At 37.5% G+C, this 72,089-nt stretch overlaps 2 protein-coding genes, 1 long non-coding RNA gene and 3 pseudogenes across 5 annotated transcripts; 4 read left to right on the top strand and 2 right to left on the bottom strand.

Moving 5' to 3' along the window:
• The first annotated feature begins 3,051 nt into the window (after nucleotides 1-3,051).
• LOC148843238 (uncharacterized) lies at nucleotides 3,052-7,696 on the top strand (annotated as a pseudogene).
• Nucleotides 7,697-7,857: 161 nt separating this feature from the next.
• LOC148843237 (class V chitinase pseudogene) lies at nucleotides 7,858-10,247 on the top strand (annotated as a pseudogene). Its single transcript, XR_016103833.1, has one exon. The product of XR_016103833.1 is annotated as a class V chitinase pseudogene (transcript).
• Nucleotides 10,248-16,585: 6,338 nt separating this feature from the next.
• LOC148843236 (nuclear pore complex Nup85-like protein) lies at nucleotides 16,586-33,717 on the top strand. 2 transcript variants are annotated; one of them, XM_088958359.1, is made up of 19 exons: nucleotides 16,586-17,158; nucleotides 20,696-20,798; nucleotides 20,928-21,038; nucleotides 21,183-21,266; nucleotides 21,764-21,835; nucleotides 22,034-22,090; nucleotides 25,237-25,356; nucleotides 25,449-25,649; nucleotides 25,812-25,922; nucleotides 26,034-26,071; nucleotides 26,245-26,401; nucleotides 28,178-28,279; nucleotides 28,410-28,466; nucleotides 28,940-29,086; nucleotides 29,247-29,317; nucleotides 29,446-29,533; nucleotides 32,021-32,077; nucleotides 32,900-33,130; nucleotides 33,279-33,717. In XM_088958359.1, the coding sequence occupies exons 1-18, from the start codon at nucleotides 16,767-16,769 to the stop codon at nucleotides 33,092-33,094; spliced, it is 2,163 nt and encodes a 720-aa protein (XP_088814485.1). In that variant the 5' UTR covers nucleotides 16,586-16,766; the 3' UTR covers nucleotides 33,095-33,130; nucleotides 33,279-33,717. The 2 variants fall into 2 exon arrangements, with proteins under 2 accessions (XP_088814485.1, XP_088814484.1); XM_088958358.1 differs by having other exon boundaries at nucleotides 32,900-33,135.
• A 440-nt stretch (nucleotides 33,718-34,157) lies between these two features.
• On the top strand, nucleotides 34,158-38,085 carry LOC148843235 (uncharacterized). The gene is made up of 2 exons (XR_016102815.1): nucleotides 34,158-34,672; nucleotides 37,824-38,085. It is a non-coding gene; the product is annotated as an uncharacterized LOC148843235 (long non-coding RNA).
• An 8,459-nt stretch (nucleotides 38,086-46,544) lies between these two features.
• Nucleotides 46,545-47,325, bottom strand: LOC148843234 (proteasome subunit beta type-5-B pseudogene; annotated as a pseudogene).
• A 3,280-nt stretch (nucleotides 47,326-50,605) lies between these two features.
• LOC148843233 (uncharacterized) lies at nucleotides 50,606-59,144 on the bottom strand. The gene is made up of 3 exons (XM_088959385.1): nucleotides 58,661-59,144; nucleotides 53,131-55,647; nucleotides 50,606-50,973 (listed from the first exon to the last, which is right to left on the bottom strand). The coding sequence occupies exons 1-3, from the start codon at nucleotides 59,142-59,144 to the stop codon at nucleotides 50,606-50,608; spliced, it is 3,369 nt and encodes a 1,122-aa protein (XP_088815511.1).
• Nucleotides 59,145-72,089: the final 12,945 nt, after the last annotated feature.

The following is a 72,089-nucleotide window of genomic DNA, read 5'->3' as shown; positions in this document are numbered from 1 at the left end:
TCTGTCTAGTTGGGCGAGTTTCAGTGTCTATAGAGCTGTTGTAATCTATTCTTTTTGCTCTGTCTAGTTGGGCGAGTTTCAGTGTCTATAGAGCTGTTGTAATCTATTCTTTTTGCTCTGTTTAGTTGGGCGAGTTTCCGTACTAGCTGATTGGCCCTAAGCTATTATGATATCATTCGAGCAGTATCATAGTTGAATCCTTTAGATTAAAATAAAATAGATTCCATTGGTGGGGAGATTTCAATTAATTTTGGGGAATTTGCACCTTATCCCAGCAATTATTTATGATAAACACAACCACACCACGGTACCGTCAAATGAAATGTCTGCTCTACTCCCAAGTACGGGTGGATTTTAGTTGATCCGGGTCTACTACCTAGTTATTTGAGCTCGGCTCGTTAAAAAAGTTTGATATATATATATATATATATATATATATATATATATATATATGAATGTATTAGGCTCGCAAGCCTCACATGCCAAGTGTCATTGGGCTCAAGCTCAGCTCAATGATAAGCTTAAATAGAGACGAATCAAGCTTTTCATGAGTTATTCAACCCCTATTAATTATTTTAGGTAATTAATAAATATCTAAAATAAATATTTTATTTATATAAAGTATATAAAGATATAACTTATTTATATAATTTAATTATTATACATATAAATTATATAAAAATATTTAAACATTTCATATATTATATATAAGAATTAAATAATTGGTCAAGTTCAGACATTTATTGAATTGAATCAGGTCATATTCGAATTCGAATCCAATTGGTTATGTAGTATGAATAAAAAATCCGAATTCGACCGGTTAGATATTTGAATTATTTGAATTTGATTCGATTATGTAAAATCTCAAATACAAAATCAGATTTTCAAATACCATTGACACCCCTACTCCTCACCCTTTTCCTCCTCTTTTCCATTTCTCTATCTAACCGACTAAAATGATTTTATAGATTCTGATTTTGTAATTATGATCCAAATAATAATTGGGTCAGTTTTGGTAGGTCCTTTTAACCTATTATTTAGTTGGTAATATATAAAGGTTCCCTAATTAATTTTGGTAGTTTTTATGATATTGTATGTATAAAAGGATAAATTTGATAGGTAATAAATAAGATAAATTTAATTAAAAACATTTAATTTATTAACATATAAATAATTTATTAATTTATTGCCATTTTCATTAAAATTATATTATCGAAAAATGAATTATTAAGTAGCTATTTATATAAATAATTATATAAGTATAATATGGTTAGAAAATTTGTTTCTAAGGCTCAGTTTGGAAACAATACAAATGCAAATATGTACATCATAAATACATACAAAATATAAGGTTTTGCCCTCTACATATTTGCATTTGTACTCCTTCCAATTAAGAATTCATATGGAGATATAAGTGAGAAGAGAGTAACAGATTTTGCCGAATCGATTAGGGTGGCCGAGTTGGCACCAAATTTCACTTGAAAGTGTGTGGAATCATGTTTAATACAATGGATGATGAATAGCCACACGACTTGGTCCCGATTGGCCTGAGCCTACAAAATAATTGATTATGTAGGATTAATGTTAATGGTTATTATAGGGTTGGGCCAGCTGGACTGACACCTAATTTCACCTGAAATTATTCTTTAAATTGGTGTGTTTCTATGAATTATTCTTTAAATTGGACACTTATGAGATTTATGTTAATTTAGAATGTTCTCAACCATTTGATAAACTTGGGGAATTTATCTTGATAAGGCTAATACTAATATACTGCCGAATTGGTAGATCAACTTGTTTCAGCTACTAAGGTTAGACCCCTAGCATAGTCAATGATTATTTAGAAGAAATATTAAACCTGGACCAATTTTCAATTATGCCCTGAACCTTGGGGACAAATAGGCAAAACCGAAAAGTTGCACTTAACCCTAGACTTAATTATGATATTACACTAGGTATTGGATTGAACTACTTTTGATATGCCAACCAGTAAGATCTATTAAGGGTCAAATAATAATTGGGCATGTTGGAACAATTTGGAAAATTACCTAAGCGAGTGATCATAATGGTAAGGTTAGCCCATTTGTCAAACAAAGTGAATATTAGGGTTTACACTCTTTAATGAAAACTTAAACTATTAGTAATGGATTTCAACTGTATTTGAAATCTAGTTTGCACAATGCATTTATATATTATATTATAATTTTATTAAAAATATTTATAAAAGGTTTTAATCCTAAGATCTATATGAGAAAAGAGTGTGACAATGTATTTTGTAGTTAGGAGAGAGGTCCTCCCTTATGAATAGTATTTTCATGGGTATGAAACACCCATTCACTTAAGAAGATAATACACATCTAATTAAAGATATATAAGTCTTGATCGAAATCTGATTTCGATCAACTCCAAATAAGATTAGGAGAATGCTATATATAACTGACGAGAGGGAGAATGCAAACCATCCAATTCTCCCCACACCATTACACTCTTTCCTTCTTCCCTTTGCACCCTAATTTGTACTAACCACTGTAGAGATTGATTCTCTTCAGTCCTTAGTTGTGTTTTTGGGGAAAAACATCAACCATATCAAGGTTTAAACACAATTGCATCGATCCAAGGCGGTTGGAGTTCGATTTGTTGAATTGGCTTCAAACACATTATTGTGCCATCTTCATCAGGAGGTCGATCTATGTCTGGTATTGGGTGTAAACTATTACTCTATGAATTACTTTTTGGGCTCCATATCTGGTACGATCAACATTTAATTTGGGTTTCAAATCTAATCCGATTTAACGTAAAATCGATCTATATATTTAAATTTCAAATTATCAGAAAAGTGATTCCTAGGTTGGATTAGAATTTTTTTTTTTAATTCCTCTAGCCACGAGCTCTAGCACAACCATGTTAAATTTGATTCCTAACTTAACCAACATTCATGAAGTTGTTTCTCCATAAGGTCTTGATTTTCTTATGATGGTGACTGCTTGCATAGGTTCAAATGGCAATCATAAATAGAAAAAATAAGTCACTTATTCCCATCAATCAACAACAATGCAACAACTAGGGAGATTTACTCTCCTAGTTAACAAGAATGCCGGCAAAGTTGTGGAACAAGTTAGGCACAGGGGTTTTGAACACATCAGAGAGCCACATCTCTATGCGGGATTTGTAATGTTTGATAGCAATACGAGAATTAATGCATATTGTTGTATGGACATGGGTAAGGTCAGTCGTGACAATTAAGGGTAAATTAGAAGTGTTATGTGATGTCACATGTAAGTAGAATGTGTTAGTCAACTAACAGAAGGTTAGTGTGTGTAATATTACATCATACTTTAAGGGTCTTTAAGTTGGGTTACTTCAAACCTCAAGTAATTGTCAAATAGTTTAGGGTAGCAATTATTCCTATTTAAAATTATGTTTACTTTTATAATTTCTTTCTTAATGGTGTTTTTTCTTAGAAAAATGGTGTTGTTAAGGGGTTTGTTAATTTTGTGGTAATTTTTTTTTTAAAGAAGTAAACAAGAGCCCTTATATTTCATTTTTTTGTGGTATCAATTTTAGTTTATTTGGATACATATTGCAATTAATTACTTATTATCTACCTAGAATTAAATTTTAGATTACTTTTACTTTCATCATGTACTTTTTATAAATTATAAATAGATATTGCTTCAACCTAGCTATATTGTATACTCAATCGAAATAGCAGTTTAATATATGTCATTTAATTTGATTATTTTGATAGGTTATGGATAAGTTTTGAGAAGGAAATCAGTATTAGAGCAACATTTATCTCCTTAAGAAGCTAAGCATATAGATTATATGCAAAATTGTTCAAAGCAGCATTGAGTTAAGATCGATCAACATAGAACATTTTCAGCAGATCTTGGGTTATGAACTAAATATTCAGATTATCATCCAAATGATCATAACAAGATATAGAGAGCATACTCACAAAAGGAACCTTGTCATTATATTTTTCCCTAGAGAAAAATTAGATAAATGTCAAGAAGATTTTGTTCTTCTTGGTTTGATAAGTTTAGTAATTGGTTGGAGTAGCAAAGAACACTGCATTTTTCTTGTGTTGCTATCTTTATAGGCTATACCTTGGAAAGAAAGGGGGTAGGGATTCATTTATTATAGAGGGATTTATAAATTAAAAAAAGAAAGAAAAGTTTTATATTCATGTTAGAGGTCCAAATAATGTTTACAACCATGCTTAGAAGAAGTGACAAGATTTGATGAACCAAAGCCAATACATTGAAGTTTGTCTATTTAAGCAATCAAATCATGCTTGAAGGGTTGGATTTTTTTTTTTTTTTTTTTTGCACAAAGGGTTGGATTTTTGTGGTCATGATGAATATAAGATTTTCACTAATCAAGATAATTTCATTAAACTTCTCAAGTTTCTTGCATATCAAAATGAAACAATCAATATGTGGTATTAGAAAATGCTCCTAAGAATCATCATTTAATTGTTCATATTATTCAATTCAAAATGATATTTTAATTGTTGCTACAATTGAGACCACAAGTGCAATAATTGAGGATCTTGGAGATGAATTATTTTTCATTATAGTTAATGAGTCATATGATATATCAAATAAAGGATAAATGGTTGTTACTTTGTGTTATATAGATAAAAAGGGAAGTGTTTTTAAACATTTTCTTGGTATTGTATATTGTTAGCACCCGATTTTTGCTTAGTCAGCCGCTTGAACCTCCAATTCACCACAAACTCTCAATTATACCCTTCCAACATTTCTGGAACACCCCAAAACCCAAAACCCCAACTTTCACCATCGAGATCCCTCAGATCCACCGTTAAATCTACCTGATACCGATTTGATGGCCCTGATCACCCCTCATCTACACCTCAACCACTAGACCCAATGCCACCATCAGACTCAAGTCTTCTCAAAACACCTACTCATGAAATATCAGCTCAAGATTCCTCCATTTACTCCCTCATCAAACCAAGATTTCGTTCCAATGCCTCTCATTTGCCTAAACACTCGAAACCCAGATTCATTTGATCCGAACACATATAAACAAATCAAAACCCACCAATCAACCCAGAGTGTTTGAAAACCCCATCCTATCAAATTTCAGCCAAAAATACCTTCATTTACCCTTCCATCTATGGATATTCTATTTTAGCCGATCTCATTGGCCTGCACATGCACGACCCCACTCCATAGTCAAACCCATCTCAACCTTCCATTTGGTGGCCCAAAATCATCGCCATTGAACCAAAAGACCCAATTTGACCCTCCTAGACCTGGTTTGATACATTTCCTCAAAATTACCAAATTACCCCTAGCTAAATTCCCAAATTACCCTTGCACCAAATACCAGAATTACCCTTATCCAAATTCCCAAAATACCCCCATTGACCAAAATTACCAAAATACCCTTCATTTCAAATAGCCTAAATTCCCAATTCCCAAAATGTCATGGGCTAAATTACCAAAATAACCTTTAAAGCCAAATTACCATAATACCCTTCCCTCATTGTCGAGTTACCAAAATATCCCTTTAACAAAATTACTAAAATACTCCTCAAGCCTAACTCATAAAATATCCATTCCAAATTACTAGAATACCCTTCAAACAATATTACGAAAATTACCCTCCTTCCAAATTACCAAAATACCCCCTAACCAAATGTCCTTCATACCCTAAAATTCCAAAATTTTCCCTTCATTTCAAATTCCCAAAATACCTTCATTGTATCCAAACTCCCAAGATACCCCTCATTCCTTCAATCCCCAAAATATCCTTTTTAACCTAAAATTACCAAAATGCCCTTCACCCCAAATTACCATAAATTTCTAAATTACCCTTTGGACCCCAAGAATTGAGCCCTCCTATCCCTTTAAACCCTAACTTACCTAAAACCCCCTTTTGTTTTTGAGAATTGATAGAACCTTCCACTACCCTCCATTATAAATAAAGGCACCATCTGCATAAGAAAAAGGAGTTTTTGAAGAGAATAGGGGTCGGAAGTAGAGGAATTTGGAAGGGAGAGGCTCTCGGTGCTTTCCTCTTTGAGGAGATGCCGAGCTAAGAACAGAGAGTTTCAGGAGTGAGGGAGACTGAAGGAGAAAGAAAGGAGAAAGGGAGAAGCTCTTCCGAGAGCTGAGAGCGCTAAAGAGAAAAAAAACGATAGAGAGAGAGCTGAGAGAAATAGAGAAATGAACGAGAGAGATTAGAGAGATAAAGGGAGGAGACACAAACGAATACATCAGCCATTCCTACCATTGTTGTCGGATTTTAGTGTCACCGCAAGTGCCCACGATCTGCTTCCTTTGTCACCTTGTTTCCCCAACTTCATCAAGTTATTCTAAACCTGTGCATTCAAATTTAGTAGCATCGATTTCTTTCTTGGAAGGTTACAAGAGGTGAGATTTGTACCTCATCTCCCTTGTAGTTTTATTCTTTTTTTACTTCTTTATTTTGGGTTTTCTTAAAAGCTAGAGGTTGTTTGCATCTTCTTGTAATCAAAGGAAGAAATTCAAGGGCTCTCTCCTTCTTCCAGCTAATCGACTAAGTAAGATTGTGGGGGTCCTGATAGAAAAGGGGTGGGAATGTATTCTCACCCCTTTGCTCAGGCCCTTATACCTAAAATGAGATTAAATGGGGAGGAAGAGATGCCCAGTTATAGGAGCTCCCTTCCATTGTAGGTGGACGACAAATTCTTCTTCTATTGCCTTCTTCTAATGTGATTTCAAGGAATGGAATTAATGTTTGCACTGATCAGAGAGACGGGTGCCTAACCCCTTCCCTCTCTCTCTCTTAGCTTACCTACATCTTCGGTGACAAGGCCTGGAGCCCTTTTTTTTGTTTAATTGCAATTGTTCGGGAGACTCATCACTCCCTACTTTGTGATTTTGGTGGGTGGCAACTCTAAACAATCAGCTAGGAAGTGAATTGCTGGTTTTTTCTGACATTCACATATATGTTAGTAATACTATTGATTCATCCCTTAGCATAGAGCAATTGAATCATTAATTTACAAATATGAATTGAGTATGTCAAGAATTTATGAAGAAGACTAATGGTGCTAGTAATATGCAAGGTGAGATTAATGGTCTTAAAAGTTTTATTTTGAAAGAAAACCATATGCTTTCTATGTTCATTGCTTTGTTCATCAACTACAGCTTGATATTGGATGGGGTTCAGTCATAGTACATTAATGAATTTAATTCTCATGTTTTCTTTAGTGATTGATATATTAGATATTATTATAGAAGATGGTTTGGATTCAAAGCAAAGAGTTAAAGCTAGGGGCCTTTTAGATTTAGAGTAGTCACTTGATTTTGCATTTACTTTACATTTAATGAAAAATGTTTTGTGAATCACAAATGAATTATCATAAGTATGCAAAGGAAAGACCAAGATATCATTAATACTATAAAATTAGTTAAGATAGATCTAAAGAACAATTGCAAATGATGCAAGATAACCGGTGGGAACTTTTGTTGAATGAAGTTTCCTTACTTTGTAGCAATTATGATATTGGCATCCTCAATATAGATGAAGTATTTGTAATTAAAGGGCGATCATGATGCAAATCTCAACGTATTACAAATACCACTATCATGTTGAGTTATTCTACACTGCTATAAATATACAACTTCAAGAGTTCAACGATTGGTTCACATAGCTAAATGTCAAGTTGTTTCTTTGAGTAACATGCTTAAATCTACATAAAGCTTTCTATGCTTTTTGCAAGTAAAAGTTGATTCTTTTTACTCAGTTTTACCTATTTGAATTTTCACTAATAGATCTTATGGCACTTGATAATAAACTAGAGACTTACATCAGTGATATGCACATTTGTGCTGAATTTTTAAACTTAAGGGGGATTAGTAGCCTAACAAAAAAGAAGGTATCTTGTTTATCCATTGGTTTTTTTGTTGATGAAATTAGCATTGATTTTAGTTGTTGTCATAACTATAATAAAAGGGTATTTTCTATAATAAAGATAGTAAAAAACCAACTACATAATCATCAAATGAAGAATTGCTTGATCATGTATATTGAAAGAGATGTATTTAATAAAATTCATAAAGAGTTGATTATGCAACGTTTGTCAAGGACAATTGTGAGATGTATCTATTTGTCTTAAAATGTTTAGAATGAAAATATGTAATCTCAATTTTTGTTTTAATTACTCGAAGGTTTTTGATGTTATGATAACCTAATTATTTATGTTAATAATTATAACTATCTAAAGATTGATCTTTGATTATATAACCTTAATAAAAATGATAATACAATAGTAAAATTTTGTGTTCATAAATCAAGTGTTCTTAACTGAACTTATATATTATCTATCAAATTTATTCATTCATTCTTAACATACAATAAAAATTACAAGAAAAATAGGAAATCTTTTAAATAACGGATTCAGAACAAGCAAGATCTAAAATTGACCCAATTATTATTGGGGACAAAATTACAGAAATAGAACGAATATAATTGGTTTAGTTTGCGCAGTTAGAACCAACCCATTGACAGCCCTAATTTTAGGGGAATAAAGAAAAGGAAAAGAGGATGAAGGGGAGGGGGAGGGAATTTGGAGAGAGAGAGAGAGAGAGAAGGGTGAACATAGAGAATTGGTGTGTGTGTGTGATGTGGCAGAGAAGATTAGAAGAGAGAAGAAAGTTTTTTCATTAAGTCTATGTTTTGTTCGATAAAAAATAATAAAGAAATAAAAAGTTGAGGGAAAGCACTTAGTAAATTTTGTGAAATTCTTCAATTTTCCTTATCAATGAAGCTGACATTTATGTCCAATTTCTTGACCAACTTACCAATATGGAGAGACAAATTACCCGGTGAAGAGTTTATCATCCTGAAGTCAGGAGGTTTTGACAGTTCAAAATAATGCATGCTAGCTAGAAGGGGTTTTACCCCGTCAATGGGGATGTAACAATAACCTTAATTTAATATATCTATATATTTCTAATATTCTTGAAGTTGAAACTATCATCAATATTGGTCGTTGCACCACCGAAGCGATTTGAAGCTCAATCTGGGCAGTAAACGGTTATAGTGATTAAGGGGTGTTCGACAATTTTGTTTTCAAAAGTACAAATTAATATATATGTACAGTGCAATCCCACACTGAGCCTTTATGTTTGTCTGAATGGAGTGAATAGCTAAGGAAAAGAAAACAATCAAATTCATCATCATCTCAATACTCAAAGGATATGCATCGATCATAGCCACCAGCTATTTAGCAGCAACAAACGGAGCCTAATATACTTAATTAGATAATTTAATTTTGAGGAAGAGGGTTTCTTGTTAACTTAATTCGTCAACGCGATCAAGACGTGCTGTACTCTTTTATTAGTTTGGAGACTGTTCCATCCATGTCCTATATATTTCTGTAACCATCCACGGCCTAGCTATAGCAACCCTTTTCTTCAATAATGGCGCCAAAAGTTGTTTTTCTTCTCTTCTCTCTCCTTCTGCAACCACATTTTTCAGATGCGCAAACTTGGGTTAAGGCTGCATACTGGCTTCCCCATCTCTGACATAAATTCTTCTCTCTTCTCTCACCTCCTTTGTGCACTTACAGATGTCAGCCCTTACACCTACCAGCTGAATATCTCCTCATCTGATGAACCCTACTTCTCCACCTTCAGCAAGACCGTCCAACAGAAGTACCCATCCATCAAAACCCTTCTATCCATTGGTGGCAGCGACGCGGATTCGTTAACCTTCTCTGCCATGGTTAACCAATCCTCTTCTCGAAAGGCCTTCATCGATTCCTCAATGAAAATTGCCAGGTTATACGGCTTCCATAGTATAGACCTCTGTTGGGTGTCTCCGGGCACAGACTCCGACATGATTAACATGGGCAAACTCTTTGATGAGTGGAGAACCGCGGTGAACTCCAGTGAGCCAAAGCTGATCTTGACTGCAACAGTTCATTACTCACCCAGACTTGGCTGATCTTGACTGCAATAGGGAGGAATTTGGATTGGGTACATGTGTTGGCATATGACTATTATATGCCGTCTCGAGTGAATTTTACAGGTGCACATGCTGCTTTATATGATCCATCAAGCAAGGTGAGTACTGATTTCGGAATTGGGTCATGGTCCGGATGATTCCCTAAATCTTCTAGGCTATGTGAGTGACTTAAGAAAACTTGGTTGGCTTTTGTTCATATTTTATCTTTATGATCATGCAATTCGCTCTTAAAAGAGTACGTACTGCTTAGAGCGAGATTAATAGCAATACAAATTATCTATACATTTCAGGCATGGGAGTTGTGGAATGAAGGAAGAAGCCTGAAGTTCGTGGATCCAGTATTAGATGATGCATATTCCTTTGGCAAACTAATGAGATGCTTTCTAGTGGGGCTACTGTGCGTTCAAGAAGGAACATTGGACAGACCCACCATGTCTGATGTTGTTTCCATGTTTAACAATGAAGCTATAGCTTTATCAGCTCCCAGAAAGCCTTCTTTTTCAACCACAGGAACTGGTACTGGGGATGATACGTCTGTAGATCAATTAAGAGTTTGCTTTGCTCAGTAAATAATGTAACAGTTTCTCTAGTAGCACGATAAGGCCATGCACAGTTCTTTCACCTATCGCGCATTTGTTCCATATTCACCATTAGAACACTTTTCTTAGAATATATATTGTAGAAAGAGAGACTGTTGTGACTGGTTTTCTTTATCAATCGTCCTATATATCCTATGGTGTACATTGAGAGCTTGAGCAGCCCTATTTGTGGATTCCCCTGTAAACAACACACACGATGCTCTTCTTGATGAACGATTTCTCCCAATATCATACTTGCAGGAGAAGAAAAGCTACAAATTTTCTGTAAGACATGAGATACTTCGACCTGGTAACAAACTAAAAGAAAATTAATAAAACTTATACATTTATATTTTGCAAACGATGACTCCTTGAAAGCCCTTTAAGTATTACAGCTGGGAAATTTCAAAATCAAACCCATCTTCAAAATGAATTATTGAAAAGTTTTTAGTTCTATACTTCGGCTGATATTCGGGTCTCATATTGTTATCGGATTGGATTCGGATGGCCATATGAATTCGATTCTCTATCTGTTTGCAGCCCTATTCATGAGGTTTTATTTCTAAAAAGTATATGTTCGAATGAACAATTAGATTATTAGAGTTGTTAATGGGTAGGAGTGCAACTTGGGCGGTCATAACCCCAGCCTAATCCGACCCAACATGCACCTGAGTTTTAACACAGGTTGGGTTTGGGTTTTCGGGCTACGGGTTGGGCCTGGGTCAGAAAACTTGGCCTCACCTAAACTTGGATTGAGGTCTTAGGCAGTCCAAGACTGGTCCATACATTTCGAGTCCATGTATTTATATAAAAACATAATTTTTAATTATATATACATGTGTACATATTCATTTATAAGTGAAATTTATACCTGTTTTCAATCAATTTTACTTTTAAATTGGGCCGATCCGGTCAACTCACTCAAACCCCACTAACCTGGCCTGACCCACCCCAAAGTGTGTTGGATTAAGCTTGGGTTGGACCTAAATCGATAAACTTGGGCTTAACCTCAGGTTGGATCAGGCCGAACCCAAGGGTTGCACCTTTAGGATTGGGCTTGGATTGACCTTCTCCCCTACCCAATCCACCCCTAGATATTAAGGATGATATTTGGTAGTGCAAGATGATCAGTTGCTACTTGCTAGTTGCTAATGTGACTATTTGTTATTTATATTTATTTTTGTTAAAATAAATTTTTATTGGTTAAAACAAATTTATCAATGCTATATCTAAATTAATTTGGGCATAATTACTAATTTATAATCGATTGCATAGCCATTTTCACAAATTATATGTAAGATGCATGGAATCAAAATGTGTAGTGTGGATTGGTACCTACCACACAATGGTGTGGATAAGTCCACACCCACCAATTTCCCATCCGCATTACAAACTACACCCTTAGTCTGCTAGCACAAACCAACCAAGAACTTGTACCTACCAAGATTGGCCAGGTTGAGGTCAGCCTTCATTAGGGCTTCCTTTTTCAGGAAAGCATCAACCAGGACAGGCCCACTACGCCTAATGCGAATTTGTAACCTCTTCTATTCTTTAGTGTTGTGTGGATTGGCCTTCTTGAATGTGAGGTTAAGCTTCCTCCACTTTGTCCTAAAAGACCATCCATTGGCACAAGACATGTAGAAGTACTCGTCCTTTCCACTTGTGCACTAACGTTGAAGACCCCTATAGTATTTTTCCACTCCGGGCCATGAAGTACTACCATTCTTCACCTAAGGGGTGGCACATCAGAACATATAAGCTCCAATACAAATTTAAGGTAAGTGGGATGCCTCGGAGGTGGCCTATGGAAAGAACATTGATAATGGTCATGATAATGGCATTGAGAATTAGTTGTCTAATGGTGATGTTGTAATAGTTCAATATCTTGAAGACTAAATGACACAAGGAGAAGTGGAGACTGGCCTGCAACTAGCATTCATGGATGTAGATTTCAACTTCACTAGTAGTCCATGGCCTATCATCAACCTTGGGACCCTTAGCCCTGAACCCACTAAAGATGTACTATTGCTAACAAAGTTTCTCTACATTGGCAAGTCTAAGGACACACTCTAACTCAAACCTCTTTCCCTTAGTAGTAGTAGCTGTCACTGTAGACATGACTTTGGGGATCCTAGTTTCTTCTATTTCATCCTTAGAAACCTCCTCAAAAGTGTGAGCTTTGGCTTTGCTTTGCTCAGTCCTTAGTCGACTACTCACCTCACCCTCATCTGTAGCCGAAATGAAAGCCTTGTCTCACTTTACCTATGCTACCCTAACCCTTCTTTGTAAGACCTCCACTTCTGGAGATTGAACAGAGCTCTCAGAGTTCGAATCAAACCCATGGGAGGAGGAGGAAAAAGCCTTACTATGGGTAGACCATGGTGGGAGCTCATACCCTTCCCAACTTGAATCAGAAGACATGATGGGAAGGACGAGGACTTATTGAAGAGTTTGAAGAAAAACGGAAGCTTTAGAAAAAAATGCTAAGGGTATGTTTGGTTTGAAGGAAAAGGTAGAGAAAAGAAGGGAAGGGAAATGAAGTATAACCTATGCAAAGTTTGTAAAGGTTTCCTTACCTTTCCCTTCCTTTCCCTATTTTTTCCTTCAAACCAAACACAACCTAAAGGAAAGGCCAAGGGAATTTAAAAGCTCTTGAGTGGCACATAACCTCTCTTTTTATAGGAAATTCAATGACTAGGATCAATCTCATTTAGTGACCATGATTGTGCCTTATCAACCTCCCACACACATGAATGTGATGTAACAAATGCCTTGGCCTTCTTGGATATGTGCATATTTCAAATTTGTAAGCATATCTGAATGCTTGAGTTTCCAACATTTGAATAGTTGCACATATAATATTTGAATACTTTTATTTCTATTTAGAAGTATTTACAAATTTTGATATTCATGGTATAACATTTAAGGCAAGACTTTACTTCAATAGATTGCCTATAACCTAGATGCATGATAGCATATAAGGGCAACTTTTGGGATTTAATATCAATAAAAGTAATATATTTAAAAATAGGTTAACTTTTTAAAAATAATATCAATAAAGGCCTAAAACACTGTTCATTTTCTTCTTCTTGCCATTTGTTCATTAGAGCCACTGTCCGCCACCTCCGCCCACCTCTACCTCTGCCTCCGGTAATCGGAGATGGGTGGAGACAGGTGGTGGCGGCGGCGGGCAGAGGATTGATCACCAGCGCTGCCGCCGCAACCTCTGGCAACGTTGCCGAAGGCGGAGGCGGAGGTGGGCAGAGGCGGCGGCGGGCAGAGGTAGCGGATGACGGCTCTAATGAATAAATGGCAAGAAGAAAATGAACAGTGTTTTTGCCCTTTATTGATATTATTTTTAAAAAGTTAGCCTATTTTTAAAATTTTTTTAAATATATTACTTTTATTGATATTAACCCCAAAAAGTTGCCCTTATATTCTAAAAACCCAAAAAAACTAAAACTCCCTCTTTTCGTGGAGGAGGAGGAAAGTTGCCATAGATATCAACCAACTTCTTAAATGTTTTTGATTCCTTAGTCTCTTCATGATGACTACAATGTTTTGCTAGCCATAAATATTGGTATATGGAAGAAACATAACCGATAGTCTAAAACCCAACCTTGAAGGAAAACATAATTTCATTGGAAAGTATGAAAAACTAGTGCAATTTTGAGTTAGTATCTTACCAAGGCAAGCTTGAGCTTCTCCCTCTAAAGGCCTACTTTTTTTTTTTCTTTTTTTGATAAACCAAGAGGGTGTATAAGGGCCTATTCATTTGCATCAAAGTGTGATATATCTAAATGCTTTGAAAATTGTAATAATTACTTTTAAAGGTGTATTGGAGTCTGTAAACTTTTCTCGGTTTTGAAGTTTGAATGTAGGGAATGTTGTTCTGAAAATTTGAATGCTGACTTTTAAAAGTGGCAATTGACTACTTTAACCTTAAATATGAGAAAGCTTGTTTGACTTTTAACAAACTAATTACCAATTAATTAAATGAATATAAAATAACCATATTATTATTAACTATTAATAAAATTAAGAACTAATATTATGAATTAAAATATTTATTAATGATTAATTATCTTTAGAATTAATCAAAGTTAGAGGTGTAAATGGATTGGATTCAGCTTCGATCCGATCCTATTTTGTTGGATTCGAATCTCCCCTATTTGAATCTTCGGATCAAATCATATCAGAAAATAGGATCTGATCTGAATTCGGATCGGGTTCAAATCGCCCATATTCGATCCATATATATATATATATATTTGTAACACATATATGTTATTTATTTATTTATATATATTATTTATATTGTATCTTTGTAAATTTGTTATATTAATTACTTTTTTATAAAAAATATGTATATATGATGAAAATAGTTGAAAAGATACTTGCATTTTTTGTTTTTCTTTTTTTAAAGTATTATATTTTACTTTCCTTTTAATAATTTATTAATTTGTTAAGAAATTTAAATCGGGTCGGATCAAATATGAAAATCCGACTTCTTCATTGGATTCAAATTCGAATCTGTACTTATGATATTCAATCAGATATTCGAATTAAATCGGGTTGACTCATAACAGTGTGAGATCGGATTTGGATATACCCTAATTTGAATCCAATATGATTTGTTTGCATCCCAACCAAGGTAACTAATTATTAGTTAATTACATAATTATTTTTAATGAATTAAGCATTTAATAATTAATTAAATATATTAAAAATACATAAATTACATGTTTTTTAATTAATGAGTTAAATAAGAATTAATAGTTATGTATTTAATATTTAATTAATTAAGAATATGAATTAATAAATAATAAAACAAACAATAAAATAATTAAATAATGCATAAATAATAAAATATAGTAATAATAATAATAATAATAATAATTTTAAATATTACCTCATTGTTACTATTATTATTAGGGAAATTTCCTGATTAGTACCCTGTACTTTGGGCCTAATGCCACTTTGGTCCCTGAACTTTAAAATGCGACAATTCAATACCTGAACTTTCAAAATGTGACAATTTAGTACCTACTGTTAACTAGTTGTTAACCAGCCGTTAAGTGACATTTGAAAAAGATAGAAATGCCCATCGAGTGTCATCTAATTTTCTTTATCAACCATCTAAACGTTGACAAAAAATAACAATCCCAAATCCTTGCTTGCTTCTCTCATGGTACAATTCGCTTCTCGATGAGCCCCCCTTAAGTGTGGAATGGAAATCGGGAATTGAATTCATTATAGGATTTATTGTATATCTTTTAGAAGATGCCGCCACTTGGACTCGAACTGAGATGCTCTTAACACTGCATCCTAAGAGCAGCGTGTCTACCAATTTTACCATTGCGGCTTGCTAGAAATCATAATAGCCCATTCATATTCAATTGTCGAGATTGAAGGAGTCAATTCAATGCGAATGACCCCAACTTTCTTGAATGGAACAAGCAAGGTTTTGGGACTGCTAAATTTTTGTCAATATTTGGATGGTTGATAAAGAAAATTAGATGACACTCGAAGGGCATTTGTGTCTTTTTAAATACCACTTAACGGCTAGTTAATAGCTAGTTAACGGTAGGTACTAAATTGTCACGTTTTGAAAGTTCAGGTACTAAATTGTTGCATTTTAAAGTTAGGGACCAAAGTGGCACTAAGCCCAAAGTGTAGGGTACTAATCTGGAATTTTCCTTTACTATTATTCTTAAAATTGTTAGTATTATTAATTATTATTGTTAATTAAAATAATAATTAATTTTAGAATTAATTAATTATGCAATTATTTTTTATCAAATTAACTAATAATTAATTAATAATTATATAATTGAAATAATGAATTATTTGATAATTTAGCCTATAATAAAATAATTAATTATTTAATTAAATAATACATAAATAGGGTCATATTACGGTCTTAGCGTAAAGGGAAGAAGAAACAAGTTAAGGGTGTTTCTAAAAAACAAATTATGTAATCATTGCTACAGTAAAAAGTAAAGGCTGACCAAAAATGGTAACGAACGCCCTTAATACCTGTGGCTCTGATGAAATGTTTAGCTCTTCAGCGTTAAGCATTAAGAGCTATCGAACAGCTTAGTATTAAGTGTTTTTCTCCCTCTCCTGCGGTTCAAAAACCCTTCCAAAGCCCTAAACGAGGGACGTCAGTGGTGATTCCCGCGACTCCGGACCAACATGCCCGGACGTATGTCAGATCCCAGTGATTCTCTTGTTCCTTTTTCGCCGGACGTGAGAGACCCAGTTGTTTATTCACTCCACCACGACCTTAAAGCCCCAATCTCTCGCCTCTCCATCTCCTGGTCCAAAGGAAATTGCCTTCGTGTGTCTTTTTTCGGAAAAAAATCGTCGAATTCCAGCGCCGAGGGTTCTGGAAACTCCAATGACCAAATTGGCGGGAAAGTTGTGGAGGTTAAGTTAAGCTCTGAAGATGGAGAGATCGATGAGGCGCAGAAGCGAAGGATCGCTTATGGTTCAGTTTCTCCATTTGCACTTCTTCAGAGTCGGAAGAATTCTATGTCATTATTGTCAAAAATGTCGATGGGTTCGTCTACTTATCACGTTGAGTGGTAATCTATTGCAACTCGTATCTCTAAGTTTGATGGTTTTTTGGTAAACTATCTTTAATTTCGAATTAGTTGAGCATTCTTAGAGTCGTTTTCTTTCGGTTTCTAGAATTCAAGAGTTGAAATTTTGGTTCTTTACTTTAATTGTGATCTCCGGTTGGTTAATCACAAATGTTTAGAAGGCATTGCCCCATGAGAGTCTCGGCTATCTGGGTTCTTGGTAGGAATGCACTTGTGGCGGACCTAATCTACGGCATTATTCTGTATGGATGCGTATATATCTTGATCTATATCCTGGAGATGTGCATGTTACAAGTTTTTAAGCATATCTGAATGCTTGAGTTTCCAACATTTGAACAGTTGCGCATCTAATATTTCAATACTTTTATTTCTATTTGGAATTATCTGCAAATTTTGATATTCGTGGTATTGCATTTAAGGAAGGAACTTGCTTTACTTAAGTAGATTGCCTATAACGTATTGCATTTAATACTCTCCCTCTGTATGGGGAGCGGGAGGAAAGTTACCATAGATATCAATCAACTTCTTATCTGTTTTTGATACCTTAGTCTCTTCATGATCACTACAATGCTTTGCTGGCTATAAATATTGGTATATGCAAGAAACATAACTTATTGTCCAAATTCCAACCCTGAAGGAAAATATAATTTCATTGGAAAATATGAAAAACATGTACAATTTTGAGTTGTCTGGAGAATTTTTTACTTATTCTTTGACAATCTATGCCTTCTCAGAGCGCTTTCCTTTTATGGGGGTTAACAATGTAGTGCTCCTAAGACAGCATGTGCTAATAGTAGGACAACTTTTTGTTTTGGTTGTTAGTAGTAAGACAACTTTGACTAAGAATATCCCTGTTACCAAGGTGGAAATTTATTCTTTAGAATAAGAGGTCTCCATATAAGCCTATATAACTTATTTTAACAATGTCCCAATAATTCAAACACCTTTTTTTGGTTGACCCTAGATCAATGTTTTAAAAGGTGTGCTTAGGCTCACAGGTATGCAAAAATTCTAGGGAGCTATATTTTACCTTGACCTCTAAAGTCGGAACTACTTTTGTCTCCCACTTGGTGGAAATCCAAGATCATTATCCTTTTTAGGTCTTGTCATTGAAAGATTCACCAAAATGTTAGCATCTTGGAAGAAACGTTATATCTCTTTAGAACTTGAGAGGAAAAATAACTTCAATGAAAATCCACTTTCTCTAGTCTTCCAATCTACATTTATTCAGTTTTTAAAGCACCCATGAAAATTAACAAGGAGAGAATCATGAGGTGGATTGGGGCTAGGTAGATTGGATCTGAAGAGTAAGGCTCTTTAGTAAATGGTTATTAGAGATTCTCTGCTGAAACTCCTAAACTTTGACACTTGGTTATTAGAATCATCCATGGTGTTCACCCTAATGATCTTTTCGTCTTCCATATTAGATATGATGTTGGAAAGGTGGACCAAATAAAATTCTGGAAAAATTTGTAGTTGAGAGGCTCATTGTTGATATATAGATTTCTAATAATGTACTCCTTATCAAATGCTAAGAACCCCAATCCATAGCCTCTATAGTAAACTTTAATGCCACACCTCCATCATGGGTCCTTTGTCCTCTGTAGGGGTCTTAGGGATTTTGAGATTCAAGAATTCTTACTACTCACCCACTTGCTAGAAGAAGCATATATGGACCTTAATCTAAATGATTGCAGAGTGTGGGCAGTTGATGGCATGGGCAAATTCTCTTGTCCTTCATTCTTTAATGTCATCTTACTTGTGAATCAATTCTTTCAAACCTTTCCAACCAAGGAAATATGGTTTGGACCCAAAAAACAGAAAATTAGTATTTACACCTTTAAAGATAAGGGCTTATTGCTGGAAAGTGTATCACTAAAAAACCATTACTTGAGAAGTCTTGCAGAAAAGAAGGTGAAATTGGATTTTGACACCTAAAATGTTATCCTCCATAAGGCAAGCAATGAAATCACATTCTACTTGATAATCTCCTGTCAATTGTCTCAAAGTATTTTGGAGTGTTTTCTTGCTTTATTTGATGCTAGATGGACACCCCAAAGATGTATCCATGTTTTACCAAAGAAGAGCGATGAGATTCTTTGGAACTTGGAAGTGCACAAAAGCTGCTATTGTCTGGTCCATTTGGGAAGAGTGTACTGCAAGGACATTCCAACTTTCAAGATAAATTTCAGGCTACAAAAGATTTAATAAATTTAATTCAGATTGGAATTATTCATTGAGAAAAACTTGAGGAATTCTCACATTTCACAATGGAGGACATTATGAGAAGGTGTTTGACGGTGGCAGGCTGGCAGCATCAGCTAGGACAAGAAACCGTCCTTCTTTGCCTTGGTGCCCCCTCCTACAAGGAAAAATTAAGATGAACTTTGATGGGTGCAGTATTGGGAACCCAAGATCTTCAAGGTTTGGTGATGTGTTTCAAAACCACTCATAAGATTTTTATTACATTTTCAGGACTTGTAGGAATTGCTAATTTCATAACAGCATAATCATGAGCAGTTCTACAAAGACTGAAGTTACCTAAAGCACAATTCCAGGGATTGATAGTTTCGAAACCACTCAGAAAATTGTTGAAAAAATACACTCATACTTATCCATGCATAAATATTACAAAAGAAGCAGTTTCAGTTCATTGTTTTTAATTATGATTCTCTTTTTGTAAACGGACAGGGGTATGTATTTGCTGTTATAGAAATTGGGGGGAGATGTTTTTTTGTAACTTCCCTTTGCACAACCACTTGCTGTACAAGGGTTTTCCTTTTTGAACGAAATTCTATACTTTGCCTTCCCTCTCTTTCTCAAAAAAAAAAAAAAAAAAGATGGGGACTCTAAAACTATTGTAAGCTAGCTGAAGGGGGAGATATGGTTGGTCCTTGGAGCCTTAGGCAGAAAATAAGGGGGACAAGATGCTTGTGTGTAAATTACAAGCATAAATCTGTTGGATTTCCATATCAACCAACTCATTGGCTGATTTACTTGCCTAAGAAGGGAAATAAACAGGAATTATGGTATGTGGACTGGGGAGGGGTTCTTGATGGAGCAGGTCCTGCATGTAATATTTGTGGCTGTCTTATTAGAATTTTAACAGCTTAACCTATGTATACCTATAAAGCTACAACCTCTATGTCAATAATATAGCACTCTAACTTGTTGAGCTTATAGAGTAATGCCCTTTAGATTTGATTATTACAGGTTGAACCAATTGCATGATTGATCCTTACCCTAATTCACTCACTTTGTTTGCCAAAAATAAAAATAGTATGTTCAACCTTTCTTTTAGATACTTGAAAGGATGATGGGTTTCCTCTTTGATGGTGCACATTCTGTTATTAAAAACATGAAATTGGTTTCTACACATTCTTTGACAATGTGCATATATCTGTGCTAATGAGCAAGTTGAAGCTATTTGAATTCTTCTACAATTAGTTATGTTTAGCTTTACTGTTTTAGAATTCTACTACATTTTATGCATATGGTCACATTTGTCATGGCTATCAGGTGGGAACATGTTATGGAGTACAGTAAAGATATAAATCTTCTTCTTGGGAGTCCAAAACCACTTCCTAGTCCAGTCATTGAAGACCCAAAGACAGTTTTGAAGGTGATTCACCACCTTTTAAAGGATGAAAGTCTTGAAGTTTAGTTAGTAGATACTTGCATGTACTTGGATCTTTTTCCCTCAAGTTTAATATAAATATCATGCTAAACCTAGTGATTTTTAAAAGTGCAGGCAATGGAGAAGCCCACCTGTTTGAAGGCTGCCTGGGAACTGATGGAAATATTTTATGCGGACAAGCAGTCACAGGCTTGGCTCCCAGAGAGCCTTGTTGATTGGTTAGCAGTAATGCTCTTTCTTCTGATTCCTTTTCCTTTCCTCTACATACTCGAAAATAATATTAGTCACATGTATTTGTATTGCTCTGAACAAATCCTCCAGGAGTGGTGGGGTGGGATCTGCTAAGCTGCTGATTATTTCTTTCTGCAGGATTATGATAACCTTCTATCAGAAACAGGGACAACTGTCTATTCAAGACTTGTTGATCTGCAAAAAGAACTTGTGACCTTACAGGTTTCACCACTTTCTGATGTTCCTAGTAATTTTGCTTGTTTTGTTTGTCACATTTGGTTGTGAAATACAACAATTGATTTGGGTGCATTGACCATTATGCTTTATCTGGATATAGTGCAGGTTTTGCACCAAGATTTATAGCTGACAATAGTTATATAAGGTGCATCTAGAGCTAATAATTTATCAGGGGCCATTGTCAACTTTGTGGTTTTATATTCTTCTTCTTTAATTGCTGTTCTTTAATATGTGATGTATGTTCTATATTAAAAACTCAGCGATGCTTTTATGTTGATTGTTGGCCATTTTATGCAAATGCTTTTGTAAATCTCTGGTGCTCATCTTGTTTTATGATCAAAGTTCACCACTTCACCCTAGGTTAACTAAATTCTGTTGCCCTCTTCTATTATCTTTGTTTGTTACATCCCTATTACTTCGCATTTAACAAAAAGAAACGGAAAGGGAAAGGAAAGTGATTTTGCCAAGATTTTACCATGCAGGCTGTTGAAGATAATCCAAAATATTGGGAAGGGATATCATCAGCACTTGCAGTTGGCTGGCTTGAGATTGTGGTAAGAATTATCTTTTTAATCTTTTGCACTCTCAGGGCGGTGATTCTCTTTCTCTCAAATAGTTATTTGTAATTTTTATGGTTGAAAATTAAAACGAAAAAGATGTTTGTGGAACATGCAATTTCTTCTATTTTTATGTTGGACAGGCATGGCAAGAAAGAAAGATAATTTAGTTATTTCTCTATCCCTCTCCCGCAGGTCAAATTGTTGAGATTGCATGGATCTTATCAGCTTGATCAGCTAGGAAATCGTGAGGTTTGTATTATATCTATAGAGACTTGCACTTTTTTCCTTCAATTCTCTTTAATTATATTTTATTTTACCCAAAAAAGGTTTTTGTCTGAGGAATATTGCATGATATAAAGGAGATTGTATTTGGTGTACACACATCATGAAACGTACAGTTGAGTATTAGTAGTAGTTTGCTAATCAGGTCCAGTGTGGAGCTTCCCTACATGGTCCCACCTATTTCTGCCACATGGAAAGATCCTGAGGTCAATCCAGACTGTCCATGAGATGGAGGGTCCAGTGGATTGACCATGTGTTCAGTCTCACAGCTCATATCAACCACATGCCCAATCTTGTACTGGAGTTTTGCCCAATCAAATAGGTCATTCATGATTATGAATCTATATCAAAGTTATCCATAAAGATGGTCTATTTTGAACACATAGGAAGGTCTAATAAAGTAAAAGTCTACTCAAACAATACAAAAGTTACAAGCATTGGTGAAGAGGTTTTTTCCACGAGTGTATCGTGGAGCAAGGAATGGAGACTCCATTTGAGCTCCAAGCTAAGTTGCCATGGGGAAGATTCCTAGGCTGTTTAAGTAAGTTCGTGAGACGAACCAACTAGTAAACCCATCCCAAGCTATTCAGGGCTGGTTGGTAATGAAAAATTCCTGAGGGCAGAACTGTTAGCCTTGATTCAAGGCCTAAAGTTGTTGATGAGCAGGATCTGAGGAATGTGCAAGGAAGGTGATCTCACTTGATCATTTTAACTTTCATGCCCCTCCGGACCACCTTTTTGATCTAAGTCTCTCCTTGGAATTTCTGAATCTGATTCCTCTAACTGCACATCAAACCGAGTAGTGTCCCCCATCTACAAAAGTTCTTGACCTTTCTTTGGTAATGGATCTTCCAACATTCCTTTGGCATGTCTAGCTTTAACTTTCATCCTCTTTCTATTGTAGATTTTCTTTAATTTATTACAAGGCCCTGCCCCAACAAGCCCTTCTTTCAAATGAGAAAAAACTTTATTTACATGAACTGACTGTCCTTTTGATCTTTTTGGGTTCAGCAAAATTCTGCTTTTGATTCTATCGTCATTAATCATTCCTTCCTTATTTGCTTCAAATCTCTTCCTTCCCAAATCTCTACCCAATTTTCTACTACAACTTCAGCATAATTTCCCAAATCAAAGCTTTCCTCCCTCTCCACCTAATTCTTATCTTTTCCAAAATCCTTTTCATCACACGTTGCTTTCTTCTCTAATTGAACACATCCACTTTCTAATGAGGCTACTTCATATTTTTTTTCAGTCATCATAAAAGCCTACACAAATTTTGAGCTGTACAGATTACTCTTTTCTCTCTGGTTATTACAATTCGTGTTTTATGCAAATAATGTAACTGTGTATAAATCCAAATGTGCATCGTTCAAATTAAGTAATGGTGAGGTAATTTGAAACCCTGTTTTCAGAAGAAATTTGAATGACTGGGAAATCAAGGCCATGTTTGGTTCACTGCTCTGGGCCTCATTCTTTTAATTCTTGCTTATTTTGGGAAAGAATGGGCAAGAATGAATAACATTAAGAGTGTTTGGTTACAAAATTCTTGCGGGCCACATTCTTTTTAGAATGAAAAACCAGCCCCATAGCACAAATATTGGGTAGCCTGCAGCATGAAAAATAATCATGCTCCATCTTGCTGATTTCATTCTTTGAGGAAACTCTGCCTACAAAATTGTTGCCATAGATGTTTACTTTTACGAAAGCACTTTTACAAAAATACTTTTACGAAAGAACTTTTATAAAAGTACTTTTACATGAACATGAAAGCACTTTTACGAAAGCACTTCTATAAAAGTACTTTTAACGAAAGCACTTTTATAAAAGTACTTTTACATTAAAGCACTTTTATTGAAGTACTTTTATAAAAGCACTTTTTACGAAAGCACTTTTATGAAAGTACTTTTATAAAAACACTTTTTACAAAAATACTTTTAAGAAAGTACTTTTACAATACATCTATGCCAACTGGCAAACATTGACTGTTGGAGACCTAGGTTGGCGGTTTATGAATACTGACACAATTTTTTTTAAGAATGAAAATAAACATAGGACACTTATCAGTCTGAAAAGAATTCATTCTTAGGAAAAAAGTGTTTGGTTCATAGCAATATTTTCTCATTCTGCCTATTTTTAACCATTCTTGCCCATTTTAGAATTTCATCTTGGGTAAGAATGAAAAAGAATGAGAATTGAACCAAACATGGCCCATTAAAGGACTAAACTGTTAAGGTTAATCCAAGACACAAAAGTTGACATCTTGGAGGTTGATTATAGAGGTGGTCATGGGACAAATCAGGCAACCTTTCAGTTCAGGCCTTCTATAAAGGCTGATCCATTAGCAGGAAAACTCCTTACTTTGGTCTAGAATCTGGGACTCCTTTCCATCAAAAGTAGCTTTCATACTCTGAACTGATACTCTTGAAAGATGCCTAACTGCTGATCGCTTGATCAGAAGAGGAATGGCTTTGAACAGCGATACCTGCTATTTATGGAATGAAGTACCAGAATCCTTGAACCGTCTTTTCATATACTGCAAATTCCCCCATCAATTGTGGTATATGGTCCTAGCATGCTTTGGATCTCAGATGTTTCTCTGTAAAACTCTATTGCAAGCTTCTCCAAGGTTGGATGTTCCAGGGATTAAACATCAGAGGGAAACCTTTTTGGAATATTTAACCAGCTGCTTGCTGATAAAAAAAAAATTTAACCAGCTGCTATCATATGGTTTGTTTGGATGGAAAGAGATCAGTGCATTTTTGAGAGCAAGTATTCTGATATGGTGGTGGTAAAAAGGAATTTTATGTTCTTGGCTAAGTGTACAGAAGCCTTTCCAGGGTGTCCAGATAAGTTATTTTTTTGGATGATAGACCTTTGTTTGTCTAAAGTACACATTTTTCTCTTTTGGTATATATTTCCAATGTACAGTCCCTCAATGCACATGGGCTGGTGTAATATTTTGGTGGATAATTAAATGAAATACAACACTTTACCTTTCAATGAAAAACAAAGAAAAGAAAAATTCAACAAAAAGACCATTACATCACCTATTAAGAAAAGGAGAAAAAATAAATAGGTTTGTGTGCCATGTTAATGCACTTTTACTATTACAGACAGAGAATGGTCTGGTGGAGGCAGTTGCTGTTCTAATCTCCAAAATGCCACGTATTCGTACTGAACTAGCAGATGGAAGGTTAGGTGAATGCTATAAAACAAAGCCTGATTTTGTCAAGGTATTTTTGGATTCTCTCTCTCTCTCTCTATAGACACGTATAGTATGCATCTCTGAGCTGGTTCACTATATTTGCATCTATCTGTTTCTTAGGCATGGGAAAAATGGCGAGGGCAAATTACAAAGCTGGAATGCAGTGCATTCTGGGTTCAGTGTGATCACCGCCAGACAAGAGAAGGATTAAAGAATGTTCTACAAATTATGTTGGGAAACACCAACTCTCTCAATACTGTGACAAGCCATTGGATAGAGTTGTATATATCTCACTTCCTTTATGTCAGGCCATTCACAATGGTCAGTGTCTGTTGAGAATTTCGTCTATTCCTTGAAGTCTTTCGTACTCAAATTCAGCATGCATATTGTTTCTCTTGTTGAAAATTATATGTAAATCCTTTATCTTGGTTTCATTGCAATCAAGGTGGGTATTTGACTTCTTGTTCCATTTTTCTGTATCAGGGTCTAGAAAGCATGTACAGTTTAGCTCAGAAATGCATGCAATTAAAACCAACATCCAGCACCCATAGGTTGATGGGGCTTCTCCTTGGAATTCTAGGAGAAAATACTGAGGTGAGAATGGATTTTCTTCTCCTTAATTAGATATTTATCTTCTTATCCAAAAAAAAGTATCTTCATTTGCCTTTCATCTAACTATCTCTCCATTTTATCTGTATGGTTCAGGTTGTTTTGGCTGAATGTTCAAGGTCATTTGGTCCTTGGTGAGCTTTTGATTTCTTTTGCACTTCTTTATTATTAAGTTTCAACTGATGACAGCATGGATGTTATAGACCATAAGCATAAATTCATTAGTGCTTGTATTAAATTATGAAAATTTGTTTTTCATGTATGGTCTATTTAGTTTATATATCAGATGGAAATTTTGTTTTGACAGGATGGTTGCACATGCTGTAGAACTATTGACAGCAGGGAGCAAGCAAGCAGAAATTCTGTTACATGAAGGGCGTTATAATCTGGGAGGTATCAGCATAGAGGAGCTTCATCGGCTTGTATATGCTCAAATTCTATCTTCTCATGCTCTAACCTGGCAAGTGAGTTGTAAAAATGTGAATGAGGACTTCTGGATCATTCCATTTCTTTAATGGTGGATTGTGAATGGTGATCTCATCTGGTGTGGTAGCCCCTTCAATGCATATGACTTGGGAGGCTTATATTGTGAGAACCTATGAGCCATAGAATTGCTGTTCTGGGAACTTCCTAGGCATATAGTTTAGTGAAGTATGTATTAAGAAGTTTTACAATCAAGTACCAAGCAGTAGGGGTGATCATTTCAGCCCGGAAATTCCGGGCTTGGGCCTGGGTTTTGTGTTCAGGCCTGGCCCGGGCCCACATCAGGCACACAAATTTTTGGGCCAGGCTTGGGCTTAATACTTCAAGCCTGGCCACCCCCACATATATTTAAACTTACACATTTTGTGTATAATGTGTACATATGTATACATGTTATTTTACATTAGATTATATATTTTATATATAAATATCATAGTTTTCAAGGCGCCAAGGCGAGGCTAGGCGACAGGGGGGTGCCTTGTTGCCTAGTCGCCTAGGCGATGGATTTTTTTAAAGTAAAACCATATATCCTAGGGTAGTTCCCTAGGTTCCATAACCATCTTTCCTTAATAATTATTCATAATTTTCATAAGAAAAGTATAAACTTCATGTTTAAGTCTAGAAAATCAACATTTTATGAGAAGAAAAAGAACAAAGTAAATAAAATTCAAAAAGTATAGGGGCTGAACCCCTACTTTTGTTATAGGAAAGAAGAAAAGAAAAACTGGAGGAAGAAGAAGAAAATGTGTTGATTAGACCTGGGCTAGGGCTTATGTTTCAGGCCTGGAACCAGTCCGGGCCAGGCCCGGGCCTAAGCTATAGCCCTTATCATAAGTGCAAAGCCCGGCCCGGCATGGGAATCACACTCACCATAGCTAGCATAAGAAGAAAGCTCAATATATTTCATTGCTCTGTGTGTAAAACGTCCATACATATTTATAGTCTCTAAACTCATAATGGTCGTAGGAGTCAAACTGTTAAGCTCATAATGGTCCTAGGAGTCAAAACTGTTAAACAATTCAAAGAAGACTCAATAATTCTAATCCTACTTATGCAATGACCGAAATTTTAAACATAAACAAACTATAACTAGACAAATTATACCCTATCAATGGACCCCACGGAAAATTGCAAAATGACAAAAATACCCCTACTGTCAAAAAATACAAAAATACATAAAATTTCATAAAGTTCGAATTTTGATTCTTCATCTCCTGCATCATTCCTTATGTAACCCACCTACTGCCACATGGAGGAAAATTGTGGCCAATCCAGATCATCCATTCCATCGGGTGGAGGACCCATTGGATTGGCCACTTGTTGAATCCTATAATCCATATAAATCCTATACTCAACCTTGCATTGGATTTTTCCCCAACCAATACTAGCCTTCAATACCTCTAAATTTTTTATAGGAAAGTTGTCCATAAAAAGGGAGTTTCTTTTGTTCACATGTCAAGGTCTTTTGAGGCTTGCTCACGAGTGGGTTATGTGGTAGGTGCTAACCCATTAGAAGGGTTGCTTGGCAAAACTTTAGTTTTTTTCTATCTAATTCTTTTATCACAAATTAATATAATTCCTGATTGTTACCAATTCAAGAAATTGCAGTCAGTGTCTCCTTTACTTTCAATCAAAATGTTGCTCAATAAGTCGTATCAAAGTTTAGCACCAAAATGGTCTTATTGTTTTATCATTCTTATAGGTGGTGCTTTTGTTGTTTGATTTTATTAACTCATTAAATGCTCTCATATGTTCAGATTGCTCCAATTTATTTGACATCATGCACAAAGCAGGGAATGGGTTTGTTGGAAATTTTATTGTACAAGCAACCTATACAACATAATCATCTGTTACTTAAGGTGATTAGGTGAATTTCATGTTTTGTTTTTATTTATTTATGCACAGTATCCTTCAATAGTTTTCTGAGTTTGGTAGCATCTTAAGCTGCTCTTAACATTACTTTCTGAGCGAAAGTATTTTGTATTCCAGAGTTTGGAGATTTGCCGTCTATATGAACTTGACAGTATCAGTTCAAATATTATGAAGGTATTTTGAGCCTTGGCCTACTATTTCTTGTTATTTGGATGTTGGAAAGGGGACATGGAAAACATGCTTCACATGCCACTTTTGTAGTATATATTAGGTTGCACAGCTTTTGATCTTTGCTTTGATAAAGCAGACTGGATCTGGGTGATTATAGAAATGCCTTTTGAAAGTTAAGAGTGAGGCTTGGAAGAACTTTTGTTCATCATCATCATCTTGTAAGCCTTCTCCTAACTATATAGGGCTGGCTACATGTATCCTGTTTCTCCACTCTGTCTGTTCAGTGCCATATCCATTGTTAAATTATGAGCACCTAAATCATTCCTTACTACTTCCACCCAAGTTCTTTTTGGTCTGTCGCTCTTCTATCCCCTTCAACTTCTAACAGATGACTTCTAATGGGTACTGTAGATGATCTTCTGTGCATTATAATTTAGCCTTGCTTTTCTTACTTTAGTATATGTTTCACTAATCAGATTGCTGGAATACACCACTGGAAGCATGGTAAGAAAGGGTCTGGAATTTTCTGGCTACAGCAAGCTCAGGATGAAGTCCGGCTTAATAGAATTGCTCAACAGTTGTTTGATTTTGTTGGGAAGTCGATATCTGATGAAAGTTTCAAGGTATTAAATCAATTTATTATAATATCTCATCTTTTTACAAGTTTATGATAAACCAGGTGCACTAATCTTTAAGCAAAAAAAGATCATATGGCCTTCAGTTGGCCTGGGGATTTAATCTATGAAAACTCATTCTGTTTTATTGCTTCGTTGCTATAAGCAGCAATGGGAAGGATTAATTGAACTGTTGGGTTCTGAAGCCAGGACTGTAGGTGGTCTTGAGTTTCTTCACAAGTAACTATCCTATCATCTTCCTCCATCTGCTTTAGTTCTATCTATAGGAACTCAAAGAAATGATTAATAATATTTCTTTTTGTTGGCCTTCAACTTCTTTGGTCAATTTTTATTTGAATGTGACACAGGTATAGGGACTTCAAAAAATCCCTTCAACAGGTTCAGGATGGACACATTACTGATGCTGCTCGACAGGCTGTGGAATCTCTTATACTGGTATATGCAGAAAAATCCTTTATTTACCTTCTCTACTGTCTGCATAGTAAATAAAATGGTGCCTATGTGAACCTTTTCTTTTTAATTTTTTTTCCTGAAAAGTAATGACCTTGTTGTGTCTAAAAGTTTGTGGTTGTCTTTGAGACAAATGAAAGAAAGAAAAGATGTCTGAAAAAAAGGGAAAAAAATTATGATTGTGTGCATTGTCTAGCTACAGTATAGCTATTTGTCAAATACATATTGGTAATCACCTACTAATCCTTTGGCCATTGTAATGGCATCATGGCATTGCTCACTTCTGCATGAAGGAAAACAAAGACTATGCAAAAAATGAGAAAGAACTGGCCAAGTTGATTGCAAATGAAATGTCATAGGGGTAGAGAGAAGGGAAGAAAGGGCATAATGTGCAAATTGGACCTCAAGAAACTAATGAAAATATGGAACAATGGTTTTTGCATTGCACTTTTGGAAACCCAGGCAACTCCAAGGTAAGAGGTGTTTTCAGAAACAGTGATGGATGTTATTGCACTTTTTTCTGGTCCTATTGGCTATAAGGACTTCTTAAGGGCAGAGCTGTTGGCAGTCTAGCAAGGGATGAAGCTTGCTAAAATTCTAAACATGGAGGAATGGGCAGATGATTGGGGATGTAAAGTCAGCAAGCTTTCATTTAGATACTTGGGCATGTCTTTGGGAGAAAGTTGTAAATTCAAAACTGTATGGGAACCTATCTTGGAGAAGGTAGACAGAAAATTAGCCTATTGGAAGACAAAATATTTATCCAAGGGTGGCAAAGTAACCTTAATTAAAAGTGTGCTGGCCTCCCTCCCTGTTTTCTACTTATCCTTTTTCCCTATTCCGGCTAAATGGCCTCCCTCCCTGTAAACATGTTTTTTAAAGTTGTTTCAAAGGAGGAAGACATCTCTTTCCCATGTCAAAGAATATGGATTAGAGCTGTGCCTTCAAATATATCCTTTTTTGTCTGGTCAGCAGTGCTGGATAAGTTCCTAACCAAAGAGAATTTAATCAAAAGAAGTTTAGAAGTGGTAGATATGGCATGTCCCTATGTATTGGGAATGTGGAATCCTCTAGTCATCTAGTGTTACACTGATTTTACTCACTGGGTGGGGTTAAGAGTGGTGGAATTATTTGGTGCTAAGCTATGTTTCCCAGCTGATGTTAGGGGATTCATAGAGGCTTGGTGGCTGGGTGGTTTGAGTAAAGCTGGAAAGGTGGCATTGGAGCATTATTCCGGCAGCTGTTCTGTTGGTTGTGTTGAGTGAAAGAAATAACATATTATTTGAAGGAATTCAAAACTCAAAAGATGTTCCGAGGAAATTTCTGTGGATGATCCACTCGTGGCTAACTGTGCACCAGTTCTTTAAAGGCAGACATCCAAGTGTCTGTTTTGAGTGAAATTTTTTGTTTGCAAGGAGTGGATAGTTTTTGTTTTTTTGTTTGGGGGATTGAGGCTATAATGGGCTATGTTAGGTTTTTGTATATCCTTTGTCCATTTTTCTTTGTACAGGGGTTTCTATAGTTGATTTTTTAATGAAATCACTTTACTTACAGTTTTCAAAAAAAAAAAAAAATTCTAAACATCAGGAATCTGATGGGGGAGGGGGAATTCCAGGTGGTAGTAAGACGTCTGCTAGCCTGCCGCATAACTACTTGACACCCTGGTGCATAGACATACAGTTATGGAAATAAAACAGTAGGCAAGGCAAGGGAGTTGGGTGTAAACATTAACTGGATTCCTAAAGTGATGTCTTATACCTCCTTATATTCTCCTTTCTTCATAAATTTTATTTTTTTATTTATTACCAAAATAAGGCAAGGAACAGGGAGAAGTCAGTTGTACTGGGGCTTGATTCCTCAAGAGAACTTGTAATAGCAAGAACAAGAATGTTGAAAAGAGTGGGTAGGAATAGCTGACCTAAATTTTGGTGTACAAATGTGCATCAGCTCATGTATACCTGTAGAGAATTTCTTCCTCTAATCAATAAAATGTTAAATCCCTAATGCAAGAGTTGGGTGCCAAGGCATTTCGGGTGTACAGGTCTGCTAACTGACTAGCAGAATGATATAGCAAAAACAAGGAGCAACAAGAGAACAAATTTTTTGGGGTTGTCTGAGGGGAATTTGTAAATTGAAGGGTTTCAAAGAAAAGTTCTGGTTGCCTTCATCTCCTGTGTTATATAATGCACATTATCCCTGCCTCAGAATTATAAATGCACCTTAAAGTACTTTGGCTCTCTTTATTAGGATACATTTTCTGTTCCTTACTCGACCTTTCTCTGAGCATGATGTTGCTGATGGGAGCTTGCTAAGCATCCCATATTGCAAATGTATTATTAGGATAGTACAAACTTACCATGCTGCAAAGAGGATATCTATTGTGTTATGTTCTCCACGTTTTTGTCTTGGTGTGCATTTGCAATTCATCAGCAGATATGTGATTGACAATGAAATTCTTGTTATTGCATGCAGCTTATGAAAAACCCATCCACACCACAACGTTTCTGGTTGCCTCTTCTGCATGATTCGGTGAGTGCTGAGTTAATAAAGTGGTTTTCCTTATTCACTTTTCATTTATACTTTTTTTGTGGTTTTCTTACAACGCTCAGAGAACTGGACCAGGCATAGAAGCAGAAAAGAGAAGTTCATTGGTCAGAGGTTCAACCAGGATCAAACTGTGATGATGTGGCATATATGCATATATACTATGAGTAATATAAATACTATATAATTTATTTTACAAATTATATCATACTTGAATGCGGTGGATGGATTGCCAGCTTTTTAAGTTTAAAAGCAAATGACCAGTTTCACACCTCTTAACTTGTGTTTTTTTAAAATACATGTGTAATGAAGTAATATATACAATAAAGTCATAAATTAACACAAATAAAGAAAAGGATTAATTGTAATTGAGTAAAACGCAAAAAAGAGGTCATGAGTTCAAGTCTTGCCAAACATTTTGGAATTCCGATTGTTTAGTGACCCGGGTGGTTAAATGAAACCAGGACCAGTTCACCGATTCTCTTGTTAAACAGGCTTGTAAGCTGGTTTTTTAGGAATCATGGGCCAGTTTTTTAGGAATTCCGGTTCCTAAGGTATGACCAAACCAGCTGGGCCCGGTCATGGTTCAACCAGTCTGACTGGCTGGTCCTGTGCGGTTTCCTAATCACTCGGTTTTTATTCCAACTTTCAAATTAATTTTATCATTGATATCATTTGACATCAATGAACGACCCATCTTTTCACTTGGCTAATCTTGCTGATGTAGTTGAGCTGGTTTTCTCTACTTCTGAACCTAGGGATTGGTTATTCATACATATTTTCTTAATCATTCATGTCCCTTTGCAGGTGAAGTTGCTTAATTGGCCAGAACATCCTCTTTTGAACATCTCACAGACAAACCTTTTATTGAACAAACTACAAGAGTTGTCCATGGCAAAGTTACACCCAGACTTTATTGAAGCTGACTTGCCACCTCATGCCCTTAACTCTGTGAGACTAGCCCTGGCTACAAATCTTGGGCGTGCTTTTCTGGAGGAGTGATTTTTTTGAAGCTTTGTAACATAAAGCTGCAAACAGGTCTGGTATGTAATGCAGATGTTTCTCTTTTTTTCCCCAATTTCTTTACCTATTACATTTAGAACCTCACAAGTAGCCAACCATGGTTATTAGTCATGAAATCACATCAGTGTTCTAACGTGCAAATATCTCTTCTTAATGGGTGCAGGGTCACTGTACTGTTAACAAAGACAATGGTCTCCAAATCCAATTCTCCATAAGAGGGGGCTCACTTGACTAGGCGGTGCATGAAAGCGTGTTTTTTGGCCGAGGTATCTTCCACATGAAGTTTCATGCCGGTACTACTTTCAACTGACCAGATGACAAATGGTTTTGCTGGTGGTGGTTCACATATCTTTTCTAAATTTAGAGCTTGCTTCGGCAAGTTATTTCTGGAGTTAGATGACAGGCATGTAACTAATTAATATGATCTTAGACTAATTATTTAGGCGAGGTGGGGAGTATCTTGTTTAGTTTGTCAATTATCATGTATAATTGTGATTTTAAGTACTGTATACCGTGGTGTTTAACTGTTCATCTGATACCATTTTATTCAAAGGCGTGGCCAATTTCAAGGATATAAAGGAAACATAGATGCTTTCTTGTTAGTAACTTGTTACTTGTGGCCTTGTGGACATCTGGATTGGGCTGGGTTTATGGCCAACCCAGGCCCGACCCCAGACCAAGCCCGAGGTCAAGCCTGATCTTTCCAACTCGACTTCAGCTCACACTTTAATTTGATGCAGTCAGGTTGGTTTCAAGCTTGGACTCGGGCCAGGCTTGGGTTGGTTAATGAACCCACTCTAAAATTATATGCATTTATGTAAATATGTATGCAAGGTTACACACACATATGCGTGTATATAATTGGGCTAGGCTCGAGTCAGGCTTAGGCAGGGTTTGAGCTACCTAAGGCTCCGTTTGGTTTGTTGGGATGGGGATGAGAAAAAAGGAATATTCTAAGAATATTTTTTTTTCCTTTATTTGTTTTGGGGGAAATAGGGTGATGGGATAAGAAAAGGGAAGGATGCGGGATCCCAAAAGTAAGAACTCGGGGTCACACCAAGTCCATGCGATCCCACTAAGAAAGGGAAAATCGAAAACACATTTGGGAAAAAATATCGGGCCTTGTCAGAGAGGAAGTTCCTTTGTCTTCTCCCATCTACCTCTAGGCATTCCAACGGTCAACCGTCATATCTTTGGCCACTCTTTTGGCATCTTTGAACGATGGTAAGACTTTCCAACGGTCAAGCTCTGCTTCAAGTTCCGTTTCAACTGATTTGCCTTCTCTCCGTTTCCTGCTTCAACCAGGGCAAAGCATGGCAAAGATATGGCCGTTTTGCCCTGGTTACCTTTCCTCTGCTTCAAGTTCCATTTTGCCCTGGTCTTTGAACAAGCAATGCAAAGCAGAGGATGAGAGCTGAACGATGGTTGCCTTGATTGCAGTTCCTCTGCTTCAACTCTCTCCATCGTTCGCTTCAAGCTCTCATCGTCGACACAATCTGCTCATCTCTCTCTTTCAATCTGCTCATCTCAGTTGTAGTGTCCTCCTCCCAGCCCTGAGTAAGCTTTTCTTATTTCTTCATCTGATGCTTCAAGGAATCGAAACTGCATTTAGTTGATATTTTATATGCTGCTTAGCTGCTTTATAATTTTTATTGAATGATCTATTTATTACATTGATTATTTGATCTTGCACATTAGATTCATGATATTTTCTGTTTGCTTGAGTAATCTTATTTAGTAATCCTTGGGACTTGTGCAAGATACGGACAATACACTACTTGATTTTCCTGGCAATATTCACTGCAAAATAATACACGTTTAAAACATAGATTCACAAGTAGTTAACAACTTGAGTTTCACTGTCAGCCTGATCATTGCCCTTGACAAAATATGTGTTTGTGTTGGAGGGCTGGATTGGTGTTTTTTTTTTTTTTTGCACTCAAAGAGAAGTACATGGATTGGACTTGAAAAGTTCACTATATAACATGGATAAAAAAATTTAAATTCCCATTTCAGATTACCCACCAAATTAAATTCAGCTCCAAGTATTAAAAAAAAGATAAAATGATAAAAATCCTCTAGAATCAGGTTTTGAGAGGATGATTGGAGTGGGGTTGGCAAGTTGAAGGAGTTGTGCCCAAGACTGTATAAGCTGGCTGAGACTGAAATTACCATCAGTAGCTGCTATGAAAGGAGAGGATATCAGTTGATTTAAAGTCCAAAATTCAGGAGGCCTTTACTGGATAGAGAGGTGGATATCAGTGAAATCCTGCTATCTAACTCTCAGTAGAAGCAGTTCATAATCAAATCAGTTAGAAGGAGTCCAAAATCGTTTTAAGCCAAATACTACAACATGGACAGGATAGTAGCTGCTGTAAGCAAGTTGGTTGCTGATCGGGTTATGGTTCATCTAGATTTCTTGATAAAGAGGAGCTGGGGGAATGGAAAACTGCTTTTACCGAGAGTTAGATATGTAACACTCAACATAATTATATGCTGTTTTCTTTTTAGACATCTTTCATGTTGATTTTAGACATCTTTCATATTCCCTCATCTACTAATGAAAGATTTGATCCTTTTATTATATAATTATAATTATCAGATTGGATCCTTTTATTATATAATTAAGGATAATGAAGGCTGAATGCTGATAATATAATATTTATCCATGAATCTATCTACCTAATTATTCGTCTTTCCATACATTTTGCGAATCTCTGTACATATATTTTTTTTTATAATAAAGGAAAACTTTTAAGTTCTTGCAAAAAGATTAAAATTTTAATTTTATATGAATTTTCTGTATAAAATTGCTTATATATGCAATAATTAAATAAATTAGTATAATAAAATTTAAAATATTTATTTTATTAATATATTATATACTATATATTATTATATAATTATAATTTATATAATATTATATAACTATATATAAAACAAAATAAAAATATATATATGGGCCATGCTAGGCCGGGCTGCAGGCCGCGGGCGGCACGGCTTTCTCAGTTGTGCCATGCTGTGTCAGCCCGTAGACCTAAAACCCCAGGTGTAGCATGGCCCACATGTTTGTACCGAGCCACGAGCGGCACGACCCAATTTATACCTTTATATTCACATATTGTTAATATCTGAGTAAAATTCCTATCACATGCCAGATAGGAATCAGATCGGCTTTTCACTTTATAAAGTCAAATGGACATAATGTGAAAAAAAAAACATAACTAATATATTCTATCATCAATTCAGTCAAGCTTTTAGGGAGAATGGACCTTCTTACCAAGACTAGAACTGTCACTGGTGGGAACACTTTCGGGTAACTTCCAGTTGCCTTCCTCGTAATTTTCCTTTTCATTTAATAAAATTTTCTTTTACCTTAAAAAAAAACTTTGATCCAATTTCACCATTTTTGCTTCGGTCAATTTAAGAAGAACAAAATGCAAAAAATAGAAGGGCACCATCATTGATCTTATCAGAATCAGTGGCTCATTAAGTTTGAATGGGGGAGGAGTTGCAGGACTTTACTACAGATGACATCATGAGATATTGGTCCTTTGTGGCATCTTAATTGCCTTCTAGAGGCATCTTCACTGGACGTTGGGATCCTCATCTCACCATCCAGGTTACATAATTAAATGATTGTTACTTGTGTAATACAGGGGAGCTATACTACAAGAGTAGAATGTTTCTTATTGGGTGTATGGGGAAATTGTAACATTAAAGCTTTGGCAATGTTCTTTTTATTCTTATACCTCTCTTTTCTTACTTGTTTATAGTGTTGTTTGATCCTGATGTGGATCAATACAAAGATGTATATAATACATGGTTGTATGTGAAAGTATAACACGTTGACAAAATAGGGTCATAAGTGAATCTGATAATGTTAATTTTGTTATTTATGGACCTTGCCTTATGAAATGAATAGTAGATATCTTTATTCCAAAAAATCAAAGGCACAAGAAAACTAGAAATATCCTTTCGTATTTCTTAAGTGTTCAAATTGATTTATGATGTAAGATCAAACATGGCAGCCTAATAGTCCAAAATAAGTTATCTTTCTTTGCAGACAACCCCTTTTCAATTTGAAATTATGTGGTTAAGACATCTACTCGTGTGGTTGCATATTCATGAATAATCTTCATGAGCGGTGGTGAATTTTGTGGTTGAGAAACTCTTGTTGCAAGAGTTGATTTGATTTCATGAGTAGCAGCAGGTTCCATGCTGGAGATAATGGTTCTGATGGTCAGAAAACTGAGCAATGTTTAGTGTTGTTGAAAGCTTGCTTTATATGATGTTTTGTAAATTCTGATTCAGATGAAGAGGAGGTGATTAGATGGTCTATCTTTAGAGTAAAATATGCTTAAATCAGTGGAAGTTAGAAGACTGAATGCCTAATTGCTTCTCTTCACCTAGTTTATAGGCTCAGAAAGCCCAGAATCCCGGCCCATGCTAATAAGGCTTGGTCAGGGCCTACATGAAAAATTCAAAATTCTAGCTCCCTTTTTATCTATTAAATTTTTGTATATTCTTAGACTTTTTCTAGGCCTGCTCACCTTGTGGCCTAAAAGGCCAAATAGTTGGGTGATTTCTGTGTCAACCCACTTTGTATTTAAGATAAAACTTAATTCAGTTTACCACTTTTTTTTTTTTAATTTTTTGGCAAATATTATCACCTTTTTATATATTTTCTATGTTTCTTGTGTTACAGGAACACTTGGCATTATAGAGCAATGGAGGATGCAAACTTGTAGAAATTGAGAAACCTATGACAAACTCATAGACTATGCATTGATATCTTCAAATCAAAATTCCTCATTTTGAGATGTATTTTAATCTCACGTCTTTCGCATTTTAATCTTGCGCGAAAAGGCGCAAAACGTCACATAGAAAGACGTGCATCTATCAAACAATCTTTGGGCTGTCCAGATCTTATGTTAAAAGCTCAATACATCTTTTGATTGTTAGAACTACAAGAAGATCTTCTCAAAAAGACTTGCCAAACAAGCCCTAAGTCATTTTGAAACGAATCTTGGGTGTAAACTAGCCGTAGGTGCATCATTATATCTTCGTAATGCACATTATGAGCCCAACTCAACTTTTACAATTATTGGGCTTCGATTTCTGTTTTGGGCTGACCCAGCTCTAGAAAGTTAAGATTAGTGAATCTATCTGTCACACCCAATAAAACATGTTGTGTTGGGTTTGTATCGGGCTGGTCTAACCATAAGTTGCGGCCTAGTCTTTACAAAAAAAACATAAAAGAAAAAAAAAACAAAAATTCCATCAAACTATGTAAACATAAATAAAAAGCTGTGGAAATTCTATTCATAGTCAGTCAATACTATTAATTCAACCCCTGAACCACCATTCTTGAATTTCAGCTTTTTATTTTGTTAGATGATAAAATTCAAGAATGATAGTCGGGATGAAAATAAAAAAAATAAATAAATAAAATAGTATGAAAAATTTATCCATAGTCAATCCATACAGAGTCATTTAGGCCATGTTTGGTTCCGTGGGTTTATTGGAAAAATGCCACCACATCAGCATCACATAGAAATTGTCATTTATTGTACATGAAACCACTGTTTGGTTTCAATATTGACCAAATTAATTAAAAGAAAAGAAAATAAAAACAAAATGTTGATTTTTCTCCCAGGTTTTGTTTTTTAAAGGGTGATGTAATGAGAGCTTCTAGGGGTGTTTTCAGAATAAAATATCTTGGGCCTATGCCCTTTGACGCTTTCTACTCGTTTTAAGTGGTTATGTGACCATTCCCCAATGAAAAATACAAACAGTTCCTAATGGAAAGTCAGTTAAGTAAAGCAGTTGCATAATATAGGGATTTTTGGGGAATATACAAACTATAGGATAGGTTTTAATAAATACATAAAATCATAAGGGGTATCTAAATAAATGACCCTATTATTAATTCAATCCGTGAACTACCATTCTTGAATTTTAGCATTTTTTTTTTCTGTTAGAAGCTAAGGCTGTGTTTGGTTTAAAGGAAAAAGTAGGGAAGCCTTTACAATAGGTTTACCTATGTTTCTCTACCTTTTCCTTCAAACCAAATATAGCCTAAAATTCTTGGTTGGAAAATCAGAAACATACTTCCAAAGAATGTGGATCAACAAATCTCAATGTGTTTTTCTTAAGACATGGAAAAAGGAAAGATTGAAAGAGAGAAGTATAGAATAATAAATGGAGGGCAAGGCCCATCTGCACTAGAGGAATGAACATGTGACCTATCTAAAAGACTTCCATGTTGTGGTTTCTTTAGATTGGCTACAAAATTGCCATGCACATGTAATCGGTTCATCAGTTTGGTTCTATGAGGTAGACCCGACCCATCGGTTCATCAATTTGGTTCTATCAGGTAGACCCGACCCATTTATAGCCCTAGCCTTGTCACAAAGAGCCTGTTTTTATGTGAGTTTGAACTAGCACCTCCTCAATGGAATGAAAAAAACCGAGGATATGAACTCTACCTTTTCATCCAAATAATTAGGCTGTGTGCTTGGTTTAGTAGAAAACAAGAGAAAAACATGAAATTAAAGGAAAGCTGTTAAGGAATTTTGGCTGTGTTTGGTTGCAGTGAAAATTTATTGTACTGATGTAAAACCATGGTAGTGCAAATAATTCGGGTGCAAATTTTGATTTATTTTTGTTTTAAATTTTACCCTACTTTGTTTGGTTGCAGCACAAATGAAGTAAAATAAGACACAAATCAGGATAAAGTAAAACCCAAAATAAAACTAGATAAAAACATATGGTTAGACTGGAAAAATTGGGAACCAAAAACCATTTCACCTCAATACCGTTTTTTGTCCAAAAGCCGTTTACTTGGTTAGTGATGAGGGCAGATTTGGCCCTCCACTAACATCATGACACATGGCATCTCAGAACAATTGGGTGACACCTAGAAACTTGGTTAGTGATGAGGGCAGATTTGGCCCTCCACTAACATCATGACACATGGCATCTCAGAACAATTGGGTGACACCTAGAACCACCTAGGCGACAACTTTCCTTAGCCAAAATGGAGTCCCAGCTAGTGACCTGGCACTGTCGCCGACCTGGCGACATGCCTCTGGTGCCGACTTGGTGACATGCCTCTGGCGCCGACCTGGCGACATGCCTCTGGTGCCGACCTGGCGAGTTGCCTCTAGCACCGACCTGGCGACCTGCCTCTAGCGCCGACCTGGCGACCTGCCTCTAGCGCCGACCTGGCGACCTGCCTCTAGCGCCGATTTGGCGACCTACGAGACATGCTCGCCGTCGATTTCTGCATGCATCCCATCACTCCCGGGTCTCTCGGAAGTTAGCTCTCACACCGAATGTTTTGGGAGAAACTGAGTAAGGCGCTGAGATTGGCCTACGTGCACGACTACCTCCGAGGACTTCGGAGCAGTTAGGCATGTCCTCCTAAGGATCCTAGACATGTTGCATGATGCTCACACCAAACAATGCCTATATAAAGGCCTTACCTCCAACCCCAGGGGGGAGAGGTGAAATTTAGTTCTCGCAGCTCTCTAGCTCTCTCACATTTAGCTATTTTAAAATCTCTGATTCGCTAACTTTAGCATCGGAGTGCCCACCCCGGGTAAAGCAACTCGAGCACTCTGACACTGTGTCCTTGCATGTCGCATCAGAGCCACCTCTCCAGCTCGTCACCACTCAGCTAGACATCAGAGCCACCTCTCCAACTCGTCACCATTCAGTTAGGCGTTAGAGCCACCTCTCCAGCTCGTCACCATTCAGTTAGGCGTTAGAGCCACCTCTCTAGCTTGTCACCATTCGGCTAAGCGTCAAAGACACCTTTCAGGTAAGAACCATTCAGCCAGGCATCCAAGCCACATTCTAGGTAGGGATTATTTAGCCAGGCATCCGAGTCAGCTGCCAACTGGGAGCTGTCGAAATGCGCTTCATCAGTTAGCGGACCGCTGACTTGGGCGGTCAAACCATCAACTTGAACAACAGTTTTTGGTCTTTTCTTGTTTTTCTAATTTTTTATTTTTTTTGTCAGAGCGGGTCATCCGTTCGGACTGAACAGTCAGACCGTTCGACCCTAGAATGGTTCCCTATCCGGTCCAATTTTAAAAACCTTGAACAGGGAGTGGGTGCCTTGCCTTGATCTTGGCTTGGTGTGCGGCATGGCTTGGCCCAAAGCCCAACCCATGGACCAGCCTAACCATGGCATGGCACGGGCCCGTGCGGGTTTGGGTCGTGGGCCGAGCCGAACTAACACTCCAAATTATCCTAGAGGAGGGAGGCACGGCCTGGGATGCCTCATGGGCCAGCACGACATGATTTGCACTTTGTGCGGGCCACATGTGGGTCATGTTGTGTCGACCCACCATGACCCAATTTACACCTCTACTTCAAACCCGCCCAATATTGGGGACGGGGTAGGGAAATTTGTGAATTCTCGATCCTTGATGAGGAGTGGGGTGCCTTGCCCCTGAACTCGCTCGGCATCGAGGAGTAGTTTCCTTGCCCTGAACCCGCGTGACACTGAGGACAGGGCAGGGATGGGGTAGAGTGTCTTTAACTATGGGGTAGGTAAAGGGATGGGGTGCCCTACCCTGAACCCACTCCATTGTCATTCCTATATAATTGTTAATTATTAGTGGAATTAATAAAAATGTTAGCTTTTATAATTATTTTTATTTATTTAAAATTAATCAAAATTTCATAAAAATAATAAAAAGAATAAAAATGATTAAAATTACTACAAATAATTAATAAAACTAAATTTATTAAAAATTCTTTGTTCATATTTAATTATCAATAATTATTTTTTATAAATCGACATTATATGAAGAATAAAATTATTGAAGTTTTTAGATTTTCCCGTGCATTACACGGATCCCTGCTAGTTTATTTAAATAATTGTAGCAGTGAATACCGGTTATTTTATCGGGATGGTTCTGGTCTATGATTTTGAATTTGTCTCGCCTAATAACTGTGACGGATTGGATCAGTCTTGAACCAGACCCCACCCGCTGAGATCCTATTGATTCACTACGAAAATTGGGGGGTTGTTAATGTTATATCTAATAGATGGAAAGATAAGATTAAAGATTTGTATTACAAATAGGATTAAAGATTTGTATTACAAATCTTGAAATTATTATCCGAAAAATCTCTAAGTGAAAATTGCTTGAAATTTTGATATAAATAGAAGAGTTTGTTTTCGTAAAAATCTCTACCCACCTAAAACCATGGAGGACGTTAGTAGCAGCAGTCCAACTTCGGTGAAGAGTCCGAGGAAGACCAGCGACTCCATATGGGACGTTGATTTCTCCGACATTCCGCCTGGCTTCAGATTCACTCCAAGCGACGAAGAACTCGTCGTTTCTTACTTGCAGAAAAAGCTTTTAAAAGAACGGTTGCCTAAGAACAAGATTGAAGTGGTTTCTCTTTACGATTACAGTCCACAAGCACTAACAGGTTTGCTTCTTCTCGACATGGGTGATGGTGGATGTAATCTTTTTTTCTTTTTTGATTTCTTCTTTTTTTCTGCTGTGTATTTAATGTATCCATTGATATACAGAGAAATATGAAACCTACGTGAGGCAGAAGGAATGGTATTTCTTTACCCATAGAGATCGGAAGTACCCGAATGGATCTCGGCCGAACCGGTCTGCCGGAGATGGGTATTGGAAGGCCACCGGAGCTGATAAATCGATTTACAGCGACGGTGTGCATGTCGGATATAAGAAAGCATTGGTATTCTACAAGGGGAAGCCTCCGAAGGGTGAGAAGACAAACTGGATTATGCACGAGTATAGGGTCGCTGAATACATTGATCCTCGTCCCAAGGAAAAACGCCATGACATGAGAGTATGGTTTTAATCAGTTGTTCATTCCAGTTTGCTTTGAGGAAGTTTTTCAGCCTTATTCTTATCTTTTCCTCATCTAGGCTTAATATCTGATCCGACTCTCTTGTTCTTTTCTTGCACCGGCTCTCTTGCATTCTTCCTTAATTTTATTTTGTCCATTTAGATACCTGAGCAAGTTTTCTAACTTTTTTTGTCTTTCTTATCGAGTTTCATCTTTAATTTTGAGCATACTCTTTCTCGTTTTAAATACTGAATTAATCTTTCTTTTTCTTTTAAACCCTAATCTTTTTTTTTTCGTTTTTGATGCAGTTGGACGACTTTGTTCTCTGCAAGATTTATAAGAAGCCAGAGAAATCGGGAACGACTCGGGTGGCGGGAGATCGAGAGAAGGCCAAGGTTGATGGTGAAGCCAGGGAAATCGGCAATAACCACTGTAATCTTGATATCCCATACACACAATCATCATTTTATAATGAATATATTAACATGCATAAGGAAGATCCTGAGCAAAACTTTTACACTAACGAAGGTATACCAGATCAACCTCTGCAGCATAGCAATTTAGAGTACCGGCAGAACTTTCCTAACAACGACCAGAGGTTTACAAATATGGGGTTACTTCATGGATCTGCTGAATTGGATTCAGACTACTGGAACTCCAACTCGAATTTGCACACTACTAATAATGGTGCAGATAACCCTTGCAAATCAGTGCACGGAAGCTGTAACGATCTCTTTCGGCAGTTAAGTGATTTCTTGCTTGATACGTTGTCTCCGTGTACTGCTGAAGCTTCAGTTGTACCACCAGAGCAGGGTGACGATTCAAGAGTTGTTCCACCAGTGCCACCACTCAGACGGAGGCGCTTTGATGCTTCTCCGTCACCATTGAATTACAACTTTGTTGATGTTCCCCCGTTGCCACTGCAACAATTCAATCACAACCTTGTGGGTGATCCTCTGGTGCAACTACTGAATGAAAACCATATGGGTGTTCCTCCATTATTGCCACCGGTACTCCAGCCAAGCCAGATTGATTCTCCTCCATTGCCACCACCCAACCAAAACAATGGTGGTGTTCCTCTAGAGCCACAACAGCAAAACGATGGCTGGCGAAGATGATGTTTCTGTGTGTAGATTTGTTGTGTGTATATATAGTGATCAGTATTTACATCTGAGAAGTTGATACCTAGAAAGATGATGTCTTAATTTGGGAACTAAAAATCATTCGGGTTTAACAATGAACTTTGGACCTTTGGTGGAAGTATTTTCAGTCTTAGAACTGCTATTTCTTTTCTTTGGATATTTATTTTATTAAAAGATCTTCTTAATGTTGGCAGTTTGCACAATTCAAGTATGCGTGTATATCTCATGGTCACAATATTCCCACATGGTGCAAGTCGGATCTAGCGGTTCTAGCTGGATCTTATCCAAAGCCCACGATGTAAGGACCCAAAACTTATCCAAAGCCCTCGATGCAAGTCGGGTCCAACTCTTTTAAAGGGCATCCATATTTTGACCCATTTTTCTAATTCGGGTGGAAATAGTGTCTAATTCTAATGTGAATGCCGTGTACATATTATAGCCATCCAAAACTGATTCAGACTTATTATTCCGAGTCAATGATGTTAATTCAAAAATGTTATCTCTTTTTACAAATTGCTATATTGGAGAGGTTGATCTGGTATATCTTCGTTAATAGTGTAAAATTCTTGTTTAGGGGATCTTTCAAGTTAACCAGGTTCAAAATATCGATACCCACGTCCGACACGTCCGTAGTGGTGTATCGAGCAGTATCCATAGCTTTTTTTTTATTTTTTAATTTCTTTTCGAATCTGATTCAGAAGGGTTGGTTTAAGGTCCATTTACCCTCAGACCCCGAAACACCCCTATAGGGTCGTATCAGGAAGCCCCGATATCATACGTATTGATACATTGAACCTGATAATAAACAGATGATTTTGTACGTCTGGGATATATCAAGAACTGTACAGTTATTGCCGATTTCCCTGGCTTCTTCATCAAGAACTTGGCCAGGTTGGTGCTCCGATGTTGATGTTTCTGTGTATATCTACTTTATGGAGGAGGTTGTTTCACTGCTAATAGTGGATCTTTGATTTCCAATCTTCAGTTTTCTTATTGTTTTCATTAAAATTGGCTTATTAGCATGATCATCACAGACATCAGGAATTGGATTCGCAACATTGAACAACATGGTTTTGACAATGTGAACAAGAACAAAGCTGATATGGATGAAAGCAAAAAGGTAATGGTTCTGCCCTTGGATTTGCATGTCTTTATTGGTGGTTCAGCAGTATTTGGTTAAGGGCAGCATTGATCCACTTAGGCTCACAGACGAGACTCATTTTGTGGGAGTGCAAATAAGACATGACTACAGAAAAATGGATGACCTAAATTGCCTCCAATCCAATGGCCATGACGTGACTGCCTCCACGGCCCAATCGAATAACCGACACATGTCACTCATCTCGGGAAGACAAAATGATGTCGAGCGAGCCAACCGGTCTGCTCGCCACGTTGGCTGGTCCGCCCAATGACACTAAACTGGAAGAAGCGCAACCTGGCTGGCCCGATGCACATATCGCATATGGATGCAACGCAGTACCCTGTCCCGTGCACGGTCCTCACATGGAACCCACCTCCGACATGGATCTGACCTAGAAACACAAGAACCCGTGATGCGCACGGTCTACACCCGCTGTAAAAAATCGTTTCCCGCATGGGCCGTGGATTACCTGCAGTGAGATCCGTCTTGCACACGGTAAAGCAACAACTGCCTACCACCAAGTGTTACCTTTGGCGACCCCAGTCAAGGTCGATGCCTCGCACCGAATTGCCTCGACATCAATGAGACACAAGACAGGGGCAAGTACCCCTCGCACTCGTATTCAGCATGGACTTCAACTCTTGAGAACCAAAGCTGAGGCCTTCGGGGTGCACAAGTCTTCACGGCACCCCTCGGAGGGAAGAGCGAGGACTAAATCGATGCCACCACAACCAACACTAAATGCATCCTTAGCAAGCCGAAGCCGAGGCCTAGGCCCTCACTAGGAAGAAAGCTGAGGTCCATAGCTGAGACCTCCACCACAGCCTTGAGAGTGGGGTGGGGGGAGGAGGGGGGCAAATGATGTAGGTGTAGATGGCCCGGACCAATAGCGTGGGGTGCATGCGGAAAAGAGGTCGATGCGCAGCGCGGAGCCAATGGAGCGGCTGCATGCGGTGGCATCGGATGGACGCACCCTTAGGACCGGACTGCATCCTAGCCATCTGAGCCCACTTACCTCTAGATGGCCTCAAGTATAAATAGGGGGCAACCCCCTCAAGGTAACCACCTGGACTGTAAACTACTAAGAGCTCTACAGTTTCCCGTTCGACCTCCTATTCCCCCGTACTATTTTAATTGTTGGAATCTTCGCCTCGTGTTTGCACCCGGGGCCTCTGATATTCTCTCCCTCTTCATAGGTCTGACCTATCAACCCTCGGCTACAGCAGACCTCAGACTCCTTAACCAACCCTCGATTTAGAAGCAAAATTACCTTGTTGCCCTCAACCCATTCCATGCATCAACACATATCATAATGATACCTTTTATCCAATTAATATACCATAAGCATATGGGGGAACGAGAACCAATAGAAAATTGTGTTCCTTTTAGTCTTCCTCCTTCATTCTCATCCCATCCAGCAATCGTGGTCCCAATAGACAGACCCATTCCACAGTATGAGTGCAGAATGTTTGCAAACAGTTTTGAAGCCCCCATAACTGAAATCCTTCGCTTCCAACTTATGCAATCAACACTTGATTTCTAGGTTTCTATGCCAAAACTAGCAATCAGTAGCTCCTACGCCATTATACCAAGCATGTGGATTGATTTCAATCATTTTCTTAACAGATTGTAATGAGATATGTCCTTCCATGCTAGGTCTAGAATATGTACAAACCATGACTCCCTCCTTAAAGATGAAAGCGAGTGTTATTGTTGTCCCTTTGGCTTGTTTTAGCATTTGTTTCACTTGCTTTCTGAAATCCATCAAAATGATTGGCACAAGGAAGTCCAAATGAGAGGGTGGCTAAGAATCCATAGTAGTTAAAATTCAAGAAAGACTAGAAAGAATGCATTGATGAGTGATAATTACATCATATTTATAGACTAGAATAAAGATCAAATCTATTCAAATTCAAAGTCTTAGACTCTATCTAGGACTTTATGTATTTTATCTTAATTCATCTCAAACTCTACCCTAACATAATAAATTCTATCTTATTGAGAATTTCTAAACACCTTTATCATAACAGCCCATACATCAAATTTTATCTCAATTCTCTAACAGTAGTCAAGTTCATTGCTTCCTATGGACAGCAGGAAATTAATTCAAGACCACTCATATCAGTGAACTCTTCTACGGTTCTACCCAAGCCTTAAACTCGAGATCTAATGGTTAACTCTTCTACGGTTCTACCCATCAAAGTCTCCACTAAGTCGAGATTTCCCTGTTCGTGCATTTCATTCAAGTCTGCAACAGAGTTGAGCCAACATTACTATATTTCAACTTTGACCAATTATCTATTAATTGCTTTATATGTGAGAGAGATGTGAATTTTAAGTGGAACCCACATATTGTTCCCTTAAAATTACTTGTGTTGAAAGAGTTAGATTTTTTATTTTCTTAATAATGTATTATTAATTAATTATTAAATAAAAATAACTGTTTTTTATTCTTAGTCACATGTAAACACAGGAATTGAAGTGGGACTCACCTATAATTTTTCAATTCATTTTTGGCTTGAGCAATGCCACATCATCAGGCCCTATTATTTTATGATTTATTTCATTAAACTATCAACGATGTCTCTGTTGTCTGTTTTTCCTTAAATGGGCATTTCCATTATAATTTGAGGGCGAAAATGGCCATTATAATTCAATCTCTTTTCTTCATTTGTACAACTGTATACTTAAGTCAATAAATTAATTTCCTTTTAGTTAGTTTTAAATAGGTATTAATTGCTTCCTTTAATTTTTTTTTATATTTTCTCTATGCAGCCAAATGCAAAAAATTTTCTAGTTTCTTGTCATTTTTTTATATTTTCTGTTATTGATGTGAGGTCCACATGGTTGATTTGGGTTTTGCATGTTTCCACTATAGATTTGTTAATAGGTTTTTTATGCATAACTATCTGATTATTTTGGTTTATAAAAAACGAATGAAAATAAAATTTGTAACCGGATTGGCTCTTTTTATTCTCGTTCTTACCACAAAAAGAATTTACATTTTTAGAAAAAAATTGGTTCACAGCAACATTTTTTTATTCTGTGTTTCTAATCATTTTTGTCGGTTCTAAAATTTTATTATTAGAAAGGATGAACAAGAATGAGAGTTAAATCAAACATGGCCTTAACATCTCCAATTCCTTGCCTCTAATCCAAATTCCAACGTATTTCAAGTAGGCCTCCCCAGTGGTGACGGGATCTACTCTTCACAAATGGGTGCCTCACATACACATTCACCGTGCATTGGAAACATCTCCCATGAATAATAAAAAGCAAGTATGGAAGATGTTCTCAATTCATAATAGGATGTGCGTGTGAGGCGCCTGTGAGGCGCCAGGTGTGAGGAGCAAATCTGGTTTCTCTCCCGTAAGATTGATCGATTAAATACAGGTGGCGCTACTGTAAACAACCCAAGGAAGAGCTTATGAGAGGCATAACGGCATATTTTGTGATGCCAATAGCAACTGTACCATCCAAGTATGTGGGGAACCAACTTCACAAGTAGTAGTAATCTTTTTTTTTTGGTAATAACAAGCAGTAGTTATCATTTGTAAGCTTGCAACTTCAACTTACGGAAACCCAGCCCAGGTGCATAAGGCCCATACGTAGGTTTAAGACTTGTCGTGGGTTGCCTAGACCATGAATCCAATTGTAATAGGCCCATATGTGGGTTTAAGACTCTTGTTTACAATGACAAAAAATCGGTACAATTAAAGAGGCGTTTTTTTTTTTCTTTGAGATTTTGATGGGGGAAAGTTGGTTAATGGGATTTTGATTCCCATTGATCAAGAAACCCATGTCTTTTTTTCAAATTAATGTGGGTAAATAACTTTCCCATCCCCTAGGTGGGTAAGTGATACCCATCCCCTAGGCGGGTAAATATTTTCCCACCTAGAGGGAAAATTGTCAACACTTGAATGGGACAAAAATGTTCCTTTTAATAATGGGTTTTTATGGATAAAATGATTATTACATTATTTATCTGAGAAATAAAAGAACATGGATAAATGCACTTATCTGGGTAAATGTTTCTCAGTAAAAACTTACCCAGATAATTGCATTTACTCAGGTAAGTAACTTACCAAAAAGCGAAGGAAGCCTAAATATCCTCCTTGCTGTGGGGGAGGAAAATCTTTCTGAATTCTAAGAAGCAGTCAGGTCTGGCAGTATTCTCAGCGCAAGTTGAGCCTTCCTCTCCTGTCAACCGGTTGAGTGCAACTCCTGATTTACAAAAAGGGGAAGGTTGCCCTGCTCAAGTTGAATTAGTTGATTATGTGGATAAAGCTCTTAGTTTTGGGAAGTTGTTCCTGGGGTATCCTATCCAAATATCCAATTGAACAAGATCCTCAAGTTCGGGATTGGTTTATATCTGAACTTTCTAATGGAGTGAAGGCCCATCGTCCTTGGATTGAATTGTGCTCTAGGTCGGATCTAAATTCGGAAATAGAGAGTTCTTGGTCTGGTTATTCTTCAAATCTAGTAGTGTTTCCACTCAAGAGAAAGAAGTCCAAGATATTGGGCTGGTTATTCTCACCGTAGCTATTCCTTTTTTTTTTGTGAAATGGAGAGGCAAACACAATGAAAAACAGCAGCCCAAGAGCCACTAGGTCCCAAGAAAACCAAGCACAGCCAGCAAATCCTAAACCGCTCCTCAACAAGACCTCAGCCAACCCAGATGGGCTAACCAAACACAATGAAAACAGCAACCTTTGAAAAGTAGGGAGGCAACAGCTCTAGTGACTTACTAGACCCCTGCCTCTCCTTCTGTGAGATAATTAAAATTCATCAGTAGACAATTGCTTGCAGTGATAGCAGTGGAAAGACAACGATTAGGCTCGGTCTAGCAGTGCCTATTTAGTTATGCATATAAGATGCTGAGTCCGGATCTCCTACCAATAAAAAACAGTCCTAACACAGTTCTAAGATGATCCGTGTTTATAAAACTCATGCATAGTGAGTCCCAACCTTGAGACTCAATTTGCTCCACATGGAATGCTTCTTCTCAAACCCTTGGGGTCGAATCCCTCCTTCACTAGGGTATGGGAAGATTAACTTTAAGGTTAAGGGCTAGGGAAGGCTTTCCCAAATGATCAAATATATATTGAACCTTTTTTATTTCTTAACCCAAAATTTACTCTGATTTAGGAGTAGCCACCATTAAATTTTATAAATATTTAGATAAAAATAACCTGTAAGAAAAGGCGGGGGGGGGGGGGGTAGACTTATAACAAAACTACCTCCCATAAAGCTTTCCATACAGAACATATTTGAAATATGTACACATACTAAAAGGAAATTCAATAACCCTTTCTACTAACAAGCACGCAAGAATTCATGTAATAATGACCCTTTCTACTAACAAGCACACAGAGAGCTTTGTGATAAGAGGAATTGATTCCTGACGTCTTTGAGCACAGTGGCAACTTGTTTCATGTTAATCCTCCTTTTCGACGACTCCACGGAACATTCCAGAGCTAATTTCAAAATGGATGCAAGACCAGGTCGTACCATTGACAAATCATCCATTTTGCCTTTGATAAACAGACTCTTATCTACAACCTCCATTACTGCATTTGGAAGTGATGACTTCACCCACTGCCTCAGGCTCATTTCTTCGCCAAACATTTTATTTGTAGGCCTTTTACTTGTGAATGTCTCCATTAGCATAATCCCGTAGCTGTAAACATCACTGCTTGTTGACGCTCTTCCTTTTAATCCAAACTCTGTTCATGTATCAAACTATCAATACATAGAATGAGAATGAGATTGGAAACAAAAATTTTGAACAATGAAATAGTAAAATCCAAGGGGTTGGGGGGCAGCAATTCAAAACATTGCTGAAAACACTTAAAATGCATACCAAACCTTAATAATGCTTCTTACAATCGTAAGCCTGTCACCAAGGTACAAAAATCGGGCTTGGTTTAAAGGAAATGGGCCTCTAACCAGTTTAGGGCCCACTTACCCTTAATTACTGTTAATACATTATCAAAATCTAGTTTGGGATCTTTTATTTTTTAGGTCTATTAGGCTATACAATGGGGGTAGCTTATCTTCTATATAGCTCATTTGGTTTCAATATTAATAACTTTTATCTAAAAATGGTTAAAAGCCCAAAAATAATGCATAAATGGATTATACTTGGTTTGGTTCAATCCAATTACAAATGTCACAAGTCATATTGCTCTTACGGGTGCAACTTCAATAGGTTGGGTCAGGTTAAGGATTAACCCAAGCCCAACCTGAACTGATTATTTAAACAACACTGTATCATTCCTTATAATTTGTAACAAATTACTAAAATGGGTTGGATATAGTGGTACAAGTCGTGTTGGGTTAGGCTAGGTTGAGGTGAAACTTAACTGAGCTATTGAACCCCAATTCCTAACCTTAATCCAACCCAAAGTTTTTTTCGTTTGGTTGGGATTAGTTTGGGATCAGATTGACCCGACTTCATTACTTTCTTTTGCCAAATGTTCTTATTTTATTGATTCATGGGTTGAGGTTGGTTCGACTTTCATATTATGTATGTAAAATGGAGAGGGTTAAATAAGGCCACTACCCAATGTCAGTCCCAGTTGTCTGGGATCATGGGAGGGGTATACTAGATATGGTCCTGACCTTTGTCTGGGATCATGGGAGTTGTCTGGGCCATTATCCAAAGTGGCTATGCTCTGACTTGAACCTATATTTTTATGCTTTCAGCCTGAGATTTTACCATTACACTAAATAATAGCCCCTAAAAAGTATATAATTATACAGTTTAATCACGTAGGTACAACATTGTAAGCACATTCAGTGAGTATTTAGAAAAATTTTTGACACCTATCCCTTAAAATATCCCCAACAGCCTATCATTGAAAAAGATTAAATACAACTTTTAACAGTTGTCAAAATACTTATTAAATGTGCTTATTATGGTGTACTTGTAATTATAATGTTTTACAAACTTTTTACCTAATTTAAAATTGTTGACATACATATATACATTTACATGTATAAATAAATATTTCCATAATATTCATAGATAGAAATATGAATTTTAATTTAAGTTGGATATATGGGTAAGAAATTACCACCCCTACTCTTGATTTAACTCAAGTTTGAAAGGGAAGTGTGTTTCCTAAGCTTAAATGAGTAGCTATTTAATTTGAATAAAGGAGTTTCTTTTATAAATGTATTATCATATTTCTTTTATAAATTACATACAATACATGCACAAACAAGAGTGCAACTCAGGTTGGCCGAAGTTAGCGTTTTACCCCGCTATGGGCTCAAGCCTTCGGGCCAGGCCCATTCAAAATTTGAGAAAAGCCCAACCTGAGCCCGAGCCAAGTTGATTTTGCTAACACAGGATTCAATATTAATTTATAATCTTAGATGGTGTTCTACAATATGAATGTTTTTGCTTTCTTTTCTTTTTGAGATCACCGCATCAGCAAAAAGTTGATCAAATATGTTCTTGAATCGTGTTTTTGTTTTGAGAAACCAAAACAAAAGTTGTTGTTTTATTTTAATAAATGTTCATGCTTTTGAAACCATTCAAATGGGGTTTTTAAAATGAAAATAAAATTTGGAGTATAGATATTATATGGTTCATGAAAATGATAAAAGATCATCAGATGAAAATATGTTTTCTTTGGAGTACAGAAATTCAAGAACATATGCTTCTGCACCTTTGTTCTGAGGACCAATTCATTTTCAATTCAGATGGTTTCAATTTGTTTTTGGAACTCAGAACAAGATAAATAATTGACATTGGAGAACATACTCAAAGTGTGCAACATCTTGACATCTACAGAGAATGTTATATTCCCTAGAATTCTTACCGCAACTTCCTTACGGTAAATAATAGAATTTTAGCAAAGTTAAATTCCTACCTGGTGCAATGTAGCCCATTGTTCCAAGGGTGTTGGTTTGTATTGCAATCTTATTTGCAGTTAATATCTTTGCAATTCCAAAGTCACCAACATATGCTACCAAGTCTTCATCAAGGAGGACATTGCTTGGCTTCAAGTCACAGTGCACTACAGTCTCTTGATAATCGTGATGCAGATATTCCAATGCACAAGCAACATCTATCATAATGTTGATTCTTTGGTGGAGATCTAAGAAATGCTTGTCCGAATATAACCATTTTTCAAGGCTTCCATTTGACATAAACTGCATAACCAGAGCTCTAAAATTGTGGTTAGAGCAAGTGCTGATTATTCTGACAAGGTTTCTATGTCGAACATTGCGCATAACTTGGCATTCTGCACTGAAACTCTTAAGTGTTCTCTCATTTTGCAAGTTCAAAACCTTCACGGCGACCATCACTCCATCAGATAATGTTGCTTTGTATACAGAACCAAAGCTCCCTACTCCAAGTAAGTTTGCAGCATGGAAGTTATTTGTTGCATGAAGAAGCTCTCGGTGCACAATCCTTCTATATCCCATTTGAACTGGTGGATCAACTTGTGGTGGAGCAAGTGACTTTCTCATTCTATGTTTTGTTGACAGAAACAAAACAATGATAATAACCAAAGCAATGGTAGGAAGAATCCATTTTTGTAGAAAAGATTTTGTTCCCGACTTTGCAGAAATAATGGTACAGGATGGAACAGGTAGTTTCGACACACCACAGAGTGCTTCATTCCCTAAAAACGATTGCACTGTAAAGTTTGCAAATGGTCCTCCGCCTGGAATTTTTCCTTGAAGCCTATTATATGATAAATTCAAGTACTTGAGGAGAAAAGGTTTCTCCAACGACGTGGGAATCTCGTCTGATAGGTCATTAAAAGAGAGGTCCAAGAATTCCAGACTCAGCAGGTTGCCTAAGGATTGTGGGATTGGGCCTTGGAACCGATTCTTTGATAAGCTCAAATAATTTAGTCTTTGCAGGTTGCCTATAGTAGCTTGAATATTACCAGTCAACCGATTGGAAGACACATCCAGTTTTTCTAATAGGTTCAAATTTCCCACTTCCGGAGCCAAATCGCCTTCCAAAGAATTATGTGACAGGTTCAACAATAAGAGATCTGTTAGGTTCCAGAGGCTCTGCGGTATTTTGGATATTAACATATTGGAACCGATGAAAAGGATATTTAGCCGATAGAGATTCCCCATGCAGTTTGGTAGGTGCCCAGAGAGCTTATTATCCTCGAGAACCAGTTCTCCCAACTGTACCAAAGAACAGAGACCATTCGGAATGGATCCTTCTATTTTGTTATGACTGAGGTATAACCTTTGAAGTTTCTTTAACCCTCCAATTGTTGGAGGTATGGTTCCACTGAGTTCATTGTCGCTGAAATTAAATGTGATTAAATTGCTCAAGTTACCAATTCCTATAGGAATACTACCCTTGATATGACTCTTTTCTCCTCGGAAGGCTTCAAGAGAATTAGAAAGATTTCCTATAGAATCTGGTAGGATGCCATTCAGTGGATTACTCCCAATATACAAGTATTTCAAAAATCTACAACTTGTCAGGGAAGTGATAAATGTAATTTCTTGGAGAGAGTGAGGTTGCTTAGTTAGCTGATTGTCTTCTATATCAAGAATTCGAAGCTGTTGCAAATTTCCCAATGTTTTTGGGACTGGTCCGTTGAAGAAATTACTGCTTAGATCCAGAACAGTTAACTGGGAAGCGTTTGTGATAGAAAGAGGTACTGGTCCACTGAGACGATTCCCAGTTAGATATAGTCTTTCGAGATTTGGAGTCAGAAGTCCTATGTTTGTTGGAAGATACCCTGAAAGGTGATTTAATGGAAATGCAATAACTTTCAGGGTTGAGATGTTAAAAATCTTTTGTGGTATTGATCCCACAAAGTTGTTGATGCCCAACATCAAGATTTGCAAATTTTGCAGATGGCCCAATTCTTCAGGGAGGACTCCAGTCATGTTATTTACTCCCAATTGAAGTAGTGACAGTTTTGAAAGATTACCCATGGATGGAGGAAGAGTACCTGTGAAAGCATTGTGGTCTAGATAAAGCCCTTCAAGGTTGGATAAGCTTCCAATTTCTCTAGGCAGAATTCCACTAAAGTTGTTGCGAGCTAATGCCAGATTTTGGAGATTTGTGCATTGGCATATACTAGAAGGCAAGATTCCATTAATTTGATTGTTGCTTAGAGCAAGGTTTACAAGGTTAGGAAGGCGAAGTCCAATATCCATGGGAAGATCACCGGAAATGCTGTTGTTCATGAGATATATAGCTTGCAGACTTGAGATGTTAAATATATTATAAGGAATGGGACCTGTCAATTGGTTGGCAAACAAAGCCAATTCCTGTAAACTCAGCAGATTACCAAGCTCCTTTGGAATACTTCCTTGTAGACTGTTGGAGAACAACTGAAGCCTTTCTAACAATGATAGGTTGCCAATGGAATTTGGGATAATGCCAGTAAGACCATTATCTGCAAGGAACAAGAGATGAAGGTTAGGTAGCATTACAAGCTCTGGTGGCACTTCTACAGTGACTTTGTTGTTTGACAATGACATTTCTTCATCATCAATTAAGTTCCCTCCACTAGCAAGGGTAATGAAGATGGTATAGTAGTGCTAGTAGTAGGGTTCTGACCCAATCAATGTGACCCATCCATTAACCTTCTTGTTTACGTAGTGAATTGGAAGAAGGTTGGAGATGGGCTGAATCATCCACTAGATAATCTTAAATGGGTTAGGTTCGTTTTGGTTGTGGCCTTGTGGGTACGTGTATATCCACTCCACTCAGAAACAGAAGTACTTTCCTATGTAGGTGGTGGGCCATAATTAAATTATAAAAACATAAAACAAGTAATATACAAAAATTATAGAAATTTTGTAAAAGAGAGTCGGCCATGTCTCTAATATTCTACATTCATAAAGGCAAAAATTAAAAAAATTAAAAGGTGAATAAATATTTAACTCATGACCCACTACTTGAGTCAAACAGTTCAACAGGTCAATTGGAAAATTTATAGGCGGTTGACAAGGACGACCGTTCTTGGGTCAAATTATCCAACCATCTGGTTCAAACCCCGGTCAGATCGTTCTTGGGTTCAAAACTGGATCTGGACCCATAACCAGTTCCTCGGACAAATGATCTGATCGTCCAGTCCAGCCTGGCTTTCAGAAACATGACATGTGGATCTGTCCTACCAGTAGGTTTTACTAAGACAAAAGCAATGTTGGTAATTATGTTTCGGAGTTCACATCTCCTCCCCACAAGGGGCCGCCCCACAATATACTACAACACATCTCCACCGTGTATTGAGAACATATCCGATGATAGTATCAGAACCGTTGTGGGGTGGCCCCTTGTGGGGAGGAGATGTGATCTCGTTGCTTTGCTAGACTGCTTAAAGGACAAACAAGTCCAGCTTGCCAGTTGGTGGGTTGGATAGAAGACCTCTACATGCTCTCTCACCTTTCCTTATCTCCATTCATCTTCAACTTGATGTCTAACTATCATCATCTCATTAATTCCCATTGTTCTTCCACTTCAGTTCAAAATTCAAATAATGTATAATTACATCCATTAACTCTGATTAAACCTTCTATATCTATACTAGCTGGTATAAAATGTGGAAATAGCTCTCCACGTCTTTTTAATTTTTTTTACTAAAATATGAGAGTATAAATTGTAATTTTAATACTATTATTCATTTCATTATATTCCCTCTTAAGTCATTAATTCCATTCTCTCTTATTAAACTTTATATTAATTTTAACATCAAGTTTCATTAATTAAATCCGTGAAAATATAGAGAAATTATCTAAAACTCACCCTTACTTTTCAGCATTTCTCTTAATCTCATCATAACTTTTTAAAACATCCAAGGAATCCAATATCAATGAATTTTTGTTTTCCAAAACTCACCATATGTTAGAGCATCATTAACTTTCATTGATATATAAAGTTGTCCAATAGCATAAATGCAATTTTCATGGTCAAACTGCCCCTAAATGGTCAATCAGCCTTATTAAATAATTTTTTATGACTAAACTGCCCCTAAACCCCCAACTGCAAAACCCCATTTTGAAAGCTTTCAAAACACAATTTAGAAGCCTCAGTCAAACTCCCCTCTCATCCAAGCCCTAGCCGGTGAATAGACCTCCAGCAAACCCTTACGCACTCTTTGTGCCCAGGGTGAATATCGGCTTGATTCTGGGCATTTGTGTCCAGAATCTCTAGTTTTTCAGTTTCATCGTATAGCATGAGTATCAGAAGCATGAACATCCCCGCTGATGTATGAAACTTCAGAATTCCCAACCAAATAAATAACTAAAAGCTAAACAAAATTGAAACGGACTGAATATTATAAGGCCCTCTCAGGACCAACCTTGAATTATTCTGTGGGCCTTTGGGGCCTCATCTATGATAATCTGTGAACAGGTTTATCCCTTTATAGACGGTTTTTTGATAGGTTAGTTGTTTAGTGGGATTTACCAAATAAACTAAGAACAAGTTCGCTTGCACATGGAGGGGACTGACGGTGCTCTGTTCGATGGTTGAACAGAGCTTGGCTTTCTGTGTTCGTAGGTTGTAGTGGAGGAGAAAGAAGAAGAGAAGAGAGAAGAGAAGAGGAAGGGAAGGAGGAGGACGAAGGAAGGGAAAGAAAGAAGTAGAGAAGAAGAAGAGAGAGAGAGAGAGAGAGAACTCTATTTTTTTCGTTAAAATGCCCATAGCATCAAGTAAGAAGGGCTCGCGATCGGTGCACTGGACGAGTGAACCCGCAAATCAGAGTCGCATGTCGACCAGGAGAAGGAACGCGTACCGTTAACGTTCCAAGTCCAGTTAGTCGGGTTCGGCGGTTCAACCAGCCGCAAAATGACAAAATGGAGATCAAAACCCCTGACAAATCTCATTTTTTACTTTCCCCTGTATGCTTTTCCCCTGGAGACCAAACCCTACACACACTGTGACCCGAACCGGTGACCGTCAGCGGTGACGACAGGAGTTCCAATGGTACGTTTCTCTCTCTTCTTCTTCTCCTTCTTCTTCTTCTTCTTATGCTCTGGCTTTGAGTGCGCATTTCTTTATATTGGCAGTAGACCTCTTCATGGCCGGGCTCGAGTTTGGCTTTTGCCAAATACACAACACCGAGTTCAGGTCTCTAATAAATAGTTTGGTCACTTGGTTGTTAGAGATAATAAGAAAATTTTGAAAGATTCAAGATGATTGAACATGGTGTTAGCGAGTAGAGTGTAGGACATGGTGTTGTTGCCTATGAAGAAATCGGTTTTTGAAACTAAGCGGAAGATTCAAAAAGAGATGTATTGGTGGTGGATTCGAGTTCATCCCATTGCCGCCTCTAATGCATTATCAGAATTTGAAGAACAAAGCCGAAGAATTATCAATGGATGAGCAAATAATGGGCTAAAGGGGTGTGAAGTGTGAACTGTGAAGAAGGGGGGCTGTGGTGAATACTGAATAGAGATGATTACCTGCAAGTGACAGGACACGAAGCTTAGATAGCATCCCAAGCTCGGGTGGCACATCTCCGGTGAACTTGTTGAATGATAATGAGATGACTTGAAGCTCTTGGCATTTCGATAAACTGGGCGGAATTATTCCCTCCAACTGATTGTTTTCCAAATGGAGCAGCCTCAAACGAGGCAAATAGCCAAGCCCATAAGGTACCTGGCCATGGAAATTGTTGTTGCTGAGGTCCAGTACCGTGAGGAAGGAAAGGTTGCTCAACTGGGGCTCGATGGTGCCTGAAATGCCCATAGAAGAAAGATTCAGGGCAGTGATTCTTTTCCCATAACCACTGCAAGAAACTCCAATCCAGTTACAAAACGACGAGTTGGTGCTCCATTTTTCTCCCAAGACGTTGGAATCTCGATCAAAAGTTAGCTTTGCTTTCCAGGCTAGCAAAACTACTGACTCATCGCTTATGTTTGATGAAGATCTAACCAGCCATACCATGCATGAACTCAACAACAATTGAGTATGGAAATATATGAAGGCCGTCTTTCCCATGAAATTAACTTGTAACTGCAACTAGTGCTTCCTAAACCGGACTTGTATGAAAGCAGGTTGGAGATTACCTTCCTAGCAAAAACACGAAGACTTGGTGAGTCAACCCAAAACGAATAAGTACTTAAATATGCCAAAAGGTCAAAAAGTCAAAAATATTGTTAGGATTGAATTGGTAGTCTCCGGGATTAGGAGACTCCGCTGAGTTAGGATCGAATTAGGAGTAGGAGTCTACGTTTTGAGTTTGAGTTCCTGTAAACTTAGGAGATTCGATGGTTGTGTATGGCTGTGCATATATATCTAAATCTTCAATGAATGAAAATAAGAAAAAGCAAACCAGAAAAGCTCTGGTTTTACATGGTATCAGAGCCATGAGAGGTCTGTGTTCCAAGACCTCTGGAGATCAGTGGCGGCAACGACGATATTTGGTGCCGGGAAAGGAGAGACTCTGCACGCTAGATTCCGTTCGAGACTCCGTCTTCCACAGAGTTCGATCTTTGCCTTCGTCCTACCAAGACTGCAACCAGCGGTGGAAGCGGCGATCTGTTACCAGCTATGCGAACACTGAGAGGTGGGAATCGTTCCAGCAGCGGCGATCCATTACCAATGTCGTCTTTCGTACCAGCGGCGGCGATCTGTTACCAGTGGGCGATCTCTTACCAGTGGCGGCGATCCATTACCAGTGGTCGTGTTTCGTTCCGGTGGCGGCGATCTCTTACCAACGGCGACGATCTGTTACTAGTGGGCAATCTCTTACCAGCGGCAGCGATCCATTACCAGCGATCACCTTCTTTCTGGAGCAAAAGCTTTAGAAGAGGTTGGTTGCGGATGACTCACGAGTTCGGTTGCAATCCCAAATCCGACGAGCTGCTTTTATAAGGACTGACGCGCGAGTTCGGTCAGTGCAATCCCAAATCTGAAGAGCAGTTTTTTTTAAGGACTAAAGCCCATCGATGAACGAAAACAGAGAAAAGAACAGAGCAGTGGTCAATTGACAAGGAATGTGATCTCGCCCTATCTTCTATCAACCAATGACAATCCAGGCACCATTATCACACAGATCCAGCTTAGAGGCGACAACTATGATGAATGGGCTCGAGCAATAAGAACGGCGCTGCGAGCCAAGAAAAAATTCGGCTTCATCAATGGATCGGTGAAGCAACCTTCGGACGATTCGGTGGAATTGGAAGATTGGTGGATGGTAAATTCCATGCTTGTGTCATGGATTTTGAATACGATTGAACCTAATTTACGTTCAACCATAACGTACACTGAGATTGCGCAGACACTCTGGAATGACATAAAGGAGCGATTCTCTGTCGGTAATGGACCACGTGTTCAACAAGTCAAATCCGAGCTGGCAAATTGCAAACAAAGAGGAATGACAATTCTGAATTACTATGGCAAACTCAAGATGATTTGGGAGGAATTGGGAAATTATGAGCAATATCCCACTTGTCAATGTGGAAAGTGCAGTTGCAACATAAGCAGGGCATGGGATAAGAAGCGAGATGAAGAGAAACTTCATCAATTTTTTATGGGGCTAGACGACACGGTCTATGGAGGTGTGTGTTCGCATATACTGAGTACAGAACCCTTGCCAAGTTTGAATCGAGCCTATGCTATAGTAATTCAAGAGGAGCAAGTTCAAACCATGACTAGAGCAAAGGAAGAGAAGACTGAAGATGTGGCCTTTGCAGCCCACGCAGGGAAGAGGCAAAGTGAAGGCAGAGACAAGAACGTAGTATGTACTCACTGCAACAAGGCAGGCCATGATACAGAGTCTTGTTTCCAATTGATCGGCTACCCTGAATGGTGGGGCAATCGGTCGAAGAATAATGCTCGTGGAACAGGCCGAGGACGTAGTGGACAGAAACAAGAAGCAGGGGCAGGCGGAAAAGGACGTGGTGGCCAAGTCAAAGCCAATACAACCAAAGCCTCTGCGCAAGGCAATGTGTCTCAAGGAGAATCAATTGATGCAGCCAAGACTGGGATAAATGGACTAAGTAGTGAGCAGTGGAACAAATTACTCAACCTTCTGAACACACAGAAAGAGGGGAGTCAACGACTAAGTGGTAAGCAAAAACTATCAGAATGGATAATAGACACAGGGGCCTCTCATCATATGACAGGAAGCCTCGAGTCAATGAGAGACATAAAGAATGTCATTCCGTGTTCTGTCGGGCTACCAGACGGGAAAGCGACAATAGCTGAGAAAGAAGGCACAGTTGCATTGGACGATCATCTGAAACTAACTAGTGTTTTATATGTGCCTAGTTTGAATTGCAATTTACTTTCTGTCTCGCAATTGATTGAGGAATCGAATTGTGTTATCCAGTTCACTAATAAATTCTGTGTGATACAGGACCGCACTACAAGGATGCTAATTGGAGCGGGTGAGCAGAGAGAGGGACTCTATTATTTCCGGAGCATTACATCAACAAGAGCAATGAAGACTACAGAGAGCAGAATGTGGGATATTTGGCATCAAAGGTTAGGGCATCCTTCTTATAGAATTGTTAAGTTGCTGCCTTTTATTAGCACTAAGAATAATAATGATGACAGTATTAAGGGTTGTGATGCATGCTTCTGAGCTAAACAATGTCGAGAAGAATTTGTTTCTAGTAATAATAAAGCATATGATATTTTTGAGTTAATTCATTGTGATTTATGGGGCCCATATAAAACTGCAGCCTCTTGTGGTGCCCATTATTTCTTGACCATAGTAGACGATTTTTCTAGAGGCGTTTGGATCTATCTTCTGGTTGATAAGACGGAAGTGGGACGAGTTCTTCGAAATTTTTTTGCTATGGTTCAAAGGCAATTTAACAAACCTGTAAAGGTGATCCGTACTGATAATGGGACTGAATTTGTCTGCTTGGGTAGTGATTTTACTGAAAGTGGTATTATTCATCAAACCACTTGTGTCGGGACCTCTCAGCAAAATGGGAGGGTTGAGCGTAAGCACTGCCACATACTCAATGTTGCCCGAGCCTTGCGCTTTCAAACTAGCTTGCCTATTGATTTTTGGGGGGAATGTGTCTTGACCGCATGCTATTTGATCAATCGGACACCATCCATTATGTTGAAAGGAAAGACTCCCTATGAAATGCTATTTGGGCAACCTCCTTATGATAATGTGCGAGTTTTTGGTTGCTTAGCATATGCGTGCAATCATGAACATGGAGGGGATAAATTTGTCAATCGAAGCAAACGGTGTGTTTTTATTGGGTATCTTTTGGAAAGAAAGGATGGAGCTTGTATGACTTAGAGTCTGACAAATTCTTTGCATCTAGAGATGTTACTTTTTTAGAGCATGAATTCCCATATGCACACAAAGAGGTTGCACAGCCGAACAAAGCTCAATGTCAATTTAATTATGGACGACAGATGAGGTGTTGGTACCATCCACTTGTTTACCTAGACTAGCAAATGGTGAGATGGAGATTACGCAGTGAGGTGAACTCGCTGAAGAAGGAGTCCGTGTAGAAGAAGGAACCTATGTAGACCCAAATGCAAATATTGGTGAACCCATGCATTCTTGTGACACCACCACAGAGAATGCAACCGAAGACAGTTTTGATGTTAGGGGGGTAGTGATGTTGAGCAACAACAGCACTCTGAATTTCATTTGGGGCGTGGGCATCGACAGAAACAACAGTCCACAAGGTTGAGAGATTATGTGCTTTACACCACACAGTGCTTGAGTCCCTCTCCATGTCCCTTTGCAAGCTCACTTGGCCAATCACATCCTGCAGGTAGTCCTTATCCCATAGATAACTATGTGATTTGTAACAGTTTTTCTTGTCGACATCGTGCTTTCTTGGCAACTATTACTGTAGGAGTTGAAAAATGGAGGGATGCAATGTAGAAAGAAATACAGGCACTTGAGAATAATCAGACATGGACCGTAAAGCCTTTGCCATCCAGAAAACGAGCCATAGGATGCAAATGGGTATATCGAATCAAGTACAACGCTGATGGGACAGTGGAAAGATATAAAGCCTGTCTCGTGATTTTTGGGAACAAGCAGGTTGAGGGAATTGATTATAATGAAACTTTTTCCCCAGTTGCAAAAATGGTTACTGTTCGTACCTTTCTTGCAGTCGCAACATCTAGAAATTGGGAGCTTCATCAAATGGACGTACATAACGCATTCTTGCACGGTGACCTTCATGAGGAAGTCTACATGCGAATGCCTCCTGGTTTTCAGTCAGATAAACCAGGTATGGTGTGTCGGTTGCGAAAGTCTCTGTATGGCTTGAAACAAGCGCCGAAATGTTGGTTTGCTAAATTAACCGCAGCCTTGAAGACATATGGGTTTCAGCAATCAAGTTCAGATTACTCCCTATTCACCTTTCGTCGAGACAGGGTACATGTGCATGTCCTTGTGTATGTGGACGACATTATCGTGTCAGGAAATGATCATATGGCAATTCAAGTCTTCAAGAAATATTTGAGTGACTGCTTCGATATGAAAGACTTGGGACCATTGAAATATTTTTTGGGCATTGAAGTTGCCCGAAATCAACAGGAATTTTTCTGTCTCAACGAAAGTATGCTCTGGATATTATCACTGAAGTTGGATTACTTGGTGCAAAACCTGCTCCTTTTCCTATGGAGCAGAATCACAATCTGACCTTGATAGATGGGCCTCTCTTATCTGATCCTAAGCGATACAGGCGCTTGGTGGGTAGGCTTATTTATCTCTCAACAACTCATCCTGAGTTGTCTTATTATGTGCATGTTCTGTCCCAATTCATGCAGCAACCACAAGAAAGACATTGGGAGGCTGCATTGCGAGTGGTGCGCTACTTGAAAGGAAATCCTGGTCAAGGAATTCTCTTGTGTTCAGATTGTGACTTGTAGTTATATGCATGGTGTGATTTAGACTGGGCGAGTTGTCCTTTGTCCCGACGTTCACTATCTGGGTGGTTTATTCTACTTGGGAAATCGCCGATTTCCTGGAAAACTAAGAAACAACACACTGTGGCTCGTTCTTCAGCGGAAGCAGAGTATTGGTCTATGGCCACGGCCACGTGTGAGTTAAAATGGCTGAAGGGATTGTTATTGGCTCTTGGAGTGACGCATTCGAACCCAATGCGATTATATTGTGATAGTTAGGCAGCCTTGCATATTGTGGCAAAACCAGTGTTTCATGAGCATACGAAACATATTAAAGTCGATTGCCATTTTGTTCGTGATGAGATTCAAAATGGTTGCATTCATCCTGCTTATGTGTCGACTACCGTTCAGCTAGCTGACATTTTTACAAAGGCACTGGGTTGCAGAGAATTTGAGTATTTTCTCCACAAGTTGGGTATTCACAATCTGCATGCTCCAAATTGAGGGGGGTGTTAGGATTGAATTGGGAGTCTCCAGGATTTGGAGACTCCGCTGAGTTAGGATCGAATTAGGAGTAGGAGTCTCCGTTTTGAGTTTGAGTTCCTGTAAACTTAGGAGATTCGATGGCTGTGTATGACCGTGTATATATATCTGAATCTTCAATGAATGAAAATAAGAAAAAGAAAACCAGAAAAGCTCTAGTTTTACAAATATCGTTAATTGTTCATTAAATTTTCAAAACATGCCCCTCCTCACCTTGTGTTTGCGTTTGTCATTTCGTCCTTTCTTTTTCCCCCACCACATCACATGTCTGTGTACGACAAACTACTTAGGTGCACCTCCATTAGAGACATAGCACATATATGTATATACATATTGATAAATAAATATCTTGGAAGAAAAAGGACAAAATAATAAAGACAAGGATTGAACTTTGTTATTTCTCAAAATTTGATCATTTTCACAACAAGAAACTACTCTATTTATAGAGCTAAAACCAAACGGATAAGTGCTTGAAACTAGGAAGTGCAACCACCAACTCCTAAAAACATGCAACTTACTCCTAAAGCTACGTATTCTCCTATAGACCAGGTAACAGAAAAACAAACTAAACCACTTAAACAAACTCCTATTGACAAGGACAACTAGGAGACTTAATAGAAAAACAAACTACAACCACTTAAACAAATTCCTATTGACGAGGACAACTAGGAGATTTAGTAAATATTTCAACAATTATCCTCCCTTAAACTGAAAGTTTTCAAACATTCAGTTAAAAAAAAAACAAACGAACTCTCTTCAAGCTGGGCCTTCCAAAGTGGAGACACCTAGCAGTTTTCTAAACTTCACAAACGACGCCAATTTGAGAGGTTTGGTCATTATATCAGCAATCTAGTCTTCACTCTTGCAGTAGACAAGATCAATGACTCCTTCATTTGTCAAGTTCCTTAGGAAGTGAAACTTCACATCTATATGCTTGTTTCTTCCATGTAGAACAAGATTTTTGGAGAGTTTGATGGAAGAACTGCTGTCACAAAAAAATGTTATAGGCCCTTGTCGTTCAAAGTTTAGCTCTTCTAGAATCTTCTTTAGCCAAATAGCTTGACAGGCGCAGCCTATTGCAGCTACAAACTCTGCATCGGTTGTTGACAAAGTGACAATTGATTTCTTTTTTGAAGACCATGAAACAACTCTAGAACCAAGCATGAAAACATATCCTAAAGTGCTTTTTCGATCATCTAAATCTCCAGCATAATCACTGTTAGTGAAATCGAACAAATCTGACTTTTCTCCTTTCTTGTAGAACAACCCATGACTAACAGTCCCTTGCAAGTATCGAAAGATTCTTTTTGCAGCTTAGAGATGAATCTCTTTCGGATACTCCATGAACTTGCTTATGAGACTTACAACATGCATTATGTCAGGTCTTGTAGCTGTTAAATACATTAGACTCCCTACAATTTTCTTGTAAAGAGTGCTATCAATCTTCTTTCCTTCAGGATTTTGAACAAGCTTCAGACCCACTTCAGTTGGCGTGCTAATATAATTGCAATTTTTCATTTGAAACCTATCCAAAATTTCTTGCACATACTTCCATTGTGAAATAAAAATTCCAGCTGCAAATTGCACCACTTCAATACCCAAAAAATAATGCATCTTTCCAAGGTCAGACATATCAAACTCAATCATCCTGGACTTCTTAAAACTTTCAAACATGGCACTATCATTTCTAGTGAAAATAAGATCGTCAACATATAAGCAAACAATGAGCAATTTTCCTCCATCTTCAATCTTTGTGAAAAGTGTGTGCTCATATGGACATTTCTTAAATCCCTCTTTAGAAAAATAAGCATCTATACGACTATACCAAGCGCGTGGTGCTTGTTTTAGCCCGTATAATGCCTTTTTGAGTTTATAAGCCTTATTTTCACTTCCAAGCTTCACATAACTAGGAGGTTGATCAATAAATACCTGTTCCTGCAGTTCACCATGCAAGAATGCTGATTTCACATCCAATTAGAAGATAGGCCATGAATGTTGAGCTGCCAATGCAATTACCAATCTGATCATATCATGTCTTGCGACAGGAGCAAAGACTTCTCTATAATCCACTCCAAATTCTTGCTTATAGCCTTTAGCTACTAGGCGCGCCTTGTATTTGTCAACTTCTCCATTCTCCTTCAATTTTGTCTTGTACACCCACTTGACACCGATTGTCTTGTGCCCTCTTGGAAGATTAGTCAACTCCCAAGTATTGTTCTGTTCAATGGCTGCAATTTCTTCGTCCATTGCCTTCCGCCATTTGGATTCTTTGACCTCTTTGAAAACTGTAGGATCACAATCTGAAAATAGAGGAAAATATGTAAGTGGGTCCTCAGATTGGTCAATTTCGATTACCTCATAATCAGTCATCCATGCAGGCCTTCTTCTAACACGTTGAGGCCGTTCTGTTGCTGTTGGCGAGCTTGGAACATCTGTTGGACCATCTAGTGGAATTTGTTGATCATTTTCTGTTGGCTGCTGCCTCTCCTCTTCGTTGTCTCCATCAAAGTTGACGAGTATTTGTTGTTTGACTACATTGTTGTTCCATGGCCAAAAACTTTCTTCATCAAAAACAACACCACGACTGATAATAATTTTCTTAATGATAGAATTGTAAAGCTTATAGGCTTTTGATTGATCACTAACACCAAGAAAAATGCATTTTTCTCCCTTGTCATCTAGCTTTGTCCTCGTCTGGTCTGGAATATGAGCATAGCCAACACACCCAAAAATTCTGAAATGATCTACTACCGGTCTCCATCCGCTCCATGCTTCCTCTGGAGTCATATTTTGAACGAGTGTGGGACACCTATTCAAAATATGAATGCTCCAGTTAACTACTTCGGGCCAGAAGGTTTTTGGAATGCCGCTCCTCTACAACAAACTTCGCACTATATTCAAAATAGTGCGATTTTTCCGCCCACAAAGTCCATTTTGTTGAGGCGTGTAAGTTGCCGTAAGTTGCCTCTTGATTTCATGGGTCTCACAAAATTTTGCGAATTCAAGTGAGTTATATTCTCCACCACGATCAGTGCGAAGAACCTTTATTGGGTTGCCAACTTCTTTCTCAACAAGCACTTTATAATTTTTAAATGCTGCAAAAGCTTCAGATTTTTCTTGAAAAAAATAGACCGATACTTTTCGACTATAATCATCAATGAAGGTAATTATGTTCCTCTTACCTCCGTTGGAAGACGGATCAATTGGCCCGCAAAGATCAGAATGAACTAGCTCCAACGCCTTTTTCGCTCTCCATGATTTTCCTTTCGGAAATTGATTACTGTGTTGTTTGCTAACAACACATTCTTCACAAACTTCAGATGGAGCTGTAATTTGAGGAAGACCAGTTACCATATTTTTTTGTTGTAGAGTCTTCAGTCCACCAAAGTTTAGGTGACCATAGCGAAAAATGCCATAGCCATGCTGCATCCTTCAATTTGGCTGAGAAGCATGAATGAGTGATGTTGTGGAGATAAAGTGGAAACATACGATTCATTGTCATGTTAACTTGAGCAATTAAGCCTAACTTTGCATCCCGAATTCGACAAACTCCATCTTTGATAGAAACCTCGTATCCCTTTTCTTGTAGTTGACCCACACTAAGCAGATTAGTCTTCAAGTTTGGAACAAAGAGTACATTAGAGATTGTTTGAATAGAATCCCCCTTTGTTGGGATTGTTACCCTTCCTTTTCCCATAACTGAGACTCTAGAATTGTCACCAAACTTTACATTATCGCGAAATGACTCATCCAAATAAGAGAATGCCGACTTGTCTCCACACATATGATTGCTGTAGCCTGTGTCTAAGTACCACAAATTCTTGTTGGTTTCTTCCTTTACATGACAAACCATTAACAAGGATACTTCTTCTTCCTTCTCTGCAAGATTAGACATTTCTCCATGTTGTCTATTTAAATTAGTTTGGCATTTAGACTTGTAGTGGCCATATCTGTGACATCTGTAGCACTCAACATTGGACTTGTCTGCTGACCTTGGTCTATATGCAGTCGAGTGGTGGTCTCCTCGTCCTCTTCCTCTTCCTTGAACTTGGTTGTCTTGATGTTGATGTTGGTGTTGGTTTCCACGATCATTGCTTTCTCTGCCTCTGCCACTACCTCTACCTCGTCCTCAATCTCTCCTTGGTGCCGGATGATTTTCTGTGGAGGCCTTCAAAGCTTGCTCATCTTTTTCCTACTGGTTGATTTTATGCTCATGAATCAACAAAGAACTTTGTAATTCGTCAATTGAAAGTTCATCAATATCATGAGATTCTTCTATGGAACAAACAACAAAATTAAATTTTAGTGTCATGGATCGAAGGATCTTCTCTACTATGGTGACGTCCTTCGTCTTGTCACCGTGGATCTGCATCTTATTGACGATTGCCATTGTCCGTGAAAAATAATCTGTGACGGACTCTCCCGATTTCATTCGTAGTGTTTCAAACTCCAAACGAAGTGCTTGATGCTGCTGCCTCTTTGCCCTTGCCGAACCTTAATACTTCTTCTTCATGGAATCCCAAATGTGCTTGGACATATCCTTGCAAAGAATGGTTTCTAAGATTGAACGATCAATGGCTTGGAAAAGATAATTTTTTGCTTTGAGATCCTTCAAACGTTGTCCTTCTAATTCTATTTTCTGTGCATTTGTCACTGCTATGCCTGTGCCTGTTGTTGGTTCTGCTATTCCGTTGGAGACGACCTGCCAATATTTTGGACCTCAGGAAGTTCTCCATCAACATACTCCAGTGGTCATAGTGACCATCAAAGCACGGGATGGCAGGTTGAACGAAGTTATCAGTAGCCATATGGGATGTTGTTGTGACACTTCCACACTTTTCTCTCTGCAATACAAAAGACAGGAAGAAAGCTACTGCTATACTCTCCCTTTTTTTTTTGTGATTCTCTCTTAACCTGGCTTTGGTACCACTGATAAATAAATATCTTTGAAGAAAAAGGACAAAATAATAGAGACAAGGACTGAACTTTGTTATTTCTCAAAATCTGATCATTTTCACAACAAGAAGCTGCTCTATTTATAGAGCTAAAACCAAACGGATAAGTGCTTGAAACTAGGAAGTGCAACCACCAACTCCTAAAAACATGCAATTTACTCCTAAAGCTATGTATTCTCCTATAGACTAGGTAACGGAAAAACAAACTAAACCACTTAAACAAACTCCTATTGACAAGGACAACTAGGAGACTTAACAGAAAAACAAACTACAACCACTTATATATATAGGTGGCTTCCTTGGCCGCGTTAGAGAATGTTGGTCCGGCCGTGCAAAGATAAGCACTTATACTCTCAATTACGTAGGTCCGAACTTCTTTAATTAATTTCATTTATATGTATTGATTTGATTATGGGTGTTCTATATTTCAATGAAGCATTTGTCTTTACGAGATTTATAAGGCCAATGGATTGTTGAAAAGTAGAAAAGATGCTTGAACCACAATAGGGTTTTAGATCTTCATTACTTCCTACCAGAAGAACAGAAGATCCTTGACTACTAAGCACTTTATCTCCGGACATTCTACTCAGATACTTCTATTTACTACAATGGTGGATTCTATACCGTTGCTAATCTACTGAGAGGACGCGCTAATTAGGAGCTTAGTGAACCCTATGGAAAATTACAGATTGTGTTAACGAGACATTAGAGAGTTTGAGTAGACTAGATGAAGAGATATTACTAATGAGGTTCCCATTATTGATCTGCTTAAAAAAAAAAAAAAAAACAGGGTTCTCTGGTTCTATTGTTGATCTGTTTTATGATCATTCTTCAAAGGGAGATAAAAGGAACTTGAAAATTGAAACCACTTGGAGATTGTTTGAAACCAATGGTAATTTGCCACGACAGCCTGTCTTCCCAATTTAAAGTAAAAGTGATTTTTTAGGGTAAATTACAAACACCCCCTCTATTATAGGTCTGTGACAAAGACCCCCCTATATTTTGTATTGCGACAAGGACCCTGTAGTATGACCGTGTTCATTAGCTTTTCATTGAAATTTTCTGTTGCAATATTTTTTAATCCCCATACTACCCTTGTAATAACTATTCGGACAATTGAGAGAAAAATGATGTTCATCTTCCCCTCTTCATCCACGAGATTGTTTACAGACGCCGGAAACCCAGAAATCAATGAATTAAGCCATTTGATCTTTATGGAAATGTGAAGGAATCTGACGTCGGGAAAACTCCTTAAAATACAGGAGGTCTTTGTCACAAAACAAAGTACAGGAGGAGTTATTGTTGGTTTGAAATAGAAAATTTTCTGCACGAAGGGAAATTAAGGATATAAACTCCCTTAACGGATTTCTTTCTCTCATTTCTCACACATGTGCACATTTATTTTTATATTAAATCATTAAAAATCTCATGGTTTTTTATTGTCTCTAATAAAATTATGCATATTTATTACTCTTTAATAAATCTCTCTCTTTCACGTTAACAATCAATGTTGTAGCATCTCCCTTCCCATTAAATCCTTATTTTCCTCTTAGTCTTAAATATCTCTTAATCCCTTTTGGCTCTTTCTAATAAAGTAGGGTGTAAATTGGATGGGTTGGGTTAGATTAAGGATCAACCTACATATGAACCTTGCTTATCAAAAAAAAAAAAAAAAAAAAAACCTAAATTTGAACCTTAACTTGAACCCAAATTAATGTCTAAAAACCAATTAAACAAATCATTGCTCTTTTCTTTGAGTTATCAGATTTTTTCCTCTATTTTGCTCATTTCCTTGGTTCAAGTTTTTTCCTTCGTTTTTATTAACTTAATTTAAGGTAGATTTGTTTAATGGATTGTTCTAATACAATAATAAAATGTAATAAGAAATAAATGTGAATTTTTAATTATCTTCATCAATTCAATTTTGAAGTATCTTTCTTTATAACTAGATATGACTATAGAATGGGAGGTAATCCATTGCCCTAATCCAAGTCTATCCTACAACAACTAAGTAGATGAAGTATCAATTCAGTCACTATAACTGAATTTATGTAATTCACATAATATATAAATTATAAAATTAAAAAATTAAAAAAGATTTTTTTTCCTACTATTCTATACATTAAAAAAGTACAAATACAATATCCTATACATCACAAGGTCACCGTTAGTACAACTTTAACTAACAAATTTGTCCTTTTGCGGCTACGTTCAACGTTTTTGAATTTTCCTACGGGGACGGAGAGAGAGAGAAACCGCCAACCTTGCTTTGTCCCCCCAACTTTGTCTTTTCGAAGAAAAAAACTGTCCTCTTGAGCGACTTATTACAGGCCTTTATTTATAGGGATTTTTGGATTGCAATTCCCTTTTTCAGAAATCAGATATACAACCATGGATTTATTTTGTTAATTATTTATTTCAAAGAAATGACGAATATGATATTCCACCATAAAGGTCTCGCTGAAAATTACAAGATAATAAATTGTCAGTCGGTTGGAAAGTGCCAGCGGGTTTACTTGGTCCTAACGGGGACCCGTGTTTTTAAAAAAAA

This window comes from Nelumbo lutea, chromosome 8 (assembly GCF_056320005.1).
Source record: "Nelumbo lutea isolate HS-2025 chromosome 8, American lotus-T2T, whole genome shotgun sequence".
NCBI lineage: Eukaryota > Viridiplantae > Streptophyta > Magnoliopsida > Proteales > Nelumbonaceae > Nelumbo > Nelumbo lutea.
This window is presented reverse-complemented; position numbering and strand designations above follow the sequence as displayed.

Coding starts and splice junctions, on each gene's coding strand:
- LOC148843236 (XM_088958359.1), top strand. CDS start 16,767: ATGCCCGGACGTATGTCAGATCCCAGTGATTCTCTTGTTCCTTTTTCG. Junction 20,799..20,927: donor ACCCAAAGACAGTTTTGAAG/GTGATTCACCAC, acceptor TTAAAAGTGCAG/GCAATGGAGAAGCCCACCTG. Junction 25,650..25,811: donor ATGTCAGGCCATTCACAATG/GTCAGTGTCTGT, acceptor TTTCTGTATCAG/GGTCTAGAAAGCATGTACAG.
- LOC148843233 (XM_088959385.1), bottom strand. CDS start 59,144: ATGGTATGGCTGGTTAGATCTTCATCAAACATAAGCGATGAGTCAGTA. Junction 55,648..58,660: donor TCGTGTCCTGTCACTTGCAG/GTAATCATCTCT, acceptor TGTTCCTTGCAG/ATAATGGTCTTACTGGCATT. Junction 50,974..53,130: donor AATGGGCTACATTGCACCAG/GTAGGAATTTAA, acceptor ATACATGAACAG/AGTTTGGATTAAAAGGAAGA.